This window comes from Solanum verrucosum, unplaced genomic scaffold (assembly GCF_900185275.1).
Source record: "Solanum verrucosum unplaced genomic scaffold, falcon-dt-bn FXZP01000164.1, whole genome shotgun sequence".
Classification (NCBI taxonomy): domain Eukaryota; kingdom Viridiplantae; phylum Streptophyta; class Magnoliopsida; order Solanales; family Solanaceae; genus Solanum; species Solanum verrucosum.
The window spans coordinates 1,189,847-1,261,935 of record NW_026020388.1 but is presented as its reverse complement, the minus strand read 5'-3'; the positions used below and the strand labels follow the sequence as shown (position 1 = coordinate 1,261,935).

Below are 72,089 nucleotides of genomic sequence, written 5' to 3'. Positions count from 1 at the left end.
TTGAACTTAATTTGAACTTAATTAATTAGTATTGATTAATTAATTAAGCTTTAACTTTGTAGATCTTGAACTAATTGAACTTAATTAGACCAAACAAAGAATATTTTGAAGTTGAACTTAGACTTGAACTTGAAATTAGAACTTGATCTTAGAATTTGAACTTGAACTTGAAATTAGAATTTGAACTTGAACTTGAACTTAGAATTTGAAGTTGAACTTAGATTTGAACTTTAAATTAGAACTTGAACTTGGAACTAATTAGCTTGAATATATAACTAATTAAGTTTAGAAATTAGATATGAACTTGAATTGAAAACTTGAAGTTATAAAACTTGAATATATATATAACTAATATTCTTGGATTTGAAGTTTATATTTAACTAATTTTAGAACTTTTCGTACTAGGCAACTGAGGAAGCTGAACATCTAAAAAAGTTAATACAAGACTAAGGTTGGTTCTTCTAAATTTCTAAAGTTCAAGTACAATTATTTTCAATAATGTGTTTGTGTCCATCTAGTATTGATACTTAACTTTAATTCTAGTGATTATAATTGATTGTTTGTTAGTATATTATTGTTTTTGTTTGTTGGGTTGTGTTATTCAATTGTTAATTTGATTTGATTATTGTTAGTTAGGTATAGATAATTGAAGATTTTTATTTCAGGGTTTTTTTTTTAAAAAAAAGGGCATTTTAAATTGGGCATGGTTAGTTGGTGAAGAATTAGCATTTTGTATTTTAGGACTAGTTTAAACTTGAGAATATGTAATTTGAGATTGAATTGGGATTTTTTTGGATTTGATTTTAGGACTAGTTAGTAAAGTGTTAATTTGAAGTTAGAAATTAGTAATTGAAGTGTTATGAGTAGATGATGAATGTTTGAATGTCATGAATTTAGATGATGAATGTTTGAATGTCATGAATTTAGATGATGAATGTTTGAATGTTATGAACTTAGAATTTGAAGTTGAACTTAGAAATTGAACGTGAACTTAGAAATTGAACGTGAACTTAGAACTTGAACTTGAAATTAGAACTTAAACTTGAACTTAGAACTTGAACTTGAAATTAGAACTTGAACTTCAACTTAGAATTTGAAGTTGAACATAGAACTTGAACTTGAACTTAGAATTTGATCTTGAACTTAGAACTTGAACTTGAAATTAGAACTTGAACTTGAACTTAGAACTTGAACTTGAACTTAGAACTTGAACTTGAACTTGAACTTGAACTTGAACTTGAACTTGGAACTTGAACTTGAAATTAGAACTTGAATTTAGAACTTGAACTTGAACTTGAACTTGAACTTGAACTTTGAACTTGAACTTGAACTTGAACTTAGAACTTGAACTTGAACTTGAACTTGAACTTTGAACTTGAACTTGAACTTGAACTTGAACTTGAACTTAGAACTTAGAACTTGAAATTAGAACTTGAACTTGAACTTGAAATTAGAACTTGAACTTGAACTCAGAACATGAACTTAGAATTTGAAGTTGAACTTAGAACTTGAACTTGAACTTAGAATTTGAAGTTGAACTTAGAACTTGAACTTGAACTTAGAATTTGAACTTGAACTTAGAACTTGAACTTGAAATTAGAACTTGAACTTGAACTTGAACTTGAACTTGAACTTAGAACTTAGAACTTGAACTTGAACTCGAACTTGAACTTAGAACTTAGAACTTGAACTTGAACTTGAATTTAGAACTTGAACTTGAACCTAGAACTTGAACTTGAATTTAGAACTTGAACTTGAATTTAGAACTTGAACTTGAACTTAGAAATTGAACTTAGATTTTGACTTGAAATTATAAATTGAACTTGAACTTAGAACTTTGAACTTGAACTTGAAATTATAAATTGAACTTGAACTTAGAACTTGAAATTAGAACTTGAACTTAGAACTTGAACTTGAAATTAGAATTTGAACTTGAACTTAGATTTTGACTTGAACTTAGAACTTGAACTTGAACTTAGAATTTGAAGTTAAACTTAGAACTTGAACTTGAAATTAGAATTTGAACTTGAACTTAGAATTAGAACTTGAACTTGAAATTATAAATTGAACTGGAACTTAGAATTTGAAATTAGAACTTGAACTTAGATTTTGACTTGAACTTAGAACTTGAACTTGAACTTAGAATTTGAAGTTAAACTTAGAACTTGATGTTGAAATTTGAACTTGAACTTGAACTTAGAATTAGAACTTAAACTTAGAATTAGAACTTGAACTTGAACTTAGAAATTGAACTAGAACTTAGAACTTGAAATTTGAATATTTAATTTGTTAATTAGTGTATTGAATTAGAACTTGAACTTGAACTTAGAATTTGAAGTTAAACTTAGAACTTGAACTTGAACTAGAACTTCAACTTAGAACTTGAACTTAAACTTAGTTATTGAAGTTGAGCTTAGAATTTGAACATAAACTTGAAATTAGAACATGAACTTAGAATTAGAACTTGAACTTGAAATTATAAATTGAACTTGAACTAAGAACTTGAAATTAGAACTTGAACTTAGAACTTGAACTTGAAATTAGAATTTGAACTTGAACTTAGATTTTGAAATTGAACTTAGAATTTGAAGTTAAACTTAGAACTTGAACTTGAAATTAAAATTTGAACTTGAACTTAGAATTTGAACTTGAAATTGAAATTATAAATTGAACTTGAACTTAGAACTTCAAATTAGAACTTGAACTTAGATTTTGACTTGAACTTAGAACTTGAACTTGTACTTGAAATTAGAATTAGAACTTGAAATTAGAACTGGAACTTAGAACTTGAACTTGAAATTAGAATTTGAACTTGAACTTAGAATTAGAACTTGAACTTGAAATTATAAATTGAACTTAAACTTAGAACTTGAAATTAGAACTTGAAATTAGAACTTGAACTTGAAATTAGAATTTGAACTTGAACTTAGAACTTGAACTTAGATTTTGACTTGAACTTAGAATTTGAAGTTAAACTTAGAACTTGAACTTAAAATTAGAATTTGAACTTGAACTTAGAATTTGAACTTGAACTTGAAATTATAAATTGAACTTGAACTTAGAACTTGAAATCAGAACTTGAACTTAGAACTTGAACTTAGAACTTGAACTTAGAACTTGAACTTGATATTAGAATTTGAACTTGAACTTAGAATTTGAACTTGAACTTGAAATTAGAACTTGAACTTAGATTTTGACTTGAACTTGAAATTAGAATTAGAACTTGAAATTAGAACTTGAACTTAGAACTTGAACTTGAAATTAGAATTTGAACTTGAACTTAGAATTTGAACTTGAACTTGAAATTATAAATTGAACTTGAACTTAGAACTTGAAATTAGAACTTGAACTTAGAACTTGAAATTAGAATTAGAACTTGAACTTGAAATTATAAATTGAATTTGAACTTAGAACTTGAAATTAGAAATTGAACTTAGAACTTGAAATTAGAACTTGAACTTAGAACTTGAACTTGAAATTAGAATTTGAACTTGAACTTAGATTTTGACTTGAACTTGAAATTAGAATTTGAACTTGAACTTAGAACTTGAACTTGAACTTAGAATTTGACTTGAACTTGAACTTAGAACTTGAACTTGAACTTAGAATTTGAAGTTAAACTTAGAACTTGATGTTGAAATTAGAACTTGAACTTGATGTTGAAATTAGAACTTGAACTTAAACTTAGAATTTGAAGTTAAACTTAGAACTTGAACTTAGAACTTGAACTTAGAACTTGAAATTAGAACTTGAAAGTTAGAACTTGAACTTGAAATTAGAATTTGTACTTGAACTTGAAATTATAAATTGAACTTGAACTTAGAACTTGAAATTAGAACTTGAACTTAGAACTTGAACTTAGATTTTGACTTGAACTTATAACTTGAACTTGAACTTGAAATTAGAATTAGAACTTGAATTTAGAACTTGAACTTGAAATTAGAATTTGAACTTGTACGTAGAATTAGAACTTGAACGTAGAAATTAGAACTTGAACGTAGAAATTAGAACTTGAACTTAGAATTTGAAATTAAACTTAGAACTTGAACTTAGAACTTGAAATTAGAACTTGAAACTTAGAATTTGAACTTGAACTTGAAATTATAAATTGAACTTGAACTTAGAACTTGAAATTAGAAATTGAACTTAGAACTTGAAAATAGAACTTGAACTTGAAATTAGTATTTGAACTTGAAATTAGAATTTGAACTTGAACTTAGATTTTGACTTGAACTTAGAACTTGAACTTGAACTTGAACTTAGAGTTTGAAGTTAAACTTAGAACTTGATGTTGAAATTAGAACTTGAACTTGATGTTGAAATTAGAACTTGAACTTGAACTTAGAACTTGAAATTTGAGTATTGAATTTGTTAATTAGTGTATTGATTTAGAACTTGAACTTGAACTTGAACTTGAACTTAGAATTTGAAACTTAGAACTTGAACTTGAACTAGAACTTGAACTTAGAACTTGAACTTAAACTTAGTTATTGAAGTTGAACTTAGAATTTGAACATGAACTTGAAATTAGAACTTGAAATAAGAATTAGAACTTGAACTTGAAATTATAAATTGAACTTCAACTTAGAACTTGAACTTGAAATTAAAATTTGAATTTGAACTTAGAACTTGAACTTGAACTTGAACTTAGAATTTGACTTGAACTTGAAATTAGAACTTGAACTTGAACTTAGAATTTGATGTTAAACTTAGAACTTGATGTTGAAATTAGAACTTGAACTTGAACTTAGAACTTGAAATTTGAGTATTGAATTTGTTAATTAGTGTATTGAATTAGAACTTGAACTTGAACTTAGAATTTGAAACTTAGAACTTGAACATGAACTAGAACTTGAACTTAAACTTAGTTATTGAAGTTGAACTTAGAATTTAGAATTTGAACATGAACTTGAAATTAGAACTTGAACTTAGAATTAAAACTTGAACTTGAAATTATAAATTGAACTTGAACTTAGAACTTGAAATTAGAACTTGAACTTAGAACTTGAACTTGAAATTAGAATTTGAACTTGAAATTAGAACTTGAACTTAGAATTAGAACTTGAACTTGAAATTTAACTAATTTTAGAACTTTTCGTGCTAGGCAATTGAGGAAGCTCAACATCTAAAAAAGTTGATACAAGAGTATATTGCTTCTTTCATCAAAGTAGGAGATAAGGTTGGTGCTTCTAAATTTCTAAAGTTCAAGTACAATTGTTTTCAATAATGTGTTTGTGTCCATCTAGTATTGATATTTAGCTTTAATTTTATGATAATATTCTTGTGTCCATCGATTGTTTGTTAAGCATAAGTACCAACACTAGTTGATCCTATTGATGACAAAATTGATTTTCCTGCAAGATTGATTTGTGTCCATCTAGTGTTGACACTTAGCTTTAAATTTAGAAATAATATATTTGTTAAGCATGAGTACCAACATTAGTTGATCCTATTGATGACAAAATTGATTTTCTTGCAAGATCGATTTGTGTCCATCTAGTGTTGACACTTAGCTTTAAATTTAGAAATAATATATTTGTTAAGCATGAGTACCAACACTAGTTGATCCTATTGATGACAAAATTGATTTTCTTGCAAGATCGATTTGTGTCCATCTAGTGTTGACACTTAGCTTTAAATTTAGAAAAAATATATTTGTTAAGCATGAGTACCAACACTAGTTGATCCTATTGATGACAAAATTGATTTTCTTGCAAGATCGATTTGTGTCCATCTAGTGTTGACACTCAGCTTTAAATTTAGAAATAAGTTAGATTAAAAAATGTGGTTTTGTTGATGGATTTAGTTGTTGGAATTAAGTCAAAACTAAACTAGTTAAAGTTGTTAAGTTGTTTAAATAAGTTAAATTAAATAATTTGGTTTAGTTGGTGGATTTAGTGTTGTATTAAGTCAAAACTAAACTAGTTAAAGTTGTTAAGTTGTTTAAATAAGTTAAATAAATTAATGTGGTTTAGTTGGTGGATTTAGTGTTGTATTAAGTCAAAACTAAACTAGTTCAAGAGTTACAGTTGTTTAAATAAGTTAAATTAATTAATGTGGTTTAGTTGGTGGATTTAGTGTTGTATTAAGTCAAAATTAAACTAGTTAAAGTTGTTAAGTTGTTTAAATAAGTTAAATTAATTAATGTGGTTTAGTTGGTGGATTTAGTGTTGTATTAAGTCAAAACTAATCTAGTTAAAGTTGTTAAGTTGTTTAAATAAGTTAAATTAATTACTGTGGTTTAGTTGGTGGATTTAGTGTTGTATTAAGTCAAAACTAAACTAGTTAAAGTTGTTTAAATAAGTTAAATTAAATAATGTGGTTTTGTTGATGGATTTAGTTGTTGGAATTAAGTCAAAAGTAAACTAGTTCAAGTTATAAAGTTGTTAAGTTGTTTAAATAAGTTAAATTAATTAATGTGGTTTAGTTGGTGGATTTAGTGTTGTATTAAGTCAAAACTAATCTAGTTAAAGTTGTTAAGTTGTTTAAATAAGTTAAATTAATTAATGTGGTTTAGTTGGTGGATTTAGTGTTGTATTAAGTCAAAACTAAACTAGTTAAAGTTGTTAAGTTGTTTAAATAAGTTACATTAAATAATGTGGTTTTGTTGATGGATTTAGTTGTTGGAATTAAGTCAAAACTAAACTAGTTCAAGTTGTTAAGTTGTTTAAATAAGTTAAATTAAATAATGTGGTTTAGTTGGTGGATTTAGTGTTGTATTAAGTCAAAACTAAACTAATTAAAGTTGTTAAGTTTTTAAATAAGTTAAATTAAAAAATGTGGTTTTGTTGATGGATTTAGTTGTTGGAATTAAGTTAAAACTAAACTAGTTAAAGTTATTAAGTTGTTTTAATAAGTTAAATTAAATAATGTGGTTTTGTCAATAATAAACTAGTTTTAGGACTACTATTAGTAAAATTATTATTAAATTTTATTTATAATATAATTGAATATCTATATTTTTGTAGATCGATCATCGTTTGTGGATGTATAATATGCATTATGAAACTGGTGCTGGTTTGAAACCTGAGTTTATTGACGGTGTTAGAAATTTTATTGAACATACAATGACACTTGACATTTTCAAGATTAATGGATTGGTTAGGTGTCCTTGTAGTGTATGTAAGTGCTTAAAATTTTTCAAACCAGATAGAGTTATGGTTCATTTGTACCGTAATGGATTTAGCCTAGATATTTTGTATGGATTGATCATGGAGAAAGTGATGGATTGGATGGTATCTTTTATAATTCGATGCCTGTTGATGTATATAATATGGTTGCACCACATGGCCAAATTAGGGTTGAACAAGTTAGAGTTGAACATGATAGGGTTGAACATAATAGAGTTCATGAAATGATCAATGATGCTTTCGGGGTTCAAGGTGGGATGGAACCGGAACAATATTTTGGTGAAGCTCCTAATGAAGAAGCAAGACACTTTTATGATCAATTAGAAGAGTCTAGTCGTCCACTATGTGAAGGGAGTCCGCATTCTGCCTTGTCAGTTGCGGTTAAATTAATGAATATTAAATCAGATTGGAATGTAATTCCTAATGCTGCTATGGACTCAATGGTTGATCTCTTGGGTGAACTAGTTAATCCGGAGTTTAACATACCAAAGAACTTCTATCAGGCAAAGCGTTTGGTGTCCAAGTTAGGATTGACGTATGATAGAATTCATTGTTGTGTTAATGGATGCATGTTGTTTTACAAGACTGATAGTGAATTAGAAAATTGTAAATTTTGTGGACATACTCGTTATAAGAGGACTCCGACTGGAAAGATGGTCCCAGTTCAGGCGATGCATTATCTACCTCTCATTCCTAGATTAAAGAGGTTGTATGCATCAATGAGGTCTGCCCCACATATGAGATGGCATCGTGAATATAGAAGGTCGTCGGGTGTCTTGTCTCATCCATCTGATGGTGAAGCATAGAAGTATTTTGATAATGTATATCCTGATTTTGCTAGTGAACCAAGAAATGTTAGATTGGGGTTGTGTTCAGATGGCTTGACACCATTCTCTAATAATGCTTCGTCTTATTCATGTTGGCCGGTATTTCTTACTCCGTATAATCTTCCTCCTGAAATGTGGATGACCAGTCCTTACATCTTTCTAAGTTGTGTTATTCCAGGTCCCCGGAATCCAAAAAATTTGATTGATGTCTATCTACAACCATTGATAGATGAGCTCAAACAATTGTGGTTTGAAGACGTTTTGACTTATGATATATCAACTAAGCAGAATTTTATCATGCGTGCTTCTTCAATGTGGACTATTAATGATTTTCCTGCATACGGGATGTTGTCTGGTTGGATGACAGCTGGAAAGCTAGCATGTCCGTATTGCATGGAAAATAGTAAGGCATTCACTTTAAAGCATGGCAGAAAAAATACATGGTTTGATTGTCATCGCCAGTTCTTGCCAATGGACCATGAGTTTAGAAAGATGAAAAATGCATTTAGGAAAAATAAGGTTGAAAGTGACCCCCCACCTCCATTACTCACAGGGCATCAAATTTGGGAGAGAATTTCTCAATTACCTAAAGTTACAGAAGCTTCACCTTCTAGACTTCCTGAATATGATGTTGAACATAATTGGACCAAACAAAGCATATTTTGGGAGTTGCCGTATTGGAAGGACAATCTGCTACGGCATAATCTAGATGTGATGCACATTGAAAAAAATTACTTTGACAATTTGTTTAACACAGTGATGGATGTTAAGGGTAAGACAAAAGACAATCCAAAAGCTAGAATGGACATAAAGGAATATTGTAGGAGAAAAGAGTTATGGCTGTACGAATTACAGAATGGTAAAATAGTTAAGCCCAAAGCCAGCTTTTCATTCACATTAGATGAGAAACGTGAAATTATTGAGTGGGTTAAAAATTTGAGGATGCCAGAGGGCTATGCTTCGAATTTAGGAAAGCGGGCAGATATGAATGAAGGAAAATTGATAGGTATGAAAAGTCATGATTGTCATGTGTTCATGGAAACTTTAATTCCTATCGCTTTTAGCCATCTACCCGAAAGGATATGGAAACCAATCACAGAGATAAGTCTTTTTTTTAAAGATTTGTGTTCTGGAAAGTTGTTGGAGAGTAGTTTAGATAGGATGAAGGAAAATATTCTTGTCACCACTACTAAGTTGGAGAAGATATTTCCATGTGATTTTTTTTATGTGATGGAGCATCTTCCAATTCATCTTGTACAAGAGGCCCGCCTCGAAGGTCCGGTTCAAACAAGATGGATGTATCCATTTGAGAGGTATCCATTTGAAATATTCACTAAGTTATATATATTCGCCAAGTATTTTATATATTAACATATATATACATATATGCATGCAGAAAAATTGGTAGTTCGAAGCAAACAATTTAGCAAAGGGGAAGGATCGAAGGATCATTTGTTCAAGGTCATATTGGGAGAGAAACATGTGATTTTTATTCTTATTACTTTGGTCATGATGTGTCATGTAGGAGAAACAGGCCCAATCGCAATGATGAAGGCGATATTGATCCTTTATTTCCACCAATATCAATTTTTAATCAAAATGGTCGAGAATCTAAAAAGCGTAGAAAGCGAGGCTTCACTGATATGGAAATACAATCAGCTGTGACACATATTTTGCTTAATTGTCCAGATATTCAATCATATGTCAAGTAAGTGTTAAAAATATGTTATTAAATTACATACTAATAAGTGATCATTAACTAACGAAATACTTGAATGTAAAATGATCAGCTTGTTCGTAAACACATGGGGTAATGAAGCCATCTATACAGAATTTTCCAAATGGCTGAGGAACTATGTAAGTGTGCAATCACTAAGTATTTAATAATATATTCATGTTATACTAAATTATATTACTTGAAATAATAATCGCGTAGGTTTACGATGAATACTCAAGTGTCCAACATTTGCAATTAGTGAAAGAAGTAGCCCTTGGACCTCAATTTGAGGTACTGGTAATGAATAAGTATTGTGTCAATGGTTTTAAGTTTCAAACTGAAGAAGTATCTAGGAACAAGAAAACAAATAATAGCGGTGTCTATATACAAGGTGATGTTGATGGTACTGGTCAAACTATTAAATATTATGGTGTCATTCAAGAGATTATTGAAGTGAGGTATTCAGGTTGGCCTAATAAGAAGATTGTATTGTTTCGGTGTGAGTGGTTTGACCCATCACATAGAGGCACAAAGGTGGACCATCAACATAATATAATTGAAGTTAAGCACACCAGGAAATACAGAAGTTATGATCCTTTTATTATTGCACAATATGCTAAACAAGTGTATTACGCTTCATATCCATTGCGTAGAGACAAAAATGATTGGTGGGTTGTTATAAAAAGTAAGCATGTGGGAAGAATTGAAATTGACAACGTCTTAGATATGGCGTATCAAAATGATGTTGCAATTGTTCAACAACAAGTTGATGTTGAATTGGAAACCACACTACAACATCATCAACACATATTAGAAGAAGTATATGATGATGGGATATTAAATGTTGAGGAAGAAATATCCGAGAATGAGGAAAATGAATCATTTGATGACGAAGAATGGGACGACAATGAAAATGAAACAACTGAGGAGGAAGAATGGGAGAATGATGGAATTGAAACAAGCGAGGAGGAATAGTGTAGAATGAAAGCTAGCTAGTACATATGTAAGTGTATTTTACTAATTTTATTTAATTTATGATTTGTATATATATTATACATGTAAATTTGCATACAGATGTCATCAGGCGGTGACAGTGATAGATATCGCGAGCATCTTGGAGTTGGCCAGACTAAACAAGCTAAAAAGAAGAAGTCTAGGAGACCGATAGATCCTGAGGATATTGCAGGATCTATTTCTTCTGCGCCAGAGCGCATCAGCCATAATACTCATTTATTTGCTGTTCCGTTTGGTACGGCGGATCCTCGGCAATATTATCCTAATTATTGTCGACCAGTCGGTGCTTCATCTACTTCACAGGCATTGCCTTCACGACGCTACGAGGACCTACCTTTACAGGCTATTCGTCAAGCACGACCCTTATTGGCAGGTACTCCATCTCCCACAGGTACATCTCCTCAGTTATCTGCCATGAGGCTTGGAGATTCTAGTAGCGAGCAGTCAGATGCTATGGCCGGTACGCCTCCACTGACTCAGCGTTTTGTGCATCCTGATGTATCACCCTCGTCTACAGCTGCACCTAGTGCTACACCACATGATACGATGTCTGCTCTAGCTCCTGGCCAGAAGGACAGACTTGGTAGAGTCATGATTGAGCCGGATGGATCATCGTAAGTTTGTTTTGTTATCTATTTGTTACTTTATTTTATTTATTTCTTATACTTTAATATATTATTCATGAACTAACATATTTATTATGTGTTTTGCAGGTGGCATCCTGCAAAGGATGTTGCCCGGGCTTTAAAAGAGTGTGTTAGAAAACTCTATACACAAGCTTATCACTCTTGGAGCGAGATTCCAAACAGTATACGCCAGGCGATGTTTAATAACTTTAAGGTATATATTTTTTAGTTAAGCTTCGTATACTTTACTTTTTTTACTATCGATTTAATTAACGTTATTCAATTTTTTTTCAAACTATGTGTACTTGGGAGTCGAGGTACAATTTGGTCATTAGGACCACATTTGAGAGGAAGGCATCCACCAGACTGTCTAGCTAGCTAAAGAGCGTTCGGGATAGTGGTGAACGTCCCGGTTGGATGTTGCCTCATGTTTTTGCTGAATTGGGTCAGTATTGGAACACAGACAAGTTTAAGGCAATATCAAATCAAGCCAAAATGGCTAGAGGCAGTCTTAAAGGTGGCTCGTTGCACACCGGAGGTGCAAAGACGGTTGGAACAATTGCACGAGAGATGGTAAGTTCTAATTCAAACTTGTAAATAAATAATTAGTTGATACATATATATCGTTATAAATTTCAGTTTTTATTTATAGGAAAAAGAATTGGGACGCACTCCCATTGAACCAGAGGTTTTCAAAAAGACTCATGTCAGGAAGAAAGAAAATGAGTCAGATCCGGATGTGTGGGTGGAGGAAAGGGCCGAACGAACTTTTGTAAGTTATTTAATATGAATAATTTATATCAATAGTGAATATATTTATGCTATGTATATATATTGATGTCAATATTTATACTTAATATGCAGAATGACTTTCATAAGTACGTTGCTGAGAATCTAAATAGTTCGGTTCAATTGACACCTGAACTGTCCACTCAGATTTGGAAAGAAAAAGTGGTAGGGGGGACACACAAGGGTAGATGCTATGGTCTAGGCTCTCGCAACGATGTTAGACGCCTTCAGTCAGGCTTAGAAGGTATTGGATCGTCACGTCAAACTGAGGCACTTGACGGTGCTCAGATTGCTGCTATGTCGAATCAAATAACTAAACTTACAGCGGCACTAGCAGAGTCGAAGCGAAAAAGAGTAGCTGAACAACAAAGCATGAGTGAGACCGTTTAGCAAATCAAAGAACAAGTGATGAACCTCGCTCGTCGACCTACTACTTCGGCTCCCGATGACACCGACGACGAGAGTGATGAGGATGATTATGTAGATCTCACTCCCTAGTTTAGATCTATGGACATTTATGAACTTTTTGAAATTTTAAAACGAATTTTAAAAAATTTTATAAGTCTTTAATTTATGATTTAAATACTTTTGAATGTTATTTTAAGTTTGTTATTTTATGTTTTGTTTAGACTGTTTATAATTGTGTGTGTTTGATTAGGCTGAATAGTATAGAATTGAATTGAATTGAATTTGCAGGTGAGCAGCAGAAGCTGAGATCTGCTACTGTCAAAAATATTGCAGAAAAAGCGACGGACAGCGTGGTTTAGTCCGTCGCTTTTTTGGGTTTTAATTTTTTTTAAAATCCAGAAAAGCGACGGACAGCGTGGTTTTTTTCGTTGCTTTTTTAGGTTTTTTTAAAAAAAATTTCATAAAAGCGACGGACATCGTGGATTTTTCCGTCGCTTTTTTGGGTTTTTAAAAATAAAATTTCCAGAAAAGCGACGGACAGTGTCCTTTTATCTATCGCTTTTCTGGGATTTTCAAAAAATAAATTTCCAGAAAAGCGACGGACAGCGTCGCCCTTTAGAAATTTTTAAAAAATAAAAATAAAAATAAAGCGACAGACTCCGTCGCTTTTTTAAAAAAAATCAAAAAAAAAAATAGTCGAAAAATGACTCAGTCCGTCGCTAAAAGAGACGCAGTTCGTCTCTAAAAGCGACGCAGTCCGTCGCTTTTTGAAAAACGACGTTGTCCGTCGCTTTTTAACGACGCAGTCCGTCGCTTTTTGAAAAGCGTCAAGCTAAAAAGCGACGGAAGTGACTGCGTCTCTTTTCCGTCGATTTTGACCAAAAAAGCGACGCAGTCCGTCGCTTTTGGCCGTCGTTTTTTGACAATTTTTTAGAAGTGTATATGTTTAACTAATATTCTTGGATTTGTAGTTTATATTTAACTAATTTTAGAACTTTTCGTGCTAGGCAACTGAGGGAGCTCAACATCTATAAAATTTGATACAAGACTATATTGTTTCTTTCATCAAAGTAGGAGTTAAGGTTGGTGCTTCTAAATTTCTAAAGTTCAAATACAATTGTTTTCAATAATGTGTTTGTGTCCATCTAGTATTGATACTTAGCTTTAATTTTGTGATAATATTTTTGTGTCCATCGATTGTTTGTTAAGCATAAGTACCAACACTAGTTGATACTATTGATGACAACATTGATTTTCTTACAAGATCGATTTGTGTCCATCTAGTGTTGACACTTAGCTTTAAATTTAGAAATAATATATTTGTTAAGCATAAGTACCAACACTGGTTGATCATATTGATGACAAGATTGATTTTCTTGCAAGATCGATTTGTGTCCATCTAGTGTGGACACTTAGCTTTAAATTTAGAAATAATATATTTGTTAAGCATAAGTACCAACACTAGTTGATCATATTGATAACAAAATTGATTTTCTTGCAAGATCGATTTGTGTCCATCTAGTGTGGACACTTAGCTTTAAATTTAGAAATAATATATTTGTAAAGCATAAGTACCAACACTAGTTAATCCTATTGATGACAAATTGATTTTCTTGCAAGATCGATTTGTGTCCATCTAGTGTTGACACTTAGCTCAATTAATGACAAGTACTCATGAGTCATGGTAAAGAATCCTTAGAATTGCAGAGTTTGATACATAGAAAATAGTTCAATCTCACAAGTTACAGTTCAATGTAAGCCTCTTACATCGATTTTTAAGTAATGTATGTAGATATTCTGAAACATGTGATTTAATTGGTGGATTTAGTTGTTGGAATTAAGTCAAAACTAATGTAGTTAAAGTTAAAAAGTTGCTAAGTTGTTTAAATAAGTTAAAATAAATAATGTGGTTTAGTTGGTGGATGTAGTTATTAGAATTAAGTCAAAACTAAACTAGTGAAAGTTGTTAAGTTGTTTAAATAAGTTAAGATAAATAATGTTGTTGGAATTAAGTCATAACTAAACTAGTTAAAGTTAAAAAATTGTTAAGTTGTTTAAATAAGTTAAAATAAATAATGTGGTTTAGTTAGTGAATTTAATGGTTGGAATTAAGTCAAAACTAGTGAAAGTTGTTAAGTTGTTTAAACAAGTTAAGATAAATAATGTGGTTTTATTGGTGGATTTAGTTGTTGGAATTAAGTCAAAACTAAATTAGTTAAAGTTAAAAAGTTGTTAAGTTTTTTGGTCAAGTTAAAATAAATACTGTGATTTAGTTGGTGGATTTAGTTGTTGAAATTAAGTCAAAACTAAACTAGTTAAAGTTGTTAAGTTGTTTAAATAAGTTAAAATAAATAATGTGGTTTAGTTAGTGAATTTAGTTGTTGGAATTAAGTCAAAACTAAACTAGTTAAAGTTGTTAAGTTGTTTAAATAAGTTCAAATAAATAATGTTGTTTAGTTGGTGGATTTAGGTGTTGGAATTAAGTCAAAACTAAACTAGTTAAAGTTAAGTAGTTGTTAAATTGTTTAAATAAGTTAAAATAAATATTGTGGTTTAGTTGTTGGAATTAAGTCAAAACTAAACTAGTTAAAGTTGTTTAAATAAGTTAAAATAAATAATGTCGTTTAGTTGGTGGATTTAGTTGTTGGAATTAAGTCAAAACTAAACTAGTTAAAGTTAAAAAGTTGTTAAGTTGTTTAAATAAGTTAAAATAAATATGTCAAAACTAGTTAGACTTAGAATGTTGTTAAGTTGTTTAAATAAGTTCAAATGTTATTTAGCTGTTGGTGTTGTAATATAATACACATAGTAAGAGATTAGTGTACTCTTCTTTCTACTAACATTGCTTTTAATTTGCTCACCATATATAGGTCTACAATTCAAAAAATGCCGCCACATTTGATCAATTTTTCAAGGATATTTCTTGGGGACCGATTATAGTTCACACAATGTCCCAATATATCGTAAATGATTTTAAATTTGCCACAGAGAAATACTCAAAGAATAAGAAAACTAATAATAGTGGTGTTTCGGTTAAAGGTGATGATGGAAATCAAAATGAGAATGTTGATTATTTTGGTGTCCTACAGGAGATTCTAGAGTTGGAGTATTCGGGTTGGCCAATCAAAAGAATAGTACTTTTCCAATGCAAGTGGTTTGATCCAACTTCAAGAGGTATGAGGGAGCTTAAGCAACATAATATCATTGAAGTCAAGCACACTAGAAAGTATGAGGCTTATGATCCTTTTATTATTGCACAAAATGCTAAGCAAGTATACTATGCTTCTTATCCGTTGCGTAGGGATAAGTCTGATTTGTGGGTTGTAATCAAAACAAAACCGATGGGGCGAGTGGAAGTTGAGAATGAATTGGATGTTGCATATCAAAATGAAATATCAAGTGTTCATCAAGTAGTGGATGCTGAGTTAGAAATATCAAGTGTTCATCAAGTAGTGGATGCTGAATTGACATTTTAGACTTCTATATTTTTGGAATTGTTTGATCGTATTTTAGTTTATTTTGAAGTTGGATGAAGTTTATTTTGAAATAGTTTAATGTATATGTTGAAAATATTGTGTTGTTTTGGTTGGATGAAGTTTATTTTGAAATAGTTTAATGTATATGTTGAAAATATTGTGTTATTTTGGTTGGATGAAGTTTATTTGGAATTCTTTGGGTTGTTTTGGTATAAATATACAGGTGGGCAACTAAAATTGCAGCAATTTGCTGCCAGTTTTGTAGCAGAAAATCGACCTCCGGAGGTCAGAATTTAAAAAATAAAAAAACAAAAATACCGACCTCCAGAGGTTAGAATTTAAAAAATACAAAAATAAAAATACCGACCTCCGGAGGTCAGAATTTCAAAAATAAAAAATAAAAATACCGACCTCCGGAGGTCAGAATTCCAAAACTAAAAAATAAAAATACCGACCTCCGGAGGTCAGAATTTTAAAAATACAAAAATAAAAATACCGACCTCCGGAGGTCGGAATTTCAAAAATACAAAAATAAAAATACCGACCTCCGGAGGTCAGAATTTCAACATTATAAAAATAAAAATACCGACCTCCGGAGGTCCGAATTTCAAAAATACAAAAATAAAAATACCAACCTCCGGAGGTCAGAATTTCAAAAATACAAAAATAAAAATACCGACCTCCGGAGGTCAGAATTTCAACATTACAAAAATAAAAATACCGACCTCCGGTGGTCAGAATTTCAACATTACAAAAATAAAAATACCGACCTCCGGAGGTCGGAATTTAAAAAAATAAATATTCCGACATAAAATAAAAATTGACCTCGAGAGGTCAGTAAATACCGACCTCCAAAGGTCGGTATTGAATAGCGACCAAGCTTTTTCCGACCTAAGCTGGATGTCGATTTTAGATCGGTATTTCAGGGAATACCGACCTCCGGAGGTCGGTATTCACTGTTTTTTTAGTAGTGAAAGATCCAAAAGCCCTTAACTTTCAATGAACTGCCCCATTACTACGTGAGGCTCCACGAGCCGTGGTGCCATCTATGGCTTTGGAACAGTGGCTTGGCAAACCACCCCTAAACCTTCTCAACCTAACTCTTGACCACGACCTGTGGTGGCCTTCACGAACCGTCTAGTGGCTCGTGGGGAGGGTCTCATTTTGGGCAGACTTGGAGGGCTCACTGCCTCGCCTCCACAAGTGTCACCACGAGCCGTCATAGTGCTCGTGAGAGTTGAGCCTCCCTTGGCTAGCTACTTCGTAGGCTCCACGACCCTCAAAATTAACTGTGGTGCCCTTCACGGTCTGTGTGGGCCTTTGTGAAGGGTGTCATGGCTTAAATCTCTAGTTCTAGACTTAGCACTTAGATCCTAGCTTAGCCTACTAGATTCTAAGGTGTTACATAATTGGAGGGAAGCAATGTATATAGAGATTTCAATTTTGGAAGATAGTCATAGATGTGAGGTAATACTCTAGCCTCCAGGTAGGAAGGCTTTGCCTTGCAAATAGGTTTTCAAACTGAAACAACACGTCTATCAAGAGATACAAGGCAAGTCTTGTGATTAGGGGATATACAATAGAAGGAAGTAGATTACAATGAGACTTTTTTCCCTGTTGTCAAGATGACGACAATCATGTGTCTCATTGCCATTGCAGTAAAAAAAATGAGTGGTCTATCTCCCAATTTCAATAATGATTTTCTTCATGGAGAACTTCAAGAAGAAGTTTACATGAAGTTCCCTTCATGAATAATGGTTCCTCCAGTCCCACCATGTTTGCAAACTTAAAAAGTTCTTATATGGTCTTAAACAAGCTTCTAGGCAATGACATGTCAAGCTTGCTGGTGCACTGAGTTTTAAAGGTTACATGACTTCTCTTAATGATCAGTCTTTATTCTTTAAGAGAATAGAAAAACTGATTTCTATAATTGTTGTATATGTTGATGATATACTAATGGCGATTGCGCCTATATTAATTACTGGTAATGATTCTACCGAGTTTGCAACTACTAAGGCATTTCTCAACACTAAATTCCGGATCAAGGATTTAGGAAAGCTTCATTATTTTATTGGTTTGGAAATTTTGCGAGAATCACATGGATGTTTCATTAGTCAACGCAAATTTGCTTAGGAATTGTTATAGGAATTTTATTGTACATCCATGCCTAGAGTGTCATCTCCTTTAGATCCTTTATCTAAGTTGACTATTTCATCAGGACCTTTATTGAAGGATCCTACTGTTTACAGGCGACTGGTGGGGAAATTTAATTAGCTCACTCATACCAGGCCGGATATGTCAGTTATTGTTCTTACTCTAAGAGCTTGTTTGGATGGGCTTATAAGCTGGTCAAACTGGCTTAAAAGTCAGTTTTTGACTTATTAGAGTGTTTGACAATTATCAAAGTGATTTATTTTAAGTAAAAAATGACTTATTTTAAGCCAAAAGCTAAAAGCTAGGGGAGGGGAGCTTTTTTTTTTTTAACTTAAAAGTCCTTTTATATTGACCAAGTATATTACCTTTTTGCCCTTAATTCTTTTATACAATTTCCAAATTGCCAATATTAAATTATTATTATTATTATTATTATTTTATTTTTTTTAATTATTATTATTATTTTATTTTATTATTATATTTTATTATTATCATTGTTATTATTATTATCATTATTATTATTATTTTATTATTATTATTTTATTATTATCATTATTATTATTATTATTATTATTTTATTATTATTATATTATTATTATTATTATTCCTCTTATAATTAATTTGTGGTGGTAAAGAAATATGTGATATTTTATTATTATTATTATTATTTTATTATTATCATTATTATTATTATTATTTTATTAATATTATTATTATTATTTTATTATTATTTTTTATTATTATTCTTATTTTATTATTATCATTATTATTATTATTATTTTATTATTATATTATTATTATTATTATTATTCCTCTTATAAATAATTTGTGGTGGTAAAGAAATATGTGAATGATAAGAAAATATTATTACTTATGGATAAATATAAATTAATTTTGTTTTAATTTTTTTTAAAGTATAAAAACCTTAAATTAATCAACTTTTCATCATGTTAACAACTTAAAGGGTATTTCAGACATTTTGATAAAAAAAAAGTGTTTACCAGCAATTATTTGCCAAACACATCAACAACTTTTTTTTCAACTGCAACACTTTTATCCAAACACATAACTAATTATTTTAAAAATAAGTTCCAGCACTTTGAAAAGTTACTTTTTAAAAGTTATTTTTTTTAAGTCAATCCAAACGGGCTCTAAGTCAACATATGCAACAACCATGCCAAGGTCATTTTGATGTTGCCTTAAAAGTTTTAAGATATATGCATTTGGATCCCCGTCATGACTTATTTTTTAAATCCCCTTCTTGTTTTTTCCTCTTGGCATTTTGCGATGCCGTCTAGGCATAAGATCAGTGAGTGGTTTTTTAAAATCATTTTGGAGGATCACCATCAGACGGCCTAAGTCTCATTATCCTCTACTGAATCGGAGTATACGACTATGAGAAAAGTTATAGCAGAACTCACCTGGTTGACTTGTCTTCTTCATGATCTCTCCGTATCTCCATCTTTGTCAGTACCCATCCACTTCGATAGTCAAGTCGCCATACACATAGCACGAAATCCAGCGTTCCATGAAAGACCAAGTAGTGGAGCTTGACTGCCATTTCGTGAGACATCAGTTCCTCTCCGGCTTAATCTCTCTCTTTTGTCCCATCAATGTCTCAGTTAGCTGATCTGTTTACTAAGGCTCTTAGGGCTCCTTCACATTTCTCAATCATGTCCAAGATGGGTGTCATTTCTCTCCCCTCCATCTAGAGGGGAGGGGGGAGGGGGGGTGTTGAGAACATGAATGGAAGAAGTCATAACTATGATGGCTATGAATCTTGCACATGAGTTGAAAGAGATAAGGAGGACATAAAGATCCAAGAAGATGTATATAGAACTACAGATTCCAAGCTTCCTCTTCTTTCCACATGAATGACATGTGATAGTTATTATAGGCTGTTAGGGGAAAATAAATTATTTTCTTTTATTGTTACACAAAGTTTTCCTTTTATTTTGTTACACAAAATTTTCTATTTTAAGAGAATGTAAACGTAGGAGAATTGTACAAATATATTAGGTCATGTACAACATTCTTGAAGTGAAATGAACAAAAAATTTCCCTAATTTTTTTCAGACTATTGAATTTTGAGGATATGTAATAAGTGCGGCTCTCAATGATCTTCATGTCATATATATATTGAACATTTGTCATGCCCTATCTAGTATATCAAGGACTAGGACTTTTTTAGGACTTGGCTTCCTATTAGGAAATTTCAGATTTTCTTCTTCCTTAAAAAATGTTTCATCTTATAAGAAAACTTTGACTCCTCTTTGGACTTTACATGTGCTATTTATTTCTTTCCTCTTTGGACTTTACCTGTGCTATTTATTTCTTTCCTCTTTTTTTTCTTTATTTGAGCTATTTATTTCTTTATTTTTTCGCTCTTTTATTTCTGCAATTGATTTATTTTCTTCTTTTGCTGCAATTTCCATATTTGTACAAGCTATCCGCATTCGCGTCTTTAGGACCTGGTTCTTGATTCACCTAGTAAGTATGCATAAGACAAAAAAATAGTAAATCATGTTTACTTTGTCAATCATCAAAACTTCATACATATTGTCCTATTTTACAATAATTTCTCCCCTTTGATGATGACAAACAATGCACAATTATGTCATTCATGCCACATATCGTCATGCACCACTCATATATAATGTAACCCAATTTTCCCCTTCTAACGTCATTGAAATGAAGATAGACAATTAGCATGATAAAACACAAGTAAGTAGTGCAATTTCTTGATCGCTCTGACAACACTAACCAGTAGACCACAAATAGAAGCCAAGAAATAATATAATGATGATACCTCTCCAGTGACTAGAATCTAAGTAGGAGGAGGAGGGGATGAGTAGTGCGGGCAGTCAACAACACCATCTGAAGACAACACTATCGGAAGGATTGGCTTTAAAAGTAGTTTTTAAATCAAAAATAAAAAGTTAAATTTAAATGATTTTTAAGTCAAAAAATAAAAAGTGGGGGGATCTACTTTTGATTTTTAACTTATTTTAATTCATTTCATACTTATTTTAAGATATTTTAACCTTGCCAAACATTTTCTAACTTATTTTAAGTCATTTTTGAGTTATTTTAAGTTATTTTTTATATTTGCCAAATATTTCAGAAGTCAAAAATTAACTTGAAAGTAGGTTTGACCAACTTTTAAGTCAATCCAAACACCCTCTAAGTCTTTTGTCTAGGGCTATCTATTTATCAAACATCTACACACGAAGTATGGGTTTATCTTACCCTCCCCGACTGCACTTTATGAGATTGCACTGAGTATATTATTTATTGTGAGGTTAAGAAGCAGGACATTGTGGGAAAAAGGTGCAAACTTTGGTAGATTTTCAATTCCTCCAAGAACAATTTCAGTGCCTTATGTCAAAAGAATCCATATTGTAATGATATGGAAAATCAAAACTGACACAAAAGTACAACGTAATCAGCATTAGCAGGCCATAATTGGAATTAAATAAGAACCAAATAGAAATTTACTTATATAGTTCACTAATCAACACACTTGTAACTAAATAAAAATATACTTTTTCAACCTTAAAACTACCAACCATAAGCCTAAGACAATAAAAGAATATAAGTATCTTACATTCAATGAACACGCATAACTACATATATAGAACAGACCAACATGTGCAGACATAAGACAAGATTTCCAGCCAAGACAGAAAAAATCATAGGAAAAATCGACTGGTTCGTTGATAGTATGGTAGGTAATAACTAGCACAAGAACTTTTTGAATTCTAGAAATTCATTTTCACCCTTGATTCTTCCGAATTCTCTAAGCTAGCACATAACTCAATGCTTACTATCTCCATATAAAACCTTAAACAGATGCATATAATTTTTAAGGACAATTACACTTGCTTGAACCTTCTGAAACATACAGAACTGCATTGCATCATTAAAGAAAGAGGAGAGAAAAGAGAATGACAAATGAAACACAAGATAGCAGATATACTTATTTCTCCAGGTAGTAGCAACCATTGTTCACATCTATTGCTACTCGCATCACCACCTGTTAGGTATACTAGTATACGATGCCCGCACGTTGCGTGGCAAGTTGATAAATGTGATTGTAAATATTAATTTATTGATAATTTTAAAATTTAACTTATTATTAAATAAATGATTCAAATTAAATATGTATGCATAATAACTTTAACAATATATTAAAATAAAAAATAAAATATAAAGATTTCAAATCCAGCGAATTAAACACCAATCCTGCAAAAAAATAAACTTAAAATAATTAAAAATTATGAAAAAAAAAATCAACAAAAACTAATGGTTTGCAATAATTATTAATAAGAGATTTTAATGCTTAAAAAGAGTGCTAATTCTAAGTATAAAGTTGATTATAGTGACGTTGTCTCAACAACTACAAAGCCACATCCAAAGAAGAAGGAAAAAAAAGTTATATTGTCAAATTTTTGTATGCATAAATAGAAATAGAAAACAAATAAATTGTTTTACACTTTTCATAATAAGAGTTCCCTAATTGTTTTTATCTACATATACTATATTTACATTTTGAAGTAATTATCTTTATGTAAATATTTCATTAATGTATTCATTTATATAAAATTTATAAAGGGACTTCTTTTAAAATTAATAAACATAAATGAATATTATTAATGCATAAACAAATATCAACTGTTAATAAATAGCTAAAAGTGTATGCATTTTTTTTTAGTAATTTTTATATTTAGTTCATGATTTATATTTTTTGATTAAGTTAAAAGATCAACTGATAAAACAAAGTATTTAAATACTTATGATAATATGGTTAACGGTGAGGTATGTATCGAAAAAAATCTTAAAACATATTTTAATTTGACATAACATTTTAAAATATTCAAAATTATTTATTTCATGATTTTTTAATTTTATTTTAATTTAAAATTAATACTGAAAAAAATATTATTAACACAATTTTTTTTATTGATAATAGGACTTTTTGATTGATTATAGGACTGTGTAGCAATGTATGGATAACAGGGAGAGGTATAAAACAGTTTTTGTTTTCTTTTCATTAACGTATTCATTTATATAAAATTTGAAAGAGGCTTCTTTTAGTAAAACTAATAAGCATAAACAAAAGGTTTATGCAATTTATGTACTATAAAGTTTATAAATCCTCGCGTAAATAAAAACTCAAATTATACTAAATAGCTATCCATCACTGTGACTAAAGAATTGTGGAAATATAATTTTTTAATAAAATACTAAAAAGTATAATTAATACAGAAAAATAAAATAACTATAGAAGAAACTTTAAAATATGATAAAAAAAACTGTAAAGAAAAATAAATTTCATGATCTATTCCGATGTAATTAGCATTTTGATTTTTGTATTTTATGTTTTAGATAGTTAATTTTTTTTTTTATGTTTTAGATAGTTAATATTTAAAAAAAAAATTAGTTACCTATATTTTTGGAACTATTACTATCCATCCATAACTCAAAGTTAAATGATAATATTTAAATAAATTTTGAAGTGATTCCTCTAATGGTAAATTATTTAACCGTCACTACACCTATTTATTTTTTATAAATATAATATTATAATTTTTTTAAAATAATATTGTTATGTTAATAAGTTCCTAATTGTTTGACTTTATGCAACTAAAATTAATAAGTTTTTTGTTTCGCTTTATTTGGGGAAATTGAGAACCTGTGCATTTATTGCTTTTTTGTTGATAAGAGTTAGACTTATTAATTTTTTATTTATTAAAAATACCATTTTGATTTTCTTTTTTCTTTCCTACTTTTTCAATTCATTATTTTTTTAAAATTTGGTATTTGAATTTTTTTCATAATTCATGATTTTTTTTATTGATTTTAGGACTATGTAGTAGTGGATGAGTAATGAAGAGTTATAAAACTGTTTTTTATTAACGTATTCATTTATATAAAATTTACAAAGGGACTTCTTTAAAACTAATAAGCATAAACAAATATATTAATTTAATAAGCATAAAGACATATCGGTCAACATAATTAGTTAGTTTTAGCCACAAATTTTTAATTAGTTTATTAATATTTTTTTTGTTTCTTTCTGATTTTATCTTCCTTCTTTTTTATTTTTTGTTTAAAATTCAAAATATATACTTATCTTTTACATAGATTTTTATTTTTTTTTATAATTTTTAGTTTTAAAAAATTATAAATTAGTTTTCCTTTTTTGACCTTATCTTTATAAAAAAATTATCCTTACCCTTTATATATATGTTATTATATATTCCAATATATATATATATATGTTATGAATTCTTGAAATAATAATATTCTCTTTTAGAAAAAACTTTTTAATAGATTGAGATTTGAATCAATACATAACTATAACTATAGATAAGTGGTTTTCTTGTATTATCTCATCCTACTTTATCTATAGAAATGACGTGATTATCTTTAAATTAAATTCAAAAGTTAAAGGTACAGAAAAAATTGATGATTTGTCAATTTTAAGTCTTTCGTTTCAATATATATTAATTTCATGAATCACGCATGCATTGATTTATCTATTTAATAAACAAATACGATGAATTTAAAAAAATAAAAAAGAATAAAAAATGAGAACAATATGACATATCAACTTAGTATTTCGTTTATAAAAAATATATCAACACAAAATTAAAACACTTATAAAATTAAAATATATAGAGTACATAAATTTTACAATTCAACATTACGGCAAAACAAAGAGGATATAGTTAGAAAAAATTCTTACAAAACAAAAAAAAAAAAATCGAAATGTGAATATATTATTTAGGAAAAATCACTATACAAAGCAAGAAATATATATATATATTTAAGTAGATATAAGAAAAAAGAGATAATTTATTTACTTATTTTAAGTGATAGATTTTAAATTACGCAAATATTAATTTAAGAAATCATGTCAAAAAATAGATTTGACGATTTCAAACTTTATTTTGTTGTTAATGTACAATTTGTTTCAAACTAATGTTCAAGAGCAAGAGATTTGAAAACATGTTTTGACCCTAATGTCATTTTCTTATTATTATTAGACAAAAAACACTAATAAAATTTACCGAAATGTTTAATGGATATATGATTTATGCATGTTGAATTCAAAACTGAGAAATTAAGTTATTGTTATTTTGATTGCTCAGTACAAAAGAAATAAACAATTATTGCAAAATAGAGAAAGAACTTTATATACATTGAAACTTAATGAATTGAAAAATAATCTTACATATGATTAAACTTTGTCTTTGTAATTGATTTCTTATTGTCCTTGAATGTATGTTGGCTAGGGGTGTGCAAAAACCGAACCGACCGATAAACCGAACCGAAAAAAGTGTTATTGGTTTATTGTTATTGGGTTATTGGGATAACGGTTATTTAATGGTTTTACAAAAAAAAAATATTGGGTTATCGGTTCGTTATTGGTTTTTAATATTGGGTTATTGGGTTAACCGATAACCCATTAAGAATATAATAATTTACTATTTTAATTTTTAGTTATACATATATATAATATATTAAAAAAATATTAATATAATTAGTAGTATATTAGACTAAAATATAAAATCCTACGCAATTATTAACACTACTTAACAATTAACTCTCCTCTCTACTTTTAGTTATTTAACCTTTAGGTTTTACTTTTTAGTATTACTTATTTACTTTAGTTAGTTTATAATTGACTAATATTAGCTTTTGCATGATTGTAAATATCTGCAATTTGATTAACGTCAGGAATTCAAATTGTGTGTGTGTGTTTTTTTTTAAATAACGTAAGAACTTCATTTAGTTACCATAAGCATGGCCTCATTTGCTACTGTTTTGACTTTTGTCTATGATTTGGTTTTATTTGATTCTCTTTATTGCATAAAAGGGACCTCGTTTCATATATACTATGGTGATCGAAAATTAACCAAGTCTTTGTTGTGATGACCAAAATACAACAAGTTGGTCCTTGTTGTCCCGTTTGGAATGATTATTTCGATGTATGCGTACGCGTCAAATTATTGGATAAGTCATATATTTGTTTTGAAAGCATTTTCTTATTGGTTAAACCGAAAACCGAACCGTTAAAGACCTAAAACCGATAAACCGAAAACCGATAACAAATATCTTATTGGTTTGGTTATCGGTTTAGCATATTTAAAAACCGAAAACCGATAAACCGAACCGAACCGATCGATACACACCCCTAATGTTGGCGGGTTAAATTGTTCTTCTTTGTTAAATACTGAAATACTATATTGTTTCTTTGTTGAAGAGGGTAAGAATTTGATTTGCTATGGTTATCGAAGAATGTTATTTTGTGTGTGATTCTTTCGTGTTTTATATTAAAAATTCTAACTGCTATTTATATTTTTGATTTAATAATTAAGTATTATGTGGAAGTATTAGAGATAAGACCTTAAATATTGAAAAACAGATAATGCATGTTCACTTAAACTGTCATGATAAATTTTAAATTCTAACTTATCTTTTTAAACTGTAATTTTTTTTAAAAAGAAAAAACAAAATATTTTTTATTATGTTTAAAACTCTAACGCGTGTTTTAAATAATATGAAACTTTTGTAAATTGAACTTTTAAAATTTGATATTTACAACAAAATTGTGGTTTTGACACAATTAATAATTTTAAAATAGTAAATATGTTTTTGTATAATTTATGTAATTTTTAATTATAAATTTTTTAAACAATTTAATAGATCTAGTTAATTATTATATATATAATTCGAATATTATAATTAGTTTAGAATTTTAAATAATTCTGACGGTTTTGGTATTATTATTATTATCATTATTAAAAATATAATTATTTTTATTATTAATTTTTACCAATTAGGTATTTCAAAAAATAGAACTTCGACAAATATAAATAATGTGATATAGAATAGTTTGTTAGAATTACTGTTGTTAATTTTTAATTTGAATTGGATTGTTATGTGCTCCTAAAATTTAGCACCATTATCTATATGTTAGGTATATTTTAAATTTCAACTTTATATTTTTTAAAAATTCATTAAAAATTTTAGGAAGAGCAATTTATTAGGAACAAACACATTCGATTTATTTAAACAATTAAAAGAGAGAATCAATGATTTTTTTTTTAGCGTAAACAAATTTTAAAATTGTTTTTAATTTATGTTTTTTAAATGTTTGGTTTATTAAATTGTTATTTATTATTTAATATATCTACATATTTTGTGGTCTGACATGTGGCACTTTTTGTTTATCCTATTATATATAAATAGAATTAAATTATTTAATAACATTTTTTTGTTTATTTAAAATGTTGTGTAACTACCGTAGGATTAAATAAAAGGGTATAATTGTAATTATTGAAATGTGTCAATATTTATTTAAATAATATTTATTATTGATTATTTAAAATTTAAAATTCTAAAAAATTGTGGTATTGACATGTGTCATTTTTTCTTCTCCTTTTATACAGAGATAGATATCAAATGAATCAAAGCTTACATTTATTTTTCTAATTCTCTAAATTTTTCACCATGATACATAAACTTAAAGGATGTTTTTCACTTTCATGTGCCATTTACTCCTCTTTTTTCTTTATCTCAACATCGAGCAAAAATCTGATGGTATAATATAATTATTAAAGTCGATAAAAAATTAAAAACAATAAATACAAAAATATATAAGAGGATAAGAAGAAGATATTCGTCTTATTTTTTAACAACGTGGGAAGATTTTTTTTTTTTAAAAAAAGGGTAAAGTTATGTTCTTCTTTTTTTGTTGTTTAAAATGAAAATATTTTCAGATTTAAAAAGATCTTCAGATTTAAAATATTTTAAATTTCAGATTATAAATTAACTTTGTTAATTGAATATGAATTATGTTTTAAAAAACTCCATCGTGCATAAGTATTCTTCTCCTTTAAACAGATTTTAAGATTTAAATTGTTTTTAATTTTTAATTTCAGATTTTAAATTTATTTTGTTTATTACTTAGTTAATATTTTTTTTGTTCCTTTTCTGTTTTTAATTCAAGTATTTCCCTACAAAATTATTTTATATAAATATTTCTCCTAGTATATATTTAATTTTTTCCTTTTTTGACATAGAATTTATGGCCCTGACATCAACATCCTTGTTTTATCTTCTTCATTGCTAATAACACCCTATTTTGAATTCACCTGATAACCATCCGAAACATAACATTTATAATTTCAAAATCTTTGTAATATAAAAAGTAAGTTTTTCGTGAAAAGAATTCTTTCAAAGAAGCATAAATTACCGTTAGTTTCATCAGACCAATAATTGTACCACTATTGTATTCTTTGAATGGATATTGACATATATAGAATTGTACTCTTTGATTGGATATTGACATATATAAAAAATCTCCTTCACTAATGGAGGATTGATCCCTCCTTGGATGTGTCTTACTTTGATATATATATATATATATAAGAGATCGAATGTAAGATAGTTAAAGAGAAAACTAATCATATATGTAGATAACCATGATAATATATTATATTAAAAAACTCATAATTTGAACTATCATAGATTTTTTCAATATGAAAAATAAATTCATAGAACCTCAAGAAGACAACGAAAACAAAGTAAGTGTATGCATCCCAACGTATTTCTTGTTCTTCTTTCCCTGTTGATTAATGGGAACAAAATAGAATAAAAGGAGAAGAAGTGGGTAGCGTTGGTTTAGCAGAAGTGGGGTACTTTATTTATAGGATAATTGTAATGCAGTAAGAAGTCATTCATTATGAGAAGTTAATAAATCGTTGATAAGAAGTTGTCATCAATTTGAAATTCAAAAATCATCAATCAGATAAGGATTAGGATCAATTCAAATTAAAAAAATAAAAAAATATAATTTTTGTATATTTTTAATATTTTTTAATTTTTCTCGGGAATTTTTTTTTATGTGTGACTGTCATTTGGAACATTTCTGAAAAAATATTATTGTTATTATTAATATTATTATTATTATTAGTTAAGTTTGTAATTTTTATTTTTATAATAATAATTTAAAATTTGAAATTATTCCTTAAAATTATCCACTAATTGAATTGTTCCTTAAAATTATCCATTGACTAACGTGGAACAATTATTTGTTCTGATTTTTTTAAAAAATTTTAAAATTAATAATCACACTCATGTTCTACAATGTTTATTTTTTGTTTTTCAGATTTAGATAGTTAAATTTTTTAGTTATTATCTTATATAAATTTTGAAAATTATAAAATGATTATATCACGTTAATTTTAAGTAATTTTTTAATATATAAATTTAATATTTTAATTTCGAATTTAAGATAATTACAAAAAGTTGATTTTATAATTTAATCCTATTACATGTAATTAATAATTTTAATTATTTATAAATCTTGTTTTTTATGGTGCTGACATGTGTCGTTCTAATTCTAATTATTGACATGTGTCAAAATTTATTATTTATTTAATTATTAATTATTTAAAATACTGAAAATTTGTGGTGTTGACATGTGTCATTTTTTCTTCTCCTTTTATATATAGATAGATATGTTATAGTTTTAAAAAAATTGTCATGCTCATTTTTGAAACCGCTTTAAATTTCTATCTTGTTTTTTAAATTGTAATTTATTATTTAATATAATTATAGATAATAATAATTAATAATAAATAATTAATTAATTGATATTTTAAAAGTTAAAAAATAGAGATTAATTGTGATGCTGGCACGTAAGCGCTATCACCTCTTTTTAAAAAATATTATTTACTACTATTTAATATAATTACAGATAATTAATAATTAAAAAATTAAAACAATTCACACTTAAAACGATTTTCGTGGAAACCAACAATGAATTCAGTTCAAATTCATTGTTATCCAAATTATTATTATATTATATTGTATTCAAAAGAAACATGAAATTATTTGGTTGGTGTTATACCTATTTTAACTCGAGGTCTAAACAGTCTACAACATATTGGTGAATCTTAATGTTAGTTTTAAGAGTCGCCACCTAATTATGTTAAAGGTGAATTAGGATACCTACTTTGCTAAAATTATGCTAAATTAACTCTATATTAAAGTCTGCTTAACCTTATGCGATTTTAGGTAATAATTCTAATTTATCCTGAAAGGAGGCGTAAGACATTCTTTAAGATCTGTTAAAAACAGTTAATCGACCAAACTTAGATTAATTAGTTTTGAAAGAAATTGAGTGCTAAAAGAATTATAAAAGTCAATTAAGTAAGTTGGAAAACATTTTAACATTTGAAAACTCTTTTGTATTTATAGTAGATTAAATAAAAGGTCTTGCTTAACGAAATCAATTTGCCGCTCATGGAGATGAGTATATTTTGAAAAATGATACTTGAAGTTAAATAGTTGTCGGTTCCTCTTTTTAAAAAAAATAGTTTTTAGAAATAAAAGTTAATATTATACATAAGTTAAGAAAACCATTAGTAAGTAGAACTAAAATAAAAGTTCTCAAACCCAATTATCTACCTCATATTAGCTATTATGAAAATAAAAATTAACACAATATCCAAAACACATAAGAAAGTTAAAACAAATTAATGCTAAATAATAATAATAATTTCTACTATATTAGAAACAACTAGTTTGCTTATTGTCTATTTAATTTAGTTTTAGGGTAGTTCAGTCTTTATCACTCAAGCTCTCCACATGTTATGTTGTTATTATATAGTAGAAATGAGGCCTTGTGTCGTGTCACAAATTGAGACGCCCAACTGTAATTCTTCTTTTCAAAGAGTGTAAAGAGTTTTGCTTGCTTTCGTTGTCATTCGGGTAGTCTAAGATATAGTGAAAATTTCATATGTGGGTATGTCGGTGTCGAGTCCATGAGACTCTATTTTTGCGAGAGTTCTTAATTGGGACTTCAATTTTACTCCAGATTTCATGCAAGTAACGAGAAGGTAAAAAGAGATTAGTAAGACCAAAAATATTGACTAAATTAGATATACAACCAAATAAAGATACAATCTTGAACACAATATATGCAAGCATCGAACGAGATACCCATTTTGCCATGGATAGCTTTTGAAATAACTAAATATAACTAAGTTCATGTATTTTGAGCGCGAACGAGCTTGAATCAAATCACACCCCTTCAAAAATTTTACACATGCTTATATATATAAAATTTGAAATAGCATTCATACACATACATTTGTATAACAAAATAACAAAGACTTTTAAAGAATTATATTTTGTGGATATAGGATATAGTGGATTACAATTATATATACGGAAAAGGGCCTAAAATACCCTTGAGCTATTGGAAATGGTACAAAACTATCTTTCATCCACCTATTGGCTCCCAAAGTGCCCCTGACATACACCTATTGGCTCTCAAATACCCCTGTCATTCATCTTTGGGTCCAATATTGACCACTTTTATAACAGATTATCATTTAAATAATTTTTTTAAATACATAGCGATCATATGTTGGATACAATTTAATTGCTTAAATTAATTTACAAACTCACCCATTATTAATTATACCTGACCCAAGTTAATTAATTTCACCCGTTTCAAATTACATTTACCCAACTGATTAAAACAAATACACCATTCATTCTCAATATTTCACTTCATCTTCCAACCTTCTTCCCCAATATATTCGCTTACAATCTCGAAAAACACTACCTAAATACACACATGTATCACCATAAAAAATCATGTGTGTTTTTTTGATAATTTTTTTATGGTGATACATGAGTGTATTTAGGTAGTATTTTTCGAGATTTTAAGCGAATATATTAGGGAAGTAAGGTTTGAAGAGGAAGTGAAATGTTGAGAATGAATGGTGCATTTATTTTAATCGGTGGGGTAAATGTAATTTGGGCTGCTTTTGATATAAAATAATGGGCTGAAACGTTTTGGTCTAATTTGGGGATTTTGGGCCGATATTTTGTCTTCCTCTCTTCCTTTAAATTATTTTAGGCTTCTAACTTAATAACTAATATATATATATATATATATATATATATATATATATATATGAAAAGATGACAACTAATAATTTACATAATAAAAATATCAATATTACAAATTTACGCTAATATAAAATATACAAATATAAAATAAAGATTTATAATTAGTTTAATAAGTACGAAACTTGAAATAAAGCGACAACAAATAGTTTTTTAAGAAAAGAAGGTGTAAAAAGTGATAATAGTAATATCGATGATAAAACATATAATTGTAGTAGATAAATAGTTGTAGTAGTAAAAATAATTGTGAAAAAGGATAATTTGATACGATATTAAATTAGAAGCTCGAAAACAATGAATTAGAAGAAATGAAGGTCAAAATTGGGTGTCAATAGTTGTTTACTATTTTTTATTTATTTTTGGTTAATTTAAAAGAATTTTAAATTATTTTTTATTTTTAAAATTGTTGAATTTTAGTGGTGCTAACATGTGTCACTTTCACTTCTCCTATTATATATAGATAGATAATACAGATAAATAATAATTAATAATTAATTAATTGATATTTTAAAAGTTAAAAAATAGAGATTAATTGTGGGGCTGACACATAGGCGTTATCACCTCTTTTTTAAATTATTTATTTATTATTATTTAATATAATTACAGATAATTTATATTAAAAAATTAAACAATTCAAATTTAAAACAATTTTCGTGGAAACTAACAATGAATTCAATTCAAATTCATTGTTATCCAAATTATTATTATATTATTATATTAAAAGAAACATGAGATTATTTAGTTGGTTACTTTTATTTATTTATTTTGGGTTAATTTAAAATTGTTGCATTTTAGTGGTGCTGACATGTGTCGCCTTTTACTTTTTCTATTACATATATATAGATAGATTATTATATTCAAAAGAAACATGATAAATTAATTTGTTGTTTACTCTTTTTTATTTATTTTTGGTTAATTTAAAAGAATTTTAAATTATTTTTTATTTTTCAAATTGTTGAATTTTTGTGGTGCTAACATATGCCACTTTTTACTTCTCCTATTATATATAGATAGATATTTATTTACATAGATATCCTCCATAATTATGATGGAAAAGATGTCAAAGTGTTTTTGAGGGGTAATTGAGTGTTTAATCATATGTTAATGCATGTATTACTAATGCAAGAATTAGGTATACTTAGCATGAAAAAATGCACCAAACAAGGCATTATTTTTGCTAATATACTCTACTAAACGATCCCTAAGAAATTTTCCCCATATATATATATATAAGGCAATAAAATATGTCTAATTATGCTTATGAAAAATGATTAATACACATATATAGAGCTTCTAATAATAGTTCCCTGAACTATTATTAGCTAGAGTTATGCTAATCTCAAACTATAATAAGTAAAAGTAAACAAAAACCTAACTCTTTGCCTGTTAATTTCATCATTTCCCCTTATTAGAACCTAATCAATAGAAGGGATCCATAAAAGATATACTAATAATGAGGATTAACTCCAGTACAATTAGTCTAATTACTTTTCAATGGAGTATTGGATGATTGCCACGTGCTTAAAACAAATTAAAAGGCTGAAGTTTGATTTATATTATTTTCATAACTCAATTAACATTAAATAAATGTTTATCAAATATAATAGTAAAAAAAATGTTTGAAACACGTCGAAAAAATATCCAAATATTGAAATGTTTAATCACATTACGAATAATAATGATAAAATATAAGTTCATAAAAGATCTAAAGTTTTAAATTTAATTGGTTAGAGAATATAAAGACTTATAGTGTAATTATAAGTTGGATTAGAACAAACAAATGTTTATAAATTAAAATAGTAAAATAGTGCTAGTACAAATATATAATTTAATGCAAGTCTACGGTTACCAACTTATCGTACTGCACTTTATTAAATTTAATCATGTTGAATTAATTAATTTAATATGATAACAATATAATATTATTAAAAAAATATATATAAATTATGGAACTAATTTTTTTGCTATCGTACTATAAATACCCATGTGATACCCATTCTATCTTCCCTAAATTCTTTTTATTTTAATAAATTAACATGTTTTTTTGATAATGAATAATAAATAATTAGTAAATATAAAATGAATTTTGAAAATGTAAAAAACGATCTTGGCCTTTAAGCACATGGCAATCGTGATCCTCACTCTAAATATTTTTACGAGAATAATTTGATTTATTATCGATTATACTTTAGAAGGAAATTCGAAGTATACAACTACGTTGTTAAAAAATTATATTATGGTGAGTAGTGATCAAGATTATATAAAAAATTATATTAAATTTAGTCATGTTGGTTTAATTAATTATATTATTGTCGAGAGAACTTATGATTGTTATAATGAGATGATATTATATATGTTTACTAGAATTTGATATTTAAATTTCATTTAGTTGTTATAAATAAAAGTATGAAATAAATTAATTGAATGATTTTGTGTATAAAAAAAGGAATGCATTTGTTAACATATTTAATATTAAAAAAGTTAGAAAGAGCATAAGCTAGAGCAAACACTTATAGCCTTTTATCGTGAAGTTACGACTAGATTGATGAACACTATTTATAAATATAGCCTCATTACTTTTCAATGCAGTATTGGATGATTGCCACTTATTTAAAACAAAGTTGGAATTTTCTTTATATATTCAATTAACAACATTACATAAAATTTTATTCAATATAATAGTAAAAAAAATGTTTGAAACACGTCGAAAAAAATACCCAAATATTGAAATGTTTAATCACATTACGGTTAATAATGAAAAAATATAAGGTCATAAAAGATCTAATTTTTTTTATTTAATTGGTTAAAGATTTATAATATAATGAGAAAAGACTTAAATGTACCATCAATATAATATAATATAATATAATATTACTGTGTCCAAATGGGACATTAAAAATTGTTCTATAAGCATGCTCTTTAAAGTTAAAGCATCAAGAATATTAACATCAGTTAAAGATAACTGCAAATTAGGCTGAGTGTTAAAATATATTGGATCATATGCCATAGTGGATTCAATCGAACCCATCAAAGATTGTCGAAAATTCAAATTTCTAGCATCACGAAGAGCAGCTAAAAATGTCTCAGATAACCCATTAAGAGTTAATGATTTAAAAGTAATCTGAACTATGCCAATATGCAAGAAATTATACTGCGTTTTATATAAATCTATATCTTGTTATATATATATATATTGAGAATTTTCAAATCTAAATTTAGAATTCTGTTCGTAGAAAGATGTAAACTCTTTGTAATTGATAATACCATAGTTTTGGATTTCTATGGTTCCAATTAAGGCTCATAAAATGGTTTTAAAAACATGTAATCATTTCGTTCGACTTATTAATATTAAAAATATGGGTTGGATAACTAATTATTTAAAATGGATTAAATATAAATATCGTCCATGTTATCTACTAAATATGGATAATTAGACGGAAAATATAAATATCCATATTGTCAACACTCATTTGTCTTTTGCTTGTTATTTTTTTTTTTAATAATTCCTTGCTTTTTGAATTCTGAGAGTTTAAACTAGTGTTTTGAAAGGCTTTGTTGAGACTCGTCTCAGGATTCGTCTTGAGGCGGGGCTCTAGTAAAACGCCTTCAAACTCAAGTGTGAGACTTAGTTCTGTAAGACTTACGTCTTAGGCGTCCGATTGTATGCCCTAAGCATGCCCAACGTTCAGGGCTTACCTAATAGATCTTACACAAATTATGTGTTAATTAAATTCTTTAGTTAACATTGTTGACTCTCATAATTCTTGAATAAATGAATGATACTTAATAATTTTTAATCTATAGAAATAAGAATCTTGAGAGTAACTCAAATAACAAGTTGTAGTATTACATATTTACTATTTGGTAATACTGTGAGGGCATTTCTTTTAAAAATACATAGCAAAACTTTACTTTTTCACTTATCATTGATTTTTATGTTTTTGTCATATGCATCAAAATTTCCATATTTTATTTAGCTATTTAAATGTAATTTTATTTTTATTCATGGTGGAGTGATGTTTTTATTATAATAATAATAAGCTTTTTTTGATTATTTTCTTGTAGGGGGTTGGTTGTATAGTATGATAATATATATATATATATATATATATATTTAGAAATAATGATTCTTTTATTATTAGAAAGTTAAGATATTAGATTATTTATACTTGTATAATAATGTTAGAAGTTTTATTTTCTATGAGATTCCTTGATCATGTTTGTAATTATTTTAAACTATTGATGCATTTTTATAATTTTGTGTTATTATATTATTATACTATATATTGTAAATTAAAAATTCAAAGATCCATAGGGCTTACGCCCTCGAGGCTTACGACTCGCCCTATGCTAAGTAAAACTCCCCACCTCACGCCCCCGCCTTTTAAAACACTGATTTCAACTTATTTTGATTTTTATTTTGTGTTTTTATCTAATTATTTCTGAAATCATAAATAACATGAATACTTATCAATTAATCAACTTTTTATGTGTTCATTAAGACCAAATTAAATATTTTATTCATTTTAATTTAATTCGATTTCGACTTTTCATATCAGTCTCCATTTACATGTTTGCCCCTCCTAGTTACAATAATTACAATATTTACGTATTTTCATGTCCATTAACAGAGTTATGACTTCAATTACCATTTTTATTGGCAAAAAGCATAGTATCCCTTATTATTGGATATCCAATGTATTAAGACATCATTAAAAAAAAAACTGCCCTTACCCCCCCCCCCACCCCACCCAGGCCAGTCCGGTCAAAAAAAAATTTTAGAAAAAAATTGTTTTTGTAAAGTATTTTAAATTTTAAAAAAAATCATTTTTTCGCCAACCTCACCTCTACGTCCCCCTCCCCCCCCCCCCCCCCGAACCCAAGCCACCCCATCAATTTTTTTAAAAAAAAATTATTTTGAAAAATATTTCAAATTTTAAAAAATTCAGTCTGGGTGTCAGGGTCGGGTCTTGGATCAATTATCGGGGTTGATTTTTGGATCAGAAATTATTTTTCTAAAAAGTATTTTTTTAGTCTCAAACCAAAAATAAAAAATTATCAACACTACTTAAAAGTTAATTCAGAAAAGTTGATATTTTCTTCATTTCAAAATAATTATTATTTTATGAAAAAAATTTTTGTCTCAAAATAAGTTGTTTTTTTAATCTTATACTCAATTATTTTGTGGCTTCACTATCCATAAAATAAATGGACAATTGCTAGCGAAACTCAAGAGAAGAAAGTTAGGAATAGAACGATTAAGGGGAGTTGGGTTCATCTTCGGATGGATTAGCGACTAAAATGACAATGTATCTAGTTTGCCCACTTGGATCAGATACATGAAGATATATAAATGCATTTGGATTGATTACCATATCCCTGCTCAATTATGTAGGTGTGATCAGGTCAATTTGGACAAAATGTTAGAGGCTAGAGAGATCATGAACATATTATCAACCCCGTGATTCAACAATCATTAGATATCTTACATATGCTTAACAACTATAACTAGATGGGATAGAATTACGCAAACGGTCGACGCAACTGTATGTCTTAATCTCTGTGTGAACAACTTTTGCTACTCAATCTTCTTTAATATTATTTTTTTTTTGTCAAATTCATAAATAGAATAAATCATCAAAATAAACTCTCTAAAACTGAACAACACTAATTCTAATAAGTAAAATAATGAAATTGATAACTTTTCAGTAATTAAGTCGTTATGAAATTGATAAATTAAATTGTACAAGTATTCACTTATTACTTGCGATCACATACACTTGTGTGTGCTAGACAACACAAAACATTTTTGTTGGTTGAAGTATTCTATTTGTCGCAATAATGAAGTTATTCATTTATAAAAGTTGGATTTTTGATATACAAGACATTATATTAACATTCTAAGTTTTTTTTTCTCATTAGTTTCTCTTCTATGGCAGATCCACAAAGAATAATACTCACACCGGAATCTCTAATCTAATAAATCTCTAATTTGTAATTGAAATTAATCCATATGTTCTTAACCTCAGAATAAATTCAATTGTATCGTTTTTTTCAAATAAACAATACTCATATTCATAAATTCCTCCATAACTAATTATGTAGGAATTGAAATTCCTTAAATAAGTAATTTTTTAAAATTTATTTACTTGTATTGAATATGTAATTAAAATCAAATTATCATTAAAGAATCTGTGTATAATCTAAATAAATAATACAAGGGGTGGGGGTGGGTGGGGTGGGGTGGGATGGGTGGGTTAGGGAATAGTGGATTTGGAATGAAAATACGGTGTGTTAAGAGAGCGAGGAGGGGCACAAGCAGCGTGGAACAACACTAGTGGAACTTGTTTTCCCTACTTTTATTAGAGAAATTATTTTCCTTATTTTAAAAATATAATATCTTAGAGAATAAGTTTTTCAAAATATTTAATCAACCAAACATGAAAATATTAAAAAAAAAGAATAGAAATTATTTTCCCTTAAACGGTACACACCCTGAATCAATGAAACACCTAAAAAGTAAAAAATATTTCTAGAGAAAAAAATACAAAATTCACAAGATTAGGGCCTAATTATGTGCCATTTTTAGTTTTCAAAATTACCTTCTGCATCATATTTATTTTGTAAGATACATATAAATGGTAAACTCAGATACATGTATTTCGGATGTATATAGGTTAAATTAGGTGTAATTTGTTCTAAATACACCATAACTAATCGTGATTCACATGTATCTAGGATACACACTTACTCTCTCACGCACCTTTATCCCTATATATTTGTATTTTAGAATGTATCTAGTATCAAAAGATATATGTTGATTCTCTCGCTCGGCTCTCTCCCTGTGTATTTGTATTTCAAAATGTATCTAGTGTCTTTGATACATGTATTTGACTTAAAATATGAAAGAATGGTGTATCAATCTAGTACCAAATTATAAAATTAGTGAGAGACAATACGTATTTTTTTTCAAATTATACAGTGGATTCATACTTATGCATGGTTACCATATTTGTGTAATTAGGTAGTTTTTCCTTATTTCTAATGTCATTTTTAAATTGAAAAATAAAGTTTAAACAAACATCGTGTTTTGGATAGATTTTAGAATAATAGTGTATAGACAAGAACAGATTCAAAATGTGGTGCAATGGATAGGGTTGCTCCTCCCTTAATCAAAGATCTCGAGTTCGAGTTTTGGACACATATTGAACATCGGACGGAAAAAAACAAATTCAAGATGGCATACACTAAATAAAATAAAAATAGCAACGAGTTAGTTGCAATCATTTGTTTGGTTGGTTTCCTCTACTTTTTCTCTTGACGAAAAAATTCTCATGTAACGAAGAAATCCAATTTACAAAAGATAACCTAAAGTCAAGATTTTCAAGAATTTGGAGCTATAACTTAAATTTTGAAAAAAACAAATTCATATGTAAAATGCAAATACAAAACAATGATACATGATCTTGATCTTGACTAATTCATGGTCTACCATGAACTAAACCCATAGTTTAGTAGGAAACTATTTCATAATAATTAAGATGAGATTCTATATGCTTAGTTTGTTTTTTTCAAAGATCATTTGGCCAGTTTGTACTTGTTTTTCTAAATGTTTTGAGCCAGTTTTTTTTTTCTTTACAAAAAAAAAATAAACTTGTCTTTATCAATTGTTTGGTCTCTTGCTATATAAAGAGCTAATTCTTCCACCAATGTTGCAAGAACAACAAACTAATTTAGTTCCAATATGGGAACACCATCAAAGTTGCAATGGCCCCTTCTTGTTTATGCTTTTGCCTTTTGCTTGATAGTCATTAGTGTAGCAGCTGATTATAAGCCCCACATTGATGATTCATCATCTTTGTCATACCGTTATAGGCCACAATCGCCTCCACCACCTCCTCCACGACGTCGTTACTATTATAAATCCCCCCCGCCTCCTCCTCCACGACGTCGTTACTACTATAAATCGCCTCCACCGCCTCCTCCACGACGTCGTTACAATTATAAATCGTCTCCACCACCTCCTCCACGACGTCATCACTATTATAAATCACCTCCACCACCACCTCCGCGACGTCATCACTATTATAAATCACCTCCACCACCGCCTCCACGACATCATCACTATTATAAATCACCTCCACCTCCATCACGATCACCGCCTCCTCCACATTATTACAAATCTCCACCACCGCCTTCTCCACCTCCCCCACCAAATTATTACCATCATCCACCACCACCACCACCAATCCTTTCTCCTTCTCCAACATATCATTACGAATCTCCACCACCGCCTTCTCCATCTCCACCGCCACCTTATTACCATAATCCTCCACCACCACCTTCTCCATCTCCACCGCCACCTTATTACCATAATCCACCACCCACACCAATCCATTCTCCCCCTCCTCCACCACCACTTCCATCTCTATCTCCATCTCCATATCCATTGCCATCACCCCCATTGACTACACCTGTCGATGAACCATCTCCATCTCCATCTATGTTGCCATCACCACCATTGATTGCACCTATCGATGGACCATCTCCATCTCCATCTCTGTTTCCATCACCACCATTGATTGCACCTACCGATGGACCATCTCCATCTCCACCATTGATTGCACCTACCGATGGACCATCTCCATCTCCATCTCCGTTGCCATCACCACCATTGATTTCACCTATCGATGGACTATCTCCAACTCCATTGCCATCACCACCATTGATTAAACCTATCGATGGACCATCTCCATCTCCATCTCTGTTTCCATCACCACCATTGATTACACCTACTGATGGACCATCTCCATCTCCATCTCCACCATTGATTGCACCTATCGATGGACCATCTCCATCTCCACCATTGATTGCACCTACCGATGGACCATCTCCATCTCTATCTCCATTGCCATCACCACCATTGATTTCACCTATCGATGGACCATCTCCATCTCTGTTGCCATCACCACCATTGATTCCACCTACCGATGGACCATCTCCAGCTCCATTGCCATTACCACCATTGATTGAACCTACTGATGGACCATCTCCATCTCCGTTGCCATCACCACCATTAATTGCACCTACCGATGGACCATCTCCATCTCTATCTCCGTTGCCATCACCACCATTGATTGCACCTACCACTGGACCATCTCCATCTCCACCACCTCCAGTTAATTACTCACCTCCCCCATCGCCATCTCCACCTCCACCACCTTCTCCTTCTCCACCACCTCCTGTATTTCCATCTCCACCTCCACAATCTTCTCCATCTCCACCACTTCCTCCATCACCAACTCCTCCACCACCACCACCTCTAGTTAAGTCTCCACCACTTTCTCCATCCCCTCCACCTCTTTCATCGCCATCCCTACCTCCACCACCGCCTTGCAATAATAAATCTACTCCCCCACCATCTTTATTCCCTTTTCCAATACCATTTCCCTGGATTCAAACTCCACCTCCACCACCTAATTGTACTCCTCCATCGCTATCTCCACATCCACCACCATCTCCATATCCACCACCTCCTCCATTGCCGTCTCCACTACAACCACCTCCAGTGAAGTCTCCTCCTCCATTGCCATCTCCACCCCCACCACCTTCTCCATCTCCACCACCTCCAGTTAGGTCCCCGCTTACTCCATCGCCATCTCCACCTCCACCACCTTCTCCATCTCCACCACCTCCAGTTAGGTCCCCGCCTCCTCCATCTCCATCTCCACCTCCATCACTTTCTCCATCTCCACCACCTCCAATTAGGTCTCCGCCTCCTCCATCGCTATCTCCACCTCTACCACCTTCTCCATCTCCAGCACCTCCAGTAAGGTCCCCGCCTCCTCCATCGCCATCTCCACCTCCACCACCTTCTCCATCTCCACCACCTCCAGTTAGGTCCCCGCCTCCTCCACCGCCATCTCCACCTCCATCAGCTTCTCCATCTCCACCACCTCCAGTTAGGTCCCCACCTCCTCCATCGCCATCTCCACCTCCACCACCTTCTCCATCTCCACCACCTCCAGTTAGGTCCCCACCTCCTCCATCGCCATCTCCACCACCTCCAATTAGGTCCCCGCCTCCTCCATCTCCACCTTCACCTCCACCACCTTCTCCATCTCCACCACCTCCAGTTAGGTCCCCACCTCCTCCATCGCCATCTCCACCACCTTCAATTAGGTCCCCGCCTCCTCCATCTCCATATCCACCACCTCCAGTTAGGTCCCCGCCTCCTTCATCGCCATCTCCACCTCCACCACCTTCTCTATCTCCACCACCTTCAGTTAGGTCCCCTCCTCCTCCATCGCCATCCCCACCTCCACCACCTTCTCCATCTCCACCACCTCCAGTTAGGTCCCTGTCTCCTCCATCGCCATCTCCACCACCTCCAGTTAGGTCCCCACCTCCTCCATCGCCATCTCCACCTCCACCACCTTCTCCATCTCCACCACGTCCAGTTAGGTCCCCGCCTCCTCCATCTCCACCTCCACCTCCACCACCTTCTCCATCTCCACCACCTCCAGTTAGTTCCCCACCTCCTCCATCGCCATCTCCACCACCTCCAGTTAGGTCCCCACCTCCTCCATCGCCATCTCCACCACCTCCAGTTAGGTCCCCTCCTCCTCCATCGCCATCTCCACCTCCACCACCTTCTCCATCTCCACCACCTCCAGTTAGGTCCCCTCCTCCTCCATCGCCATCTCCACCTCCACCACCTTCTCCATCTCCACCACCTCCAGTTAGGTCCCCGCCTCCTCCATCGCCATCTCCACCTCCACCACCTTCTCCATCTCCACCACCTCCGGTTAGGTCCCCGCCTCCTCCATCGCCATCTCCACCTCCACCACCCTCTCCATCTCCACCACCACCAGTTAGGTCCCCGCCTTCTCCATCGCCATCTCCACCACGTCCCATTAAGTCCCCCCCTCCTCCATCGCCATATCCACCTCCACCACCTTCTCCATCTCCACCACCTCCAGTTAAGTCTCCGCCTTTTCCAACGCCATCTCCACCTCCACCTCCACCACCTTCTCCATCTCCACCACCTCCAGTTAAATCCCCACCTCCTCCATTTCAAATAATTATTCCACCATTGCCACAACTACCTTCATTCCCAGTTTTTGTTCCACCATTTCCACAAGTACCTCCATTCACAATTCCACCAATTCGACAACTACCTCCATTCCGATTTCCGACATTCCCAGTTCCCATTGGTCGGAAATCTTAGTACTACGACCTACCTCCACTACCATTGAAATCTCATGGTTATCCTTACACATCTATACCTCATCCTAAAACACGTTTGACTTTACAATAATTGCATGATATTGCATCTTGTCTCATTTGAACTGTGTAATCAATTGGTGTTTCTCTTTTGAGAGATTTGCTTATTGATATTGTAATGTTTTTTCTTACGGATTTAGCGTATATTCTAAATAAAAAGGATTCAAATGAAATTCGGCTTCGGTTCTATTTATTTTACAATCATAGTGTTCTCTACTTTCTATTTTATTGAACACTATATGACTAGACTTGTATGTTAATCAGAGTTGTACATTTATCAGTAGTAGGGCAACATACTATCAACCTATAGTTGAAAAGTTATTTTGAAAAAACTATATGTTATGTTATTCTTTTAATTCAAATATCTTCTAAATATTTCACCCAAAGATTACCATCTATCTATTATTATAAATTAGTAATGTTTCCAGAAAATGGAAGAGTACACGTACATTTCAAACTATAAACCTTTAGAATGTTATATCATAAAATTTCATTGGTAAAAGGGATTCAACAATTTTAACATAGGAAAACTTATAAGTTTCTTTTTTAATTAAAGTCAATCCTACACTTCATACTAGCATGTCATTACAGGGCTTTGTCATTGACTCCTACCTTAAATATTATCATTCAAAATAAAAAATACACATAAGAGGACTATGACTTTGCCTCCCCATCGCTAAAGTGTATAGGCTTATCTTATCGGGTGTGTAGGATATATGCAAACCTAACAACTAACATAGGACGACGACTCTTCCTATTTACATTTTGTCTTATCCAACATAAATAAGGGAGACCCTGCTCTTACACTAATTTATAAAGGAACTAAGGTACATCAAAAGATTAAAAAATGTAATCAAACATAATTTTCCTTCATCACTTTCTTTCAATTGTTGTGGTATGGTGGCGTCCCTTATTTTTCTATTATGTGTACTTCAAAAGATGTTGTAGAAAATTAAAAAAGAGCTATTCTGATTATTCATTTCTAGCTTTGCCAAATGACCCACTACTTTATTTGCCTCTCTTAGGCAGTGAATGGCTTTGAGATTAACTTGTTTAATCTTTTGTTGAACTTTCACTACAATTATAAAAGATTTAGCGGTAATAAAATAGTTGTCACTATATTATGTTTAGTATCAATAATAAATATGGATATTTATAACTAACACTTTATATATAAATGCTGCTAAAGACTTTATTCCACCAGTCGTAGTGTCTGATCGTTCTTGATTGTCTTCTGATTGCCAACAATTCTTCAAAATGATTCAACACATGTTGTGTTGCCTCATTTTTTACAGACATTGAAAGAACTATTTTAGATTATAACTCAACAATTTAAGGACTAACTCTAGTACCTCAATTAAACAGTTAACTTGAAATGTTCTAACTATTCTCAAAGAAGTAAAACTGGCTTCTTCTTACAAACCTCACTCACACAACTACTAACTTCAATACAACTCAATAATAACCGTAGAACAACTCAATAAAGAATAGCCATAGCCTTTAACAACCCAAACATCACAAGAATAACTCATCAAGTTACTCCAACTGGTGAGCTCAACAAAGACCAATAACTCTCGTCTTCAGCTAATCCAACTTCAGTACTTAATAGTATAGACTCAAACACAACTCGTGAAACAGGTTTCAATATTATTGTGACGAAGTCCTGCAAATTTGCTCCAATGACTATTTCTCTCGAGACACACACATTGAAGATAAGGAAATTTCGGATTTTCATCTTTAAAAAAAGTTTCATCCTATCAGGAAACTTTGAATCCTCTTTGGACTTTACTTTTGCTCTTTATTTGTTTATTCCTTTCCTTTTTTTGATCCTTTATTTGAGCTATTTATTTCTTTTCTTTTACGCACTTCTATTTCTACAATTTATTTGTTCCCTTGCTGCAATCTTCCATATTTGTACAAGCTATTTGCATTCGCGTCTTGGGGACCTAGTGGTAAGTATGCATAAGACAAAAAAATACTCCCTCCGTTTAAAAAAGAATGACCTCCTTTCCTTTTTAGTCTGTTTAAAAAAGAATGACCTTTTTCTTTTTTTGGTAATATTTTAATTTCAGCTTTCCACGTGGCATGTTTAAGGCCACAACATTAAAGGGCAATTTTGTACATTTGACATAACTTTAATTTAGGACCACAAGATTCAAAAGTCTTCTTTATTTTCTTAAACTCCGTACCAAGTCAAACCAGGTCATTCTTTGTGAAATGGAGAGAGTAGTAAATAAGGTTCACTTTGTCAATCATCAAAACTACATACATACTATCCCATTTTTCAACAATTTCTCTCGTCTTGCTGATGACAAACAATGCAAAATTATTTCATTCATGCCACATATCGTCATGCACCACTCATGTACAATGTAACCAACTTTCCCCTTTTGGTGTCATTCAAAAGAAGATAGGTAATTAGCATGACGAAATACAAATAAGTAGTGTAATTTTAACTAAATTTATGATCGCTCAGAAAATACTAACCAGATACACCACAGTAGTGTGGGAAGACAACAACACCATCTGATAAAGTATTTTGTTCAGGGCAATCTATTCATCAAACATCTATGCGCGAGGGAAAACATTTTTTGTAACAACCCATTTCAGTCGTTATGGGGAGGCCAATGGTGAAAGAATTGGGCTATAAAACCTTTTCCATAGTGACTTAAAAATTCTAGGCTAGGACGGAATCTGAGTGAGGCAAGGTATAGGGCAATTCGGGAATAGGCGGGGTGGTAGATCTAAGCTTGGATTGTGTTTCCTAGTAGCTAAGACATTAAGGAATCCATAGGGACATTAAGGAATCAATAGGGCCTTTCAGAACCAAATTGGGGTGAGTAAAACTATTGGTATCGAACTTGACGTGAAGAGGTTAGCTTAGAATGTCAAGATTCGAATGTGTGTTTCCAAATAGGGGCTTGAAGAAGGATTTACGAGTCTTTGTCTCCGTACAAGACACTACACCGGGTGTTGCTTCGCTATAGCGGGTGGGCCGCTATGGCGATGCTGGTATAGCGGGGTTAGTCGGAGTTTTATGCAACAATGTCCCAAAAACCTCTTATTTTTTGCAACTTCGTTCTTGGAACCGAGAAGGGCAATTTAGGACTGTTTATTTCCATTTTCCCATCAATCTCTAATATCGCTTAAACTACTCTTCAAAACTTATCAAAAGAGTAAGCGGTCGTCTCAATAAAAATACCCAACAAAGAGTTGGGGTTGAATTCCACAGTTCTATCAAAAACTTAGAATGTATAGTCATATTTGTAGTAATAAGAACAAGTTGGTGGATGATTCCACCAAATTTACAAAAAAGGTTTGGTTATCAATAGTCACCATTAAACTAGAATTTCAGAAAATCAAATAAGTACTAACAAGTAATCTAGGGGTGCGGGGATTGGGAATCGATATCACATAGGGGTAATTGTGTTGCTCTATAGTGATGAACATTCATGGATAGGCTGGGTCATCATTAATGACACTAATCTTCTTTCGATCTCATAGCATCAGTTCATAGAATCTCCTTTCGGTGTCATCTATGTGCAATACTAAACAACTCAATACCTTACTCTATTCTCTCTTACGAGTCTAAGAATTCATTTTTTTCCTTCTTATTCATCCTTGTGATTATCAAATTCTTCAAGATTCATTACATAGAATACTTCAGCACCCAATCACGCACTAATAGAGCTTGCATATCTTTAAGTTGTGAATGCAATTATGTTATCCAATGCTTAGAGTTGTGCAAATGTGTAATGTTACATACTATGGGTGTGTTTGGTATGAAGGAAAATGTTTTCCTAGAAAATGTTTTCCTAGAAAATGTTTTCTTGAATAATAAGTGGATTTCTAACTTAGTTTCTCATTTTTGGTTGGTGAGTAGAAAATATTTTCTGGAAAATATTTTTTAATGTTTGGTTGATGAATGAAAAATATTTTTTATTTTTTGGCTTGAGACTAAAATATACTCTAATTTATGATCCGAATCAACCCCAATAATTGATCTAGTACCCAACCCCTACACCCAAACTAGGACAATACCCCGATAACCGTTCCAATTTCTAAACATTAAAGCGAACCAAACATGAGAAAATTGGAAAACCGTACCAAAGACACCCTATATCTTTGCAGCTCGATGACCCCTTTTCTGGTGACACATCCACAACTCCAACGTATCATATAAGAATAAAAGGATTGTTTAATATACATACAGAGTGCCAAGTATTATTTGAAGGAATGATGGTACATATTAAGTTGAGAAGTATGCCACTTTTGACAGCGACAGGGGATTGACACTCAAATATGACACAGAAATGCCAAAGAAGTTTAGATTCCTATTGACCAATTTGAACAAAGGAAATACTAACAAATAATCTCATTTGCAAACTCTAATTCTAAATCCCTATTATGTCGCACAACTGTTTGATAAAAAAATCAAACAGTGTGTGTACATTTGACAGTAGACATCAATAGAGACTACATTTGGATTCCCTTTAGTCCGCTTGCTAAAAGTTCCAACGCCTTCTTTCACCCATCCACTTTTGGCAAAGGTTTCTTGCTTTGAGCAAATTCATCTGCAATTGGTCAGCGAAAGAAAAACTGTGGATTCATTTCATTATTAAACTAGGTATTCTAGTCCAAAAGAAATTATGAACGAGGACGAACCTCAACTTCACCATGGATCAGTCACTATCTACACAGCAAAGACAAAGAAGTTTAGATACATGTCTGATTAATGATGGCTCGACACAAGGTGGAGGGAGAATCAAACTCACTGTTGATATGTACAACATACATTGATGAGCTCCTGCCAATAGGGGGAAAGAATAAGAAGAAATAATTTATATATAAAGAGAGAACACAATTTCATGAGGTGTATACGTACATTAAATCTAAAATCCCGGGCTTGACGTTTTTGAAGATACTGGCACTTCTTGTGACCTTTGTTTCTTATAAGAGCAACTCGTCTCTTTCATATCTGATCCTCATTATCCCAATGTGAAGCTCAGATTCATCTTTATACAACAATCGAAGTCCAAAAAGCTTCATTTCTCCAAAAAAAAAAACTAATAATCTCATATTCATTTGGTGTTTTACCATTCTCATTAGACGCATCCCATAAGCAGGCAATAGGTACCAAGAAAAAATGTATCTTAGATTCTTGAAGACACTCTAAATGGTTAGATAAGGCAAGTTTTTGGGGCATCGACAACTTCCCATCAACACATAAAGGAATCAACTGAGCTCTGATGTCAATTAATTTGCCAGAGTAACATACAACAAATCCCAAGAAGTTATCCGATACATACCAATTCTCAGGCAAATTGACTGATCGATACCCTTGTATCCATTCCTTGATGGTGGAACCAACTTGGGATATTATTCGCGCAACTCGTAAACACTCTTAGTGACAAGGAATGTGAATCAGAGATGTCATTCTGCAATGATGAGATATTCTGAAACAACGAATTGCAAATCAAATGATTACTCCAATCTGCACGTATTGTATCTAATTGCTGTGGAAATTCTGGAAGCTGTGTAAGCCTCTTGCAATCTGATAAGTCCAAGTTTTAAAGAGCACCAAGCTGGGCTATCCTTTGAGGCAAATGCTCAAAATTATTTCCACTGAGATCCAACACTTTCAAAGAGGATAAGCATCCAATGTCTTCGACAAGTCCTCCATCTATAAAATTGCAGTGAGAGAGATCCAAAGTCTCCAAGTTTTGCATCCCCATGAAACCTGGCAACTCTTTGAGCCTCTTGCAATATGATAAGTCCAAGTATTGAAGAGGACCAAGTTGGACTATGCTTCGAGGAAAATGCTCAAAATTATTACCACTGAGATTCAACATTTCCAAAGAGGATAAGGATCCAACGTCTTCTGGAAGTCCTCCATCTATTAAATTGCAGTTACTAAGATCCAGATGCTTCAATGAGAATAACCCTTCATTCACCCGAGGGAACACAAATTACACTCTAGCTTCTGATTTTTGCTTTGCAAAAGTCAGCATTTTTAGCTTGTTCAACCGGACAATAGAAGACGGAGGTTGTGAGATTAGAGTAAAGTTGGCATCAAGCTTCTTCAATTTTTCTATATCACCTAGCACTTCTGGCAAACTTTCAAGTTTTGAGCACGCCCACAAATTTAGCTTCACCAAACCTTTGAACTTACAAATGCTGCTTGGAAGAGAAACAAGGTTTTGCATAGAACTCATCTTTTGCTCTGTAAGTCGACAAGTGCGTTGCTCATCAATAATAGATGATGGTATTTCCCTTAGTCCAGAGCAGCTCATCTTGATCTCTAACTATGGCTTCATTCTTCCGAGGATTTCTGGAAATTTTTGTAAACTAGAGCAATATCGTAGATCCAGAAATCTAAGAGGTTCCACATTAACACATGGAAAACTCTTAAGACATTCACAATGATACAAATTTAACCAAATGAGTTTTCTTAAACATCCAAGGAACGTGTAACCTCTTCAAGATTACTACAGTTCGACAGATCCAAATACTCCAAATTTGGCATTCCCGTGAAATCTGGTGTTTGCATCAGCCTTTCGGAGTAGCTGAGATTTAGCTTTCGCAGAGACGGCAAATGCTGCTAGTCAGAACACAGAAAGAATGAGAATGCTGTCTAGGATAAACAAATGACTTTTGTGTTTAGTTTCTTCCCTTACACGAAAAATGAGTAACACCATTCAGATTATGAGAGTCTAACACAATATTTTGTGTGAAATTATCAATTGTTTTAATTTATTTTAAATCAAAATTACATGTTGAGAAACTAAATAAAAGTGTAATAAGAAACGTAAAAGGTCAACAATATCCTTAACGCATTAGAAATAAATCCAAAATATCTCACTCTCATTGAATCAAATTTAAGGTTCAATATTAGTTAAAGAAAGATGTCGCTAAAGAGAAATACTTTATGCAATTAATTTTGTATTTCTAATTTCAAGTACTACAATTTTTGACAAGTTCTTTAGAGTCAAATTGAAAAGTTATTCATGTTGTGATAGAACGAAGTTATAATTGAGATAGTACCAACTATTTTCATCTTTTAAATAAAAAGTAAAAGATGAAGACTAAAAATTGAATAGTAATGCATTGTTTAGGCTACTTACAGTATTGTTGACCATCACTTTTTCGATATCTTCAACATCCGATAGTCTGCTTTGCTCTCCTGAATCTTTTTGCAATTCTAACCACATATCTACCCATATCTTGAATTAAGTCATGCATTTTAATCATATTATTTTTGGAGACGAACACGAGAGATTTGTCAATTAGGACATTCAATCCGTGCTCCGCTCCAAAATCACAACTCTCAAGGATTTGCATGACTAGTTTTTTTTCTTCCCTCTTAAGAGAAATGCTATATCTAAAAATAAATTTTGCTCTTCAAGCTCTAACCCATCATAACTTACTTTGAACTTTTTAACAATTTCTAAACTAGAGTTTTTCTTTATTTGATCTACCGTGCTTGTCCATTGAGTTAGGCATTTTTTATACAACAAAGAACCCCATACCTTGAGGGCTAAAGGAAGGCCTTTAGCGTGATTTACTACCTCTAATGAGAACTTCTTAAAATGCTCATCTGGAACTTCATTTTTAAAAGCATGCTTATTGAACAATTGCATAGCTTCATGATCAGGTAGTGTAGGCAATTCATATATTGCATGATCGTTATCTATCAAATGTCTACTTCTAGTTGTTACAATAACTCTGTTGCCATTACCAAACCAACCAAGATCACCTGCTAAATACTCCAAATGATCACCATGATCTATGTCATCAAGCAGAATCAGCACCTTCATAGAACAAAGTCTGCCCGAAATCATGCACTTCCCATCATACTTATTATTGATGTAATCTTCTTGTTTTCTTAACAGTTGAGAAATAAGGGTATCTTGTAATTAAAGAATGCAGTTGATTATTTCTTGCATTTTCTTTAACATCCGCAAGAAAACAAGCAACTTTAAATTGATAAGATAGAGTATCAAAGATGGCTTTTTCTATTGTCGTTTTATCGACTCCACCTATTCCCCAGATCCCTACAATCCGAACATCATTGATTTCTATTTGAAGTCGGGATTTTAGTTTCTCTAAATGAGCATTTGTTCCCACTACTCTTGTGAAAAAAGATAAAGAATGAACACTTGCAAAATTTAGAAGAGATGTGGTCGACGATCTGCTGAATTTGCTTTGATTCAATCCTACATAAATAAGAAGATTGATTGTGGACCATGTGAGGAAGTCAAGTATTAGTGAGTATTTCATACTTTTAATGTTCAGGGGCATATTAAATAACTACATACTGTTAATTTTTTTCATTAAAAGCAATTATATGTTTTAAACTCACCTACCACGGATATCAAATCATTTTAGATCTGCGGCAGTAGTTAGGGCAGTTCTCCATCCTTTCACCTTCTGCATCCCCTCAACATCATCCATATACTCTAATTCATGTCTACAAAATGCTTCTGTGAAGCTCCCACTTTGTTTTCGAACATCTGATGGATCCACATCATAGAAGATCGGTATGACTGTTTGTCCATTTTCTTTCTCCTTGCATTCCATGATCTTCACTAGTTCATTCAAGCACCACCTAGAAGTAGCATAATTCTTTGAGAAATCGATTACAGCAACTTGAGACTCTTCAATAGCTTTCATGAGTTCTTCTGAGATGGAATCGCCATTCCCTATCCTTTTATCATCTAGAAAGGTGAATATTCCCCTGTTTTTCAAACCCGCATACAAGTGACTAGTAAAATTTCTCTGGGTATCTTTGCCTCTAAAACATAGAAACACAACGTACTTCCATCGAGGACGATACTGTGAATTACTCGCAAAGGAGGAAGAAGATTCCTTGGATTAAATTGTACGTCTGAAAAAAAAGCACAAATCGTCATAGATCTCCTCTACTATTATTTAGAATTATTAGGATTTTCTTCCAAGTTTAATTAATAAAAGCAATTAGGAAATTTCTTCAAAAAAAGAGAGCATAAAGTGAATCAGATGGCCCTCTCCTTAAACTAATGGTAAATTATGTTAATGACTTTCTTTGTCACCGAAAGCAGACAACTTTACTTCAAAAAATACTATGGGTCCTAGTGAAAACAAAGAATCAATGATTTTATGTTTAAAAAAAAATAGTGTGTCATATAAATTGGAACAGGGCGAAAGTATTACTCCTCGATTTCATGTATTTTTCATAAACATTCCCTAGCAACACATTGTGTAATTTACTCAAACTCTATAAAATATATATTAATGACTGTGGTGCCTAGCCAAGTTTTCCCTCACCTCGACTAATTCTACGGAATATCTGTTAACTCCCACCAGTAATAGGTACTAGACAACTCTGTGCATTAAGGTTAGGACAAATGAGATGAATCACCAAGTATTTTTTATGTCTCCATAGAGTTTTAAACTTGAAATCTTAGGATTCTCATTCACTTCATTGATAATTAGGCCATACCCGAGTGCTCAAACTCTATGAAATATTCATCCCCAAATTCATGAATTTACTCCATATGAGACTCATTCTTACATTATGCACATAATAAAGTAGAAAAAAGAAAGCACCAATTAATTTGGTGGGACTGGTAAGTGACGTGGACATCTAATTTTGCCACGTGTCATGGTGTTTGAAATTCGGTTATGTTTGTTATTAATACATAGTGGCATTTTGGGTTGGGTTGTGCATCAGTCGGTTCAGTTCAGTTTTATGTATTATTGATTCGATTTTTGATTTTTAAATATGCTAAATCAATAAGACATTTTTTATCGATTTTGATCCTTAATGGTTCAATTTTCGACTTAACTAACAAGAAAATGCTTATAAAACAAATATAACTTCTCGAACAGTTTGACATGATACGACAATAATATAACTTTAAAGAACGCTCATAAAATAGAAAGAATAATAACTAACATATATAGAAAGAACTATACAAGTTCAACACAAAGATAAATTACGAGGAATACGGTTTTTATTTTAAATTTTGACGTTTTATATAATGTAAAATTGTGAATTCATAGTCACTATACTTCAGTGTGAAAGGCTAAAGGACAAATGCAGTAACAATTAAGGTATTTGAGTTATATTTAACAAATTGTGATGATCTACTCCACTATTAATTAGAATTATTAGGATTTCCTTCCAACTTTAATATTCCTTATAAAAAAAATGTGAATCAGATGACTCTCTCCTTAAACTAATTGTAAATTATGTTAATGGCTTTCTTTATCACCAAAAGTAGACAACTTGACTTCACAAAACACTATATATGGGTCCTAGTGAATAAAAAGAATCAATTTTTTTTTTGAAATGAAGAATCAACAATAATTGTAGTTAATTAAAAAAGAAAGAAGAGAAAGATGTTAACAAAAATGAAAGTATGTCCTATAAATTGGAGCAAAATAAGAGTATTACTCCTCAATGTCATGTATTTTTCATAAACATTCCCTATGAACATTTCCATGACTGTAGTGTCAAGGTCAGCTTTCGCACATCTCAACTAATGTCACAGAAATCTGCCACCTCTCACCAATAACAACAACCACATAATTCTGTCCACCAAGGCTAGAACAAATTGAAGAATCACCTATTGTTTTCTAATGTTTCCTCTGAGTTTTGAATATGAAACCTCAGGGTTCACAATCATTTTATTGACCACTAATTCATATATAGTGCGGTCAAACTCTATAAAATATGCATCCCCAAATTCATGAATTAACTCATTCTTACATTATGCACAATATCAAGTAGAAAAAAAGAAAGCACCAACCTATAAAGAATGTTGTGGCGTTAGTTGCTCCGGTTCACCGGGGCTAGAAGCTCCTTGCCAGAGCAGTGAAGTATTTAATTGGAATTGATTTTAGGAGAAAGGTAAAAAATGTCCTTAAACTATGTGAAAGGAACAAAAATACATTCGTTTGTAGTTTGGTCCAAAAATGCCCTTACCGTCAATACTTTGGTCTAAAAATGCCGTTATTGTTATTTAATGGGTAAAAAAATGTTCATTTTCCAAATAAATATATTATTTATTTTATTTTTAACAGATTCTTTTTTCTAATAATATTTTTTTTTAAATTAGCAGATGTTTATCTTACTTCAATTCAGAAAAAAATAAAAAACGAAATTTTTTCTTATTTTTTTATAATTATTTTTATCGTAATATAAATATAAATTAATGATGGATATATTATGATATTTTATATATGACATATATTATATGTGAAAAGGGTACATGAAATTATTCTATTTTAATTGATAAGATGAAATTAAGAAGAAAAAAATATTTCCTACATTTTTATTTGTTAAAGTGATTTTAAAAGAAAGAGAACAAGAGCATGGTTCTTTAATAATATTTTAATCAGGGAGATGTGTTTAAAAGGAAAAAAAAACTAGGGAAAAAGGACAAATATACCCCCAAACTTTTGAAAATGGTATGTAAATACCCTTCGTCATACTTTTCGTCTATTAATTAGAGTCCTTGCCGTCCAATAACTAGTGCACATTTGCCCCTCCCACAAGTGGAACACTCATTTTGTACACGTGGCGCAATCCTACGCCTAAACCCGGATTGACAAATTATTTAACCCAAATTTCAAATACCCACCCATAACGTATTTAACCCACCTGATTTACCCACAAATAAACTATTTAAAAACTTAAAGGAACATTAAATTCAGTTTTGAACTTTATGTCATGCCCCGAGCTACACCCTGGGTGGGACTGACACTTGAGAACCATTGCTGGGCCCAAGCGAAACCTTGGCCTAGCTTAACTCATAGAAGCAGACTAAAGCATTAACACAAGGATTCAAATGCACTTTAAAAACAACTGCCTCAAATAAACTTAGAACATTGAAGGATAAATATTCAAATTAGCCAAAATGGCTACTTAAGTCTTATATCAAAACATCTGAAATACAAGACTAAAGAACTCATAACTAACTGTCTATGAAGCCTCTAGAAACTAAGAGGGATGTCAGGACAAGACCCCATCCTAATAACTGACTATTCAAAACAATAGAAAAAGGGAATCCTCCGGAAGCAAGAAGGCTCACCAACTTACTCTGAGTTCTCAACTAGATCAACGAGGCGCTGGATGTTGATCCTAGTTACCTGTGTGTGCATAATAAAATGATGCAGGCCAAATGACATTAGTACATTGAATGTACGAGCATGCGAGGGGAAAACTAAACATAACATAAGCTTGAAAGAAATCTGAAAAGAACACTTACCTTGGCTTTACTCAATTCATGAATACTCAACTCAAATGCAAGGTGAAAACAACAATAATGGTGCAGTTTATACAAAGCATTTAAAACAATAGGTGATAACTCAATATATTAAAGATATGCAATAGAAACTCAGTTTACTAATATAATAAAGTAATATAATATTGTGGGAGTTTCTCTAATCGACAACCACCACTATGAGCCTAAGTGATGATACAACGTCTCACCCACGCTGCCAGAACTGTCCTATACCTTGTCGTGATATAGAACGCCTCAACTAAGTGCATCCACTAGTCTATGCTAAAAAGCACTAAGGTGTCATCTAAAAAGTATGACCATTTCTACCCATGATAGCTACATGGTTTATGGAGACTTGAGTTATTATGAACACGTTGCCATATCGGTGCTCAATATTACTCCCAAAATATACTCAGCTTATATGTTTGTAAAAACAACTCTTTCTGGGATTTGAGATAATTACTCAAAAACTAGCTTGAAAGCTCTCTTGAAAGTCGGTGTTTCCTTTCTTATTTAAATGTGAAAACATTTTAACTCTTGGGAATACTTAGTTCCCTTATAATCTTTTGAAGAAGTGAACTTAAATCTTTACCCTTTTCTCAACTCAAAACTCAAGTCTTAAAACAAAGTTAAAACGTTTGTGAAAGATTTTGGAAAGCTCTTTAAACTCATCTTGACTTGACTCTTAACTTTCCTTGAATTGAAGTATGGATTCAAGGCTCATGATCTCATGTTTATGGATGATTTCATGATGTTTAGACGTACCTTAGAGTGTAGAAATCAACTATAAAACTTAGGTACGCTTCTAGGGAACTAGTACAGAAAGAAGTGGGAAAAGGTGGAAGAACTGGAATCCCTGGTGCTCTGAGAGGCGCGGGGCGCCAGCTTTGAAACTTCAGACAGTGGCTTGGGGAGCTCTGGCTGGCGAGGCGCCCCAGAGATCAAACTTTAGAAACTCCTTTGGGGTGCTCTAGTTGGCGCGGCGCCCCAGAGGCCAAATTTCAAAAACTCCTTTAGGGAGCTCTGAGAGGCGCGACGCCCCAGCCCCCTCGCCAGAAAATCCCGAATTTTCTTCTTCGTTTTTCAACTCTAAACCCTCTAATTTCACTTGGTTATTTTTCCAAACACTTAGAATCGACTATATCCTCAATATATGTAAGATTCTAACCAAAAACACACCTAAGCTCATGAATTAAACTCAAGAAACTTCAACAACAAGAACCCATAAGAACTTAAATGAATTTCATCAAGAACTCATAATCTTATCTTTCAAAAGAATACAATTATGCTGAATTGAATCATGATTGGCGCTTGGGTGAACTAATCCAACTATATGTGATCTCACATACCTCATAGGGATCACTCTTTGATGAAATCCACAAGCAATTCTTCAAGAACTTGACGATTTCCTTGCTTTTCTTCTCCTTTCTCCTCTTTTTTTCCCTTCTCTCAAAGCCCTTGTCACACTCCTTTTCACGCACGGCAGAGGGTTTTTCCAATTTAAGCAACAATATTGATTAGTGATTATTTTAATTGTTTCAGAGTCGCCACTTGGAATTGAGTTATGGTGTTCCAAGTCACCTTTTGTTTAATCCCTAATCAAAAGGAAATGACTCTTTATTTGGTCTGCGAACTAGAAATTCGGGTAAGGAATTTTGTTGACCGAGGGGAAGGTATTAGGCATCCCTCGAGTCTCGTGGTTCAAGCACGGTCGCTCTTATTAACATATACTTATTTTAAGTATCTTTTGGATATATTTTATAGGCCAGAATTTGTTCGCATTTTTTATTTGTGGAACTTTTATTTGGTCTCGACCTAGATACGTAACCGTATTCTTAGTCTTCACATTTAGAGACATAACTGTCTTCTTTTATCACACTTAATAATCTTATCCCTTTATTTTTATATAAGTCTCCACTCTAAATCAATGAAAGTTAATTATATTATTGGACAAGGTGCGTCACCGCATCCTCGAGTTTATTTTAATGTTTCAAAAAAAGATGTGTAACCACATTCTTAATTGAAACAAATATTTTTTAAAGTACCTAAATGTTTGTTTTAACATTAAAAGAAAATATTTATTTCTTATAAAGAAAAATAAAATAAAATAAAATACTAAACTTCTAGAATAAAATTTTGGATCATTTCCATATCTTTTTTTATTATTATTATTCTTAAAGTTGATGTCAAAACTAAGCATACACGTTCGCATACAACAAAACTATACCGAATTGTTAAAAATAAATCTCATTTTTTGATTGATAAAATAAAACAACAATAACTTTTTTACTTATTTTTAGCCTAACAATTTCTACTTTATCAATATTATCTAAATGAAGACAAGAACAATGCCATGACCTTTCATTTTTAAGAGGTCACAACTTAACAAATAAAAAATAAATAAAGAGAAAATAATCATCGATTAAAGCTACATTCATTCATTAAACAAAAAATATAACACTTGATTCATTCTTCATTTCAATCAAATTATGAATAAAATAAAAAATAAAAGAAAACTTATCATATAGTTACATCAAATTCCATAAATAAATTAAAAATTTAAGGCAAAGTTATACCTCAAATGAAAAAAATAAGTACCGCAAAACCTTGATCGAAGCTCGATTAAAACAGTCACGAATCTTTTGTAGATTGTATGTAATGGTATATGTGTTGGTGAGTTATGGAAGGAAAAATAATATAAAAATAAAGTGACTTTTTTTCTCTTCTTTTCTGTCCGTTTTGTGTGTGTTGCTTTTCTTTGCTGATTTCTTTTTTTTTTTTTGGTTTCTCTACGTTTCTGTACATATATTGGGTTTGTGTGTGTCGCTATGTTGTGTTAAGGAGTAGTATGTATAGGGGTGCGATGGAGTAGAGGTATATGTACGTGTGTGTGGATGTGTTGGGGTTGTGGGGTTATGTGGGATTGTGGGGTGAGTGAATGGGGTGAGTGAATGGGATGAGGAAACGTACAAGTGGGTATGAGATAGGTAGTTCTGTTTAGATTTTTATTTTTTTAATAATTAATATATATCATATAATATAATATAATTAAGAAATATCAGCTTATTTATTAAACTAAAATAAAAATAAAACATATATTTTTGTTATTTTCAAATATTTTCAAAATAAACTTACTAAAATACGATGAAAAATATAAAATATTTAGTGTAGATATATAATAAATATTTAAGGAATAAAAATGGTGTAAAACTTAAGTTCGATAAAAAAATACGTGTCTACAGTTTGCCTCTCTTTGACTGAAAAAACGAAGAGTTTTCAGACAAAGAAGTAGATAACGTGACAAATTTTGACCGGACTTGTATTTGAAGGAAAAATATTTGTGACTGAGTCTTGGTTTTGGACATCCTACATATCCCGGGTTATAAAGGAATCAGGTCATGTGTAGTTCAAGGAGATGAGGTGATGAGTTGAAAGTTAAGTGAGGTTCCATCGAGGCTCTAGGTCGCGACTCCTATCCTTACATAAAAAAAATGAAAACTAATAGTCAAAAGAAAAATCAAAGTACAAACTCATATCTGTGCAGCTTCTCTTGAGTCTTCACTTGTGTCTTGACTTTTAGATATCACCTTGATTTTTGGGTGAGTATCTTGATCTTGAATTGAATTGAGGCTTAACTTGCCACTTAGAGTGAGCTTTTGTCATGTTCTTAAATGCTTGCTTGTTTTGTTGATCAGTAGCTGAATAGAAATAGATGTCAGTAAGTCAGAATGCTACATGCATTGAAAAAGCTGATTTTAGCTATCATGGGAATTGATCATTCTGGAAAGAGTTGAAACTTTGTTTTTGAATTTCAAATCCATGTTTCGCTTGAAGAAACCTGAAAACCATCACAAACAAAAGAAATAAACAAAAAATTTTGCCCCAGTTTTCACTGAAATTTTTTTGTGAGTTATTAGCAAATGTAAATTAAAAAATAAATAAAAAATAAATAAAAAATAAATAAATAAAAAAAATAAAAATAAAAATAGATAAACCCAGACTAGGAAGTGTTATCCTAGTAGAAAATAAAAAATAACGGTTTCAGACTAGGAAGTGTTTATCCTAGGAGAAAAATAAAAAATAACGATCTCAGACTAGAAAGTGTTTATCCTAGGAGAAAATAACTAAATCTCATTATGTAGGAGGGTCCTGATAATCCCATTTTCTAGGAGGGTCTTGCTAATCCCATTATGTAGGAGTGTCCTGCTAATCTAAATCTCATTATGTAGGAGAGTCCTGCTAATCTAAATCCAATTATGTAGGAGGGTCCTGCTAATCCCATTGTCCAGGAGGGTCCTACTAATCCCATTATGTAGGAGGGTCCTGCTAATCCCATTATGAGGAGGGTCCTGCTAATCCCATTGTAAGGAGGGTCCTGCTAATCTAAGTCTCATTATGAGGAGGGTCCTGCTAATCCCATTATGAGGAGGGTCCTGCTAATCCCATTATTAGGAAGGTCCTGCTATATAGAATCATCAAATGGAACATCACAACATTTCTTTTTTATCCCAGTTTGCACCAGAAAAGTTTTGTGAGTAATTAGTAATGGTAAGCTTCAAAATAATAAATGTCTCAAACTAAAAAGTGTATATATCCCCATAGAAAGAAAAAAATAATGTTCAGAAGCATTTATTCTAAAAGAGAACGGAAAAAAAGTAAACGTCTCAGACTAGGAAGTGATTATCCTAGTAGAAAAAAAATGTGATCCATGAATTTTCTTTTCTTGCAATGATTTTCAAATTTGAGGTTTCAAGATAACCTTTATGTCAGCAACAACACTTTACTTGTTTGGAAAAAAAAGTGAGTTTTTTTTTTGGTGGTGATCGATTTGTGGCATTGACTTTGAAGATGATTGCTCTTGTTATTGCAATGTTCAACCATATCAGCTGGGGCAGACTATAACTGTGGTGTCTAGCCAAGTTTTTCCTCACCTCGACTAATTTTACGGAATACCTGTCAACTCCCACCTGTAATAGCTACTAGACAACTCTGTGCATTAAGGCTAGGACAGATGAGAAGAATCACCAAATATTTTTTATGTCTCTATTAAATTTTAAACTTGAAATCTTAGAATTTTCATTCACTTCATTGATAATTAGGCCATACCCAAATGCTCAACCTCAATAAAATATTCATCCCCAAATTCATGAATTTACTCCATATGAGACTCATTCTTACATTATGCACATAATCAAGTAGAAAAAAGAAAACACCAATTAATTTGGTGGGGCTGGTAAGTGACGTGGACATCTAATTTCCCCACGTGTCCTGGTGTTCGAAAATGGGTATGTTTGTTGATAATACATAGTGGCATTTTGGGTAGGGTTGTGCATCAATCGGCTTGGTTCAGTTTTATGTATTATTAGTTTGATTTTGACTTTTTAAATATGCTAAATGAATAACCAAATTAAATCAAAACGATATTTTTTTATCGATTTTGATCCTTAACGATTCGGTTTTCGACTTAACTAACAAGAAAATGCTTATAAAACAAATATAACTTTTCCAATAATTTGACACAATAAGACAATAATATAACTTTAAAGAACACTCATAAGAATAATAACTAACATATATAGAAAGAACTATACAAGTTCAACACAAAGAGAAATTACGAGGAATATAGTTTTTATTTTAAATTTTGACGTTTTGTATAATATAAAATTGTGAACTCATAGTCACTATACTTAAGTGTGAAAGGCTAAAGGACAAATACAGTAACTATTAAGGTATTTGAGTTATATTTAACAAATTGTGATGATCTACTCCACTATTAATTAGAATTATTAGGATTTTCTTCCAACTTAGAAAATTCCTTTAAAAAAAGTGAATCAGATGACCCTCTCCTTGAACTAATTGTAAATTATGTTAATGGCTTTCTTTATCACCAAAAGTAGACAACTTGACTTCAAAAAACACTATATATGGGTCCTAGTGAATAAAAAGAAATCGAATTTTTTTTTATGAAAAGAAGAATCAACAATAACTGTAGTTAATTTAAAAAGAAAGAAGCGAAAGATGTTAACAAAAAGGAAAGTATTGTCCTATAAATTGGAGCAAAATGAGAGTATTACTCCTCAATTTCATGTACTTTTCATAAACATTTCCTATCAACACATTGAGTAATTTACTCAAAAATAAAATAAAAAATATATATATATTAATGACCGTAGTGTCAAGGTTAGCTTTCCAACATCTCGATGATTAATATATATATATATATATATATATATATATATATATATATATATATATATTAATGACCGTAGTGTTAAGGTTAGCTTTCGCACATCTCGATGATCAATGTCACAGATACCTGCCACCTCTCACCAATAACAACTATCACGTAATTCTGTCTATCAAGGCTAGGACAAATAGAAGAATCACCTAGTGTTTTCTAATGTTTTCTCCGAATTTTGAATCTGAAACCTCAAGATTCTCAAACACATTATTGACCACTAAATCATACATTGTGTGGTCAAACTCTATAAAATATGCATCCCCAAATTAATGAATTTACTCATTCTTACATTATGCACAATATCAAGTAGAAAAAAAGAAAGCACCAACCTAAAAAGAATGTTGTGGCAGTAGTTGCTCCGGTTCACCGGAGCTAGAAGCTCCTTGCCGGAGCAGTGAAGTATTTAATCGGAATTGATTTTAATTTGGTGGGATTGGTAAGTGTGCCGTGGACCTCTAATTACGCCACGTGTCCAATCTTGGTGTTTGAAAATCCGTTATGTTTGTCGTTTTGGGTCACGACAGCGGTTAGATGAGTCCAATCATTACACAAAAATGATTTTTAACGAAAATAATTTAATTGCTGCTAAATATGTATTTTTTAGAGATAATTAATACTATTTGTAAATGTCCATAAAATCTATAGTGATATTGGATCTAATAACAATAAACTAATGTTGATAAAGACTTTAGCGCTTTTAATAATATGCATATTTATTTACGCTAAAAACTATTTTTGTAGTACTGAACATTTAGCAAATGACAATGCTAAGTTATAATTTATGAAAGGTTGATGGCATATTTGAGTTTTTTAAATTATGTAAAATGTTAATTCATGAGTTAATGATCAAAACACGCCTTATGTCTTTCATTTTTTTTCGTAAATTTCACACCTCAATTCTCAATTGTTTCTTTTACTCACATGAGTTATCATCAGCATACCTTAAAACTAACTAGACCAATTATCAATTGTTTCTTTATTTGAACTATCACTACCTACTCAAATAGGTAATTTTGGTATACTTTAATAGGTAGATGATGATAGTTTAAATAGGAAAAAAAAAGAACAATTAAAGTAAAGTGTGAAACTCTCTCTTACACGCACAAAAAGTACGTGTTTTTAAAATGTGTAATGCTATATGGCCAGGAAATTTGGCCAGAAATTTAAAAAGTCTATAATATCCTTTTTATTATTTTAAAATAAACTGATTTTTTTCTATTTTCTAATTAAAAAGCATTAAAGTTAAAAAGGTAAAAATGTTCAAAAAAATAAAATAACATAGTGTGAAATATGTTATTTTACCATTCTAGCCAAATTTTGACCAAATATTTTTGACCAAAAGGATTTTTCCTTTTAAAATTTATCAATAAAATTTTGTCAAGTTCCTATTTGAAGGAGGTAGGAAATTCCTTCAATGAAAACCAAAACTCCACGATGGACAACTAAAAGTTGACTTCAAAAAACACTACGGGTTCCCTTGTTACGATATACTATTAATCACGTGTTTTGATATAGTATTATTTATAAATAATTATTTATTTATTTATTCAATTTAATAAAGTATTACATTGAATAAATCAACTTTTCATATATGTGTCCTCAATATAGTAGATGATTTAGTATATATATATATATATATAGTGTTTAAGCTTATACACAGAAAATTAAATCACCGATTCTTATAAATTAAAAGTTATAGTTCACAATCGTAGATGGAAATTTGGACAAATCATCAAAATGATTGTAGCTCGAGATTAAATGTAATTTATCTTGATTATGAAAATGGTATAGTTCTAATTTCTCGTGCTAGTGCATTTTGTATATATTGAACGGGATTGAGTAAAGATAGATGTTTTAGGCTGACTGATAAAAACATATTCTCTAAACTGTTAAATGTACTTATATTCTTAATTTTGATATAACGATAATGATTTGTATATATTAATTATCATTTTAATTTATTAAAATGTGAGATTTTGAGATGGATCAATATGTCTGGTAGATTGGATGACAATAATATATATTGATGAGATAATTAGTTAGTTGATGGAATCCATGTCTCGATTCAGAGATTGATGATACACCTTTTTATGAGAAGCTTATAAATTTTCATGTGTAACCCGGTTGGTAGATTTATGAATCTATCACATGAAATAAGTTAAGTATTGCTCTAAAGAAAATTTATCATTGAATTAAATTTGTCAATAATTTAATTTATTGATTAGTATCTATTTAACATGGGAATTACATAAGTGTTTAATGGGGAATTTTGAAATATAAATAGAGGGGTGCAATTACGAGTTTCTAGTGGAATCATTTGTAATTTATTATGGTAAGATTAATTCAAATTAATTTTTGAAATCATTTCCATAATAGGAAGCCTCAATAATTAATTATGTGGTGCCTCCAGTGCTCATATTTAACTAGAACTCAGAAACCTATTTTTTAGGGAAAAGAAAAAAAGGAGCGTGTTTTTTTAGAAGAAACATGTGTTTCTTTTTCTTGAAGGAAAATGACTCCTTATTGGACTGGGAAAAAATCTCTATAAGCAGGATCTTCTAACCGAGAAAGACAATCAGTTTTGTACACCCAAAAAATATCTAAATATCCTTATCATCTAAATATGTAACAAGAATCTACATAATTATATACTTTACTATAAATATCTAATTATCTAGAACATCTAGATGTTTCTTGAGTATAAATATCAAAGATATTTACTTTATAAAATTTTAGAAAGTTCTACTAAATATCTAAGATATTTTTTGTACCTCTAAAAAATCAACTTTAATTTTTCACAATTGTTTCCGTTTAAATCTATCAAATATTATTTGATAAATATTTTATGGATTAAGAATTGACAAACTTCAAGGATCAAAACTGCTGAATGCAAGTATTTAAAACCTACCATCAAACATAAGGGATCATTTATTCATTTTCCCATTTCATAACTGCCTAAAGCACACCATTAGATGGATACTTTTAAGTGGCTTAAGTGAATGGGTTCTGGCAAGATGACATTTAAACTGCAGTAACTGGAGCCCCCTATGACGGACGGGTACCAGACACTAGATGGAAATAAAAATTGCAGATTGATCATCGGCAGTGTATTCACAAACTACTTCTACCACGTAGATTTGCCGATAACCACACTTCTTCAGTACATCTTGATAGTGACAGATAATAGTAAAAAGATTGTACATTCCCAATTTGAAACGATCACATCACATCTAACCATGAATTGGTGCAAACAGTTTTTAGATGAAAGAGCTTCTAAGTTACATTTGGTATAACAATCTAAGACACAATATTTTCCAGACCTTAACTCCTGTTCACAAGCTGCTTCCACCATGTAACATTTTACAGTATATATCAAGGGAGATCGACTACGCTTCTTCAATAGAGCTTGATGGTATTTGATCTTGAAGCGTTGGAGCTACATTCGATTCCTAGGCTTCTTTCATCCACCCATTCATAATATGTAATCTCTTTGTCAGAAAATGGAAAATGTGATTATATTTCGAAATGAAATTTAAAATGATCAACGGATTATTGCATACCCAAGTTCTTTCACGAATCTCTTTCTCAGGCAGAGGAAATAGGTGCCCTTTCATAGACGCTGTCACTGGTTCTCTTCTCAGTTTACACTCCCGAATCTGACTCAAACCCAAAAGCTAGTTTAAGAGGGGAGGATTGTCCAAGTACCAGTCAATTATCCAACCAATGTCGGACTCTAACACATTGCAAAAGTAATCCAAAACCAGAGTAAAAACTTGTTAGAACCACTTACTTTATCAATTCAATGACAATATGAGAGTAGATTGTACGATTTAAAAAATAGAGTATTCCTATTCCAAAAGGAATGATCACAACATCAGATTTAATTATTACTTAGTACAAACAGTCTTGAGAGCAAAGAGTTAAGTAACTTCTCCGCTTAACTATCTAGCACTCAATGTCTTTGCAAGAAATTTGAACATAAATTTTGTCATTTATCTGATGTAATACACAACTAGATAGACAAAGACTCCGTTTCTTTCTTTTTTTCACCTTTTTCCGTAAAGCATAAATGAATACAGATGGAGCACCAAAAATACATCTTTCCTCATGAATCAAACAACAAAGTCAAAATCTGAAACTTGGTAATGAAAAATAATATTCCCAAGGCTTCGCGAGTCTACAAATGGAAGAATGAGTTTTTTTTGCATATCCAAGTTCTTTTGCGAGTCCCTTTCTCAGAAAACATGTTCCCTTCATAGGTAGCACCCCCAAAGTACCATCTTCTTCCAAAGTAATCCAAAATCAGAACAAAACTTGTTAGAGCCGCTTAAAATAAAGCAACAAACAGTAGGATAGTCACATATTCCTAATCTGAAACGATCACAACATCCAATCATGAACTAGTGCATTAAGGGTGTGTTTGGTATGAAGGAAAATGTTTTCCTAGAAAATGTTTTCTTGGAAAACAAGTTGATTTTTGACTTATTTTCTCATGTTTGGTTGGTGAGTAGAAAATATTTTCCGAAAAAGATTTTTAGTGTTTGATTTATGAATGAAAAATGTTTTTGAAAAATTTCTTTTATTTTTACTAGAGTAGAAAATAATTGTTGAAATTGAAAATATTTTTTAAAAACAAACTTAATTTTTTTTGGGGTGGAGGCTGGTATGGGGTGGATGGGGGTGGGGTCGAGGGTAGGGGTGAAAAATTGAAATTTTAAAGTTAAAAATATTTTTTAAAAACAAACTTAAATTTTTTTGGGGGGTGGGGGGCTGGTAGGGGGTGGGGGGGTCGAGGGTAGGGGTGGAAAAAAAATGAAATTTTGAAGTCAAAAATATTTTTTAAAAACAAACTTAATTTTTTTTTTGGGGGGTGGGGGCTGGTAGGGCGGGGTGGGGGGGTTCGAGGGTAGGGGGTGAAAAAATGAAATTTTGAAGTCGAAAATAATTTTTAAAAACAAACTTAAATTTTTTTTGGGGAGTTGGGTGGGGGGGGGGGTAGGGGGTGGGTGGGGGCTAGGGTAGGGGGGTCGAGGGTAAGGGTGAAAAAATGAAATAATGTTTTTTAAAAACAAACTTAAATTCTTTTCCTTTTGAAGAGGGTGGGATAGGGGGCTGGGGGGGGGGGGGGAGGCGAGGGTAGGAGGTGGGGGGTGTAAAAAAATAAAAAAATTGAAATTAGATTTTAAAAACAACTTTTAATATTTTTTTGGGAAGGGTGGTGGTAGGGGGTAGGGGTGAGGGTGGGGTAAAAATATTGAATTTAAAAACAAACTTTAAATTTTATTTTTTTGGGGGGTGGTTGGGGGGGCTGGTTTGAGGGAAGGGACCAAATAAATTGATTTTTTCAACAATTTTTTTTTAATTGGAAGTTGGAAGAGAGTTTTGGAAAATGTTTTCCTTAAGTTTTGAAGGGAAGTCATTTTCCTTAAATTTGAGGAAAATGAGTTGATTTGGAAAACATTTTTCAAAACATTTAACTCAACCAAACATGAGAAAATTGGAAAACATTTTCCGAAAAATGTTTTCCTTCATACCAAACACACCCTAAGTGGAGAATCAAACTCACTGCTGAAATGTACATCACCTATTGATGAGCTCCTGCCAATACGAGAAAGAATGAAAAGAAATAATTTATATATCAAGACAGAACATAATTTCATACCAACTCGGGAAAAAAACAAATCACGACGTATATACCTATATTTAATCTAAAATACTGGGCTATTGTCGGAAAGATCTGCAACGTTTTTGAAGAGACTAACACTTCTACTAATAAGATCTTTGTTTCTTAGAAGAGGAGCTACTGGCCTCTTCATGATGTTCATATCTACTCCTTATCCCATTGCAAAGCTCAGATTCATCTTTACTCAACAAACGAACTCCAAATTTCTTCTTTACTTCAAAAAATTAAATTAATAATCTGATAATCATGTGGTGTTTTCCATTTGCATTAGATGCATCCTTCAAGCAAGCAAGAGGTACAAAGAAAAAATGAATAGCAAATATTAGAACATAAAATGAATGATTGGATAAGACAAGTTTCTGGGTCATCAACAACATCCCAGCATCACATAAGGGAATCAAATTAGCTGTGATGACAATTAAGTTTCCAAAGTAACAAAAACAAATCCCAAGAAATTATCTGATATGTACCAATTCTCAGGCAAGTTGACACTTGACTGATACACTTGCAACCATCCCCTGATGGTGGAACTGGCACGACCTGACTTCCCGAGTCATGATGACACCTACTATAACTCTCCAGTAGGTAAGCCAACACCTACCTAGAACAATAAGTAGTGAGTACAAGGGTAGAACTAAACATAAACAATACTAAGAATAAGAAAAGACAGAACTGGAAAGCAAACTAAAACCTATATACAAAGGAAACCCTCCAAGAACCTAGAAGTCATGAGTACATAGATGTCTAATAAGATAAATACAAGTCCCAAAAGTGGACCACAACAAGCCATCTCAAAGGCAAACGATAAGCTAACATATGTACAGAAGGAGACATGTTGATCCAAGACGCCAAGTGCTCACCCTTGTCTCCGATATCCATAAGTTGTAAAAGAAGGCACGAACAATCACTGCTAGTACCTGGTACTAAGACTCGCATCACAAAAAGATGCAGAGTGTAACATATGTACCAAAACAAGGTACTCAGTAGGCATCATAGGCCGACCAAGTAAGAAAGGTAAAAAAAATCTGAAAAGATAGAATCTAGACACAAACAAAGGTCAAAGCGGATATCAAAAGAAGGCACACGAGCATACCAGAAGTAAATCTAAGTAACCCAAAACTAAATCTAACTGACCCCATAAGCCCAGAAGGTACACTCGTGCACAAGTTTAAATAAAAGCCCAAATATACCCCCATAAGCCCGACAGGTACACAAAATAGCTAAGTCTACAACAAAGAAGAGAAATTCAGATCTGAATCCAAGAACATTAGTCGGGATCCCAACACAAGTAACTAAGAACCAATCAACTCTCAACCCAGCTAGCAAGAGTGAAAATCAACCCAACCAGTCAACTCCCAGCCCAGCTAGCAAGAGTGACAATCAGCCTAGGCCGCCCAGCCATAAAGTCCACTCCATGGGCGTAAGCCGCCTAACTACAAGAGTGACTCGGGGGCGTATCAACTCTGTAGAGGATCTCAGATATCAAGGCCACCTAGTTAACCAGTCCACCCTAGGGCGTAAACCACCCAACTAGCAAAAGTGACTCGGGGGTGTATCGACTCCGAAGAGGATCTCAAGTAGGCTCCACACCACTATGGATTGGCGTCCACTCCCAAAGGTATCACAAAAGGCTCCAAGCATGAATTACTCCAATCTCGAGAAATCACACAACCATCGGTAATGTATCAGAGTCGCAGAAGTAGGGAGAGAAGATAGAAGGGCCAACAACCTGCGCAAATGCCTAAACTAAGGCCCATACTGATCAGACCAAAGTCTTATATTCTTGTCTACAAGGACCTAGTCCGTCCGAGCAGCGTCAGAGACATACCAAAATCACAAGGTTCACAAGTTTAAGGCAAACATTCATATCCTATTCTAAGGCCAAACATGCTTCAAGAAATATGTAGTAAAATAAGTAAATCACATAGCATACGACAACACACGGACAACCCCAGTTTATCATGGTACTACCATCAGAATAGTAGTAAGCGACCCTAAATCATGGTTTCTAAAAGAAAAGCAGGAATAACTAGGTACCCCCCTCCTCCCCAATTCACACTAATCATCATGAATTCACACATTCATGCTCAATCTAATTAGAAAGGAAGTCGTAGCCTCCTTGTAGGCTGACCGCACACAATCCAAATCACAAGAACAGAGCTTTTACCTTTTGAATGGACTCTGAATGCTACCACACTATCAAAAATAGGATTAGAATGTCAATATAGTCATGACCAAAATCACCCAAAATGGAGATGAACCAATTTTAAAGCTAAATGGGAATCGTGGGATCCATGCTAGAAATTCCAGAATTGACTCCATCAAAAGGTCCTAAACTATGCCTTGAACTTGTGTTCCAAACTAGAAAACAATTCGCAACCTAAATCAATGGAAACAACAACACACAAATTAAAGGAATAAGGGCAATAGCTTACCAGAGAAATTCACCTCAAACGGAGTGTCAGCAACACGATCCATTCACTCCACCACGTAGCCCTGATAATTACGAGTGTGTGAGACTTTGAATCATCAAAATTAGAGATCGGACGGAGGAGAAATCTTAAAAATACCAAAAGGTGCAAAGGCTTGTACAGACCATGGCTTAAATAAAAGGTCAGGTCAGTCGGCCGCTCACAACCATGACATCCCACGTCCAGGGCGCCAGCCAATCGCAGCAGCGAGGCTAGGCGCGTGAACGTGAGGCCTCAGCAACTGACAACAAAGGGCTAGGGCCTCCAAACTTTAACAGGGTGCCTGGGATTCATCCAGAACCCTATGCGTGCAAGTAAACTATGCTACCCCATTCCGAAATAGCATTCCGGACACAACGAAACCATCAAAATTCCCATCCGAGGTTGTTTTGATAAAAAGTGGGTCCCACACACAATTTATGTTTTAAGCCAAAATCCACGAGGGGCCTCAAAATTAGCTTGGAAGCCTCGGGACCTAAACGATGGGTCATTGTAGACCAAGCTCAACATTCCGAGCTAATTGTGTTGATGAAATTCTCATCCGAGCTTGTTTACCAAAAAATTTGACTAAAGTCAAACCTAGGCTTCAATTTGAAAGTTAAAACGCCTATATGCACATGCTCGCACTGAAAGCCTCGAAAGTTGTGTCGACTATTTTACTAGCCTAAAATTACTCTTCTAGAGATGATGGATTTTTTAGAATTGGATTATGAGGTCATCTTTTTGAACTTCAGATAAAAAATGACCGTTCAAGGTTCAAAATCTCCCAAAACACTAAAACTCACATTAAAACTAAACGAATGACCAGGTGACCGGACCGTCAGTCCCAGCAAGTCATAAATGAATAGGTTCACTACAGAAAAACTCTAAACGACAAACATGAGACACAAACAGAAAAATGACCTGTAGGTCATTACAGAAACCAACTTGAGATATTTACGCCATAGGTAGATGATGAGATATTCTGAAACAACACATTATCGATCTAATCATTGCTCCCCAATCGATACTTATTGTATGTAATTGATGTGGAAATTCTGGCAGCTATATAAGCTTCTTGCAATCTGATAAGTCCAACGATCCAAGGGCACTAAATTGGATATGCTATGAGGCAAATGCTCAAAATTGTTTCCTTTGAGATCCAACATTTTCAAAGAGGATAAGGATCCAATATCTTCTGGAAGTCCTCCATCTATTAAAATTTAGTCACTGAGATCCAAAAATTTTAATGAGAATAGCCTTTCATTCACCTGAGGGAACACAAAGTACACTCTATCTTTAGATTTTTCTTTCGCAAAAGTCAATAATTTAAGCTTGTTCAATCGGGCGATGGAAAAAGGAGGTCGTGAGATTAGAGTACAACTGACATCAAGATACTCCAAGTTTTCTGCATCACCTATCTCTTCTAGAAAGCTTTGACATTTTGAACACCCTAACACAAATAGCTTGACCAAGTCTTTGAATTTACAAAGGCTACTTGGAAGAGATACAAGGTTATTTATGCCACACAAATCTAGTTCTGTAAGATCATATGAGTATTGCTGAATAAAAGATGATGGTATTTCTCTTAGCCCAGGGAGTTCCAACATAATCTCTAACTCCGGCTTCATTATTCCGAGGATTTCTTGAATTTTTTCTAAACTAGACCAGCAGTATCAAGATTCATAGATTCAAGAGATACCTCTTAAGGCTTTCACTATAATACAAATCTAACTCAATGAGTTTTCTAGGAACATCCCAGGGAATGGTGAACCTCTTCAAGACTTGTACATTTTATAGATCCAAATACTCCAAACTTGGCATCCCCTGAAATTTGGTGTATTCTTTGGGTTTTTAAAGCCACATATATCTAGCCTTCGTAGAGACGGAAATTGTTGCTATTCAAAATACACAAGGAATGATGAAAAATGAGTAAAGTAGTAAATGACATTTTTAGATTAAGATTTAAGGTGTGAAATTAGAATTGTTTATTTTAATTTATATGGAAATTACATGATCGG

General features: G+C 31.7%; 1 protein-coding gene and 1 pseudogene across 1 annotated transcript; one reads left to right on the top strand and one right to left on the bottom strand.

Moving 5' to 3' along the window:
- Window positions 1–39,883: 39,883 nt before the first annotated feature.
- LOC125839155 (uncharacterized) lies at window positions 39,884–43,369 on the top strand. The gene has a single exon (XM_049518133.1). The coding sequence runs from the start codon at window positions 39,884–39,886 to the stop codon at window positions 43,367–43,369; it is 3,486 nt and encodes a 1,161-aa protein (XP_049374090.1).
- A 4,284-nt stretch (window positions 43,370–47,653) lies between these two features.
- On the bottom strand, window positions 47,654–71,699 carry LOC125839154 (TMV resistance protein N-like; annotated as a pseudogene).
- Between the last annotated feature and the right edge of the window lie 390 nt (window positions 71,700–72,089).

Excerpts from the sequence above, each read along its gene's own strand:
- LOC125839155 (XM_049518133.1), top strand. The coding sequence starts at position 39,884 with ATGGGAACACCATCAAAGTTGCAATGGCCCCTTCTTGTTTATGCTTTT.